Here is a 72,089-nt window from a genome sequence, read left to right on the forward strand (position 1 = left end):
TGATTATTTACGACATTTTGTTTCCTCCCGCCAGGATGATTGGGCAGATCTTCTACCATGGGCCGAATTCTCGTATAACTTTAGAGTCTCTGAATCTTCCTCCAAATCCCCATTTTTCGTGGTGTACGGCCGTCACCCTCTTCCCCCCCTCCCTACTCCCTTGCCCTCTGGTTTGCCCGCTGTAGATGAAGTGACTCGTGATCTTTCCACCATATGGAAAGAGACCCAAGATTCTCTTTTACAGGCTTCATCTCGCATGAAAAAGTTTGCCGATAAGAAAAGAAGAGCTCCCCCCATTTTTGCTCCCGGAGACAAGGTATGGCTCTCCGCTAAATATGTCCGCTTTCGTGTCCCCAGTTACAAACTGGGTCCACGCTATCTTGGTCCTTTCAAAGTCTTGTGCCAAATTAATCCCGTCTCTTACAAACTTCTTCTTCCTCCTTCTCTCCGTATTCCTAATGCCTTTCATGTCTCTCTTCTTAAACCACTCATCATCAACCGTTTCTCTCCCAAATTAGTTTCTCCCACTCCTGTCTCCGGTTCTTCTGACGTCTTCTCAGTGAAAGAGATACTGGCCTCCAAGACGGTCAGAGGAAAAAGGTTCTTTTTGGTGGATTGGGAGGGCTGTGGACCTGAAGAGAGATCCTGGGAACCTGAGGACAACATCCTAGACAAAAGTCTGCTCCTCAGGTTCTCAGGCTCTAAGAAGAGGGGGAGACCCAAGGGGGGGGGTACTGTTACGCCGAGCGCTCCGGGTCCCCGCTCCTCCCCGGAGCGCTCGCTTCTCTCTCGCTGCCGCAGCGCTCCGGGCAGCTCCACTGACCCGGTGCGCTGCGATACCGTCTCCAGCCGGGATGCGATTCGCGATGCGGGTAGCGCCCGCTCGCGATGCGCATCCCGGCTCCCGTACCTGACTCGCTCTCCGTCTGTCCTGTCCCGGCGCGCGCGGCCCCGCTCCCTAGGGCGCGCGCGCGCCGGGTCTCTGCGATTTAAAGGGCCACTGCGCCGCTGATTGGCGCAGTGGTTCCAATTAGTGTGTTCACCTGTGCACTCCCTATTTATACCTCACTTCCCCTTCACTCCCTCGCCGGATCTTGTTGCCATTGTGCCAGTGAAAGCGTTTCCTTGTGTGTTCCTAGCCTGTGTTCCAGAACTCCTGCCGTTGCCCCCGACTACGATCCTTGCTGCCTGCCCCGACCTTCTGCTACGTCCGACCTTGCTTCTGTCTACTCCCTTGTACCGCGCCTATCTTCAGCAGTCAGAGAGGTTGAGCCGTTGCTAGTGGATACGACCTGGTCACTACCGCCGCAGCAAGACCATCCCGCTTTGCGGCGGGCTCTGGTGAAAACCAGTAGTGACTTAGAACCGATCCACTAGCACGGTCCACGCCAATCCCTCTCTGGCACAGAGGATCCACTACCTGCCAGCCGGCATCGTGACATTTCTACACAGGCACATTACATAGACACACAGATATACACACATACATATATATACACACACATATATATATGTACATGCAGGGACACTTACTTTTAAGATCCTCCATTCAGTCACCATCTTCTTTGTAGGCCTTCCCCCTGCGCATAGTCACAGACAGACAGACAGACAGGACTGGACTGGGACCAAAAATAGGCCCGGGCATACTAGACTATGGAGCCCATTTATTTTTTAGTGGGGGTCCCAGCAGTCAGACCACTACCAAAATAAAATGGGCTGCATAGTCTAAAATTACATTGGTCCAAGTTGCTCTCCAGCTGTTGTAAAGCTACAACTCCCATCATGAATGGAGAGTCTGAGGCATGATGGGAGTTGTAGTTTTGTATCAGCTGGAGAGCCACAGATTGGAGTACAGTGTCACCCATCATCACTGCAGAATTTACAAGTGACAGACAGTGATGGGAAGTCAGACAGAACACACAATGGCCCTGATTTACTAAAATCCGAGTATTCTTTCTGGAGTGTTTTAGATTTCACTCCTCTTTCTGGGAGCAGATTTACTAATGTGTCGCACGTGCTGGTTCATTTTCTGTTGCATGTTTTTTTTTGTGTCGCACAGGAAAATGGGTCGCACATTCTCCGAGTTAAAAGAAAAAACTAAAAAACATGGGTATGGAATACAAATAATCAATAGTACATGCCAAACCAAACAAATAAAACACAAGATTTAACGGGAATAAAGCAACAAAATAGAACAAAAAAAATTAAATGGACCATCTAATATAGGCGTTTGAACCCCCCTCCCCCAACAAAAAAAAATTATATATATATATATATATATATATATATATATATATATATATATATATATATATATATATATAATTAAAGGCATATTTTAAAGTTTAAAATGCATTGCATATTCTAAAAATCCTTGTGTAGAACTGTAAAACAATGAAAGAAAAAAAAAAAATAGTTTAAGACTCCCCACCACATTAAGCTGTGGCTTTGTCAAAATCACTCGCTTTTGGTAGTATTTACACATCCTCTTGGCTGTCGGTTATTCTGTGAGCCAAACTCGCACTTTTTCAGGAGTGATTTTGGAAGTACTCCGAGTAATTTCTGCTTTTTGTCAGGAACACGCCCATTTTCTGGTTAACCACGCACATTTTCTTGTAATAAAAAAACACTCCGAGTGTTTTCAAAAGTGTAAGTTGTGCGATGTAAAATTTTGGTGCAGAATTAGTCGCACGGATGGTGCGACAAAAGTTTAGGCGATTAAACCGAGAAAGAAAATCGGTTCCTCACTTTGTTAGCAGATCTTCATCCTCTGTATGAAGACAATAATTATTATAACCCTGCCAAATACTGTGGCAACTGAAAATTATTCTGTCACACACTGTAACCCTGAATATATTACTGCCACACACTGTACCCCCCTGAATATAATACTGCCACACACTGTTTCTTCTGAATGGCAGAATGCCACCCCTGAACTTTCCTCCCCCAGACCCAGAAGTCCCGCCCAGGCCCATGTTTCCCCTCCTCCTCCGGATCCCTAAAGGCTCGTCCACATTGCGGACATTCAGCCGTGGGAATGTCCGCTTTCTGCAGACGCTGCTGGCAATGCATTGTAAGTGAATTCTGCCAAAAGAATGAACATGTTTATGGTTGGGTGGATGTCCATTCCAATGGAAGAATTGCTCTTCAGTGATTCCGTAATGTGCACAGTGCATTAGTATCCCGTTCAAAACAATGGCACTCTGCTGCAAGCAGAATTTTGCTTGCAGAATGTCCACAGTGTGGATGAGCCCTAAGTCCCCCCCGACCCCTTAGTCCTCCTCCATACCCATCTCTACTCTCTTCCTTCAGACCCCTAAGTCCTCCCAGACACCTCTGCCTCCTTCAGACCCCTAAGTCCTTCTTAGACTCCTTTGCTCTCCAGACCCCTAAGTCCCCCTCCGACTCCTCTATCCCTTTCTTCTCTAAAGAGGAGGGGACAGAGGGGTCTGGGGGAAGCACATTCTCCACACTCCTTTGTACTTCCCCCAGACCTCTCTGTCCCCTCTTCTTTCACACTCCTCTGCCCCCAGCCACTCTGTCCCCCCCCCCCCCCAGACCCCTCTGTCCTCTCTTCCTGTACATTCCTTTGACCTCCTAGACTCCTCTGTTCCCTCCTCCTGTACACATTTTTGCCCCTTCCCAGACCCCTCTGCCCCCTCCTTTGCACTCTTCTGTCCCTCCACAAACCCCTCTTTCTTCACAATCCTTTGACCCCTGACCCCTCTCTCTAACCCAGACCCCTCTGTCCACTTCTTCTTTACAATCTTTTGACCCCACTTCTGCCACCCCTACCCTTCTGTTTCCCCCAGACCCCTCCTCCTTCGAACTCTTCATTTACACTCCCCAGACGCCCATCCAGATTCCCCCCCAATCACCTGCGCTTTTCACCTTAGATGAGACTCGCTAAGCTGCAGGTCGTGGCAGGCATCAGCAGTGAGAAGCTCCGAGCTTCCCTGCTGCTCGGAGCAAACAGCCGGGGCAGGGACACATCCGTGACATCAGGGGCGTGCCTGCTCACGGACGTCTGCTACTCTTAAAGTGGCAATGTCCCTGCCCTGGCTTTATGCAATTGGGGCCGGGGTACCAGCCCAAAGCGAGGCCCCCTTCTGAGCGCCAGAGAAGAGGACAGAGGACAGTCACAGAGGACAGAGCAGCCGCAATGTTTTATAAAAAAAAAATGGGAAGGTAAAAAAGTCTGTGGCCGGGGCACGTGACATTTGGGGCACCTGTCTTAACATTCGTGGCATGTTATCTGAATGTTTTGACATAGTGATGTCCCTGAATTGGGCCCAGGCCTCTTGCTGCACCCCCCTGCAGCAGCCCCAGCACAGAAGCAGAAGACCGCTGTTTAAACCGTGGTCTCCTGCTTCTGGACATCCGCCCGTCACATTCACCCCCCCTTCCCTGATCTCCCTGTGCCATTTTATTTCCCCTGTGCCAAATCATCACTCCTTTATTACCCCCTGTGCTACATAATTTCCTCTTGATCCTCCCCCGTACTATTTCATTCCCCTTTATTACCCTCTGTGCAAATTCATCACCCCCTCTTTACCACCCCTGTGCCATTTCATTCCCCCTTTATTCCTCTGTGCCACTTCATAAAGAGGGGGGTGATGAATTTACACAGAGGGTAATAAAGGGGGAATTAAATGGCACAGGGAAATCAAGGGGAAATTATGTGGCATTGAGGATAATGGATAATAATTTGGCACAAGGCACGGGGTAATGAGGTGGCACAGGGTATAAAGGGGGGATGAAATGATACAAGGGAGCGATAAGGGGTAATCAAACAGCACTGGGAGATTCTACTGTAATATTGCTTTATAGGTACGTACATTGCATACGCTATTTTGCATAATGTACGTACAGGAGCCGGAAAATGCTATAGTCTGTACGTACATTGGGGGAGATTCATCAAAACCTGTTCCGAGGAAAAGTTGCTGAGTTGCCCGTAGCAACCAATCAGATCCCAGATTCCATTTTTAAAGAGACCTGTGAAAAAGGAAAGAAGCGATCTGATTGGTTGCTATGGGCATCTCAGCAACTTTTCCTCTGCACAGGTTTTGATAAATCTCCCCCATTATGTACGCAATTTGCGTACTGTACATCCAGAAGCAGGAGACCGCTGTTTACACAGTGGTCTCCTGCTTCTGCTGCTGCAGGGGGGTACAGCGGGGCCCGGGCACTCTGGGAGCCCGGGCCCCTTACTGGTGTACTGGCTGTACCCCCCTCATGGCAGCTCTGGGTGTTGCAGAGTTAGCACGAGGGGTGATAAGAGCGGAGGTAGGGTGACAACTCAGCTGCCATAATACAGAGTGACAACTAGAGGGAGGACAAGTAGCCCATCACATTTGGGGTTTCAGGAGCCTGGGAAAGCTGGGTGACCGGCAGCACACAGTGCAGGGCTCACAGTACTTCCCCAGCTTTATGGACTGCCTGTCACCCAGCTTTCCCAGTCTCCTGAACGGAATGTCTGTATGGTGAAGCAGCCATATTGGAGAGATGAAGTAACAGATGTCACACCGGTATTCTGCCATTCAGGAGTCATATAAAGCTGGGGAAATACTAAGAGTACTAGTGTGACATCTGGTACTTCACTACATGTTTTCTCTCCAATGTGGCTGCTTCACCAGACAGATATTCCCTTCAGAAGTCTGGGAAAGCTGGGTGACAGGCAGTACACATAAAGCTGGGGAAGTACTGTGAGCCCTGCACTGTGTCACCTAGCTTCTCCAGTCTCCTGAAGAGAGCCCCCATACGCCCATATAGTGCCCCACACAAGGAATACACTAATACATACACATTACACAGATACAGACACATGCACTTTACATGTGTACAATTTCAACACTAACAGACACACACACACAATTAGGTGATACATGACGTAAATACACATAAACACACACACACACACAATAACTTTTAGGCAGCATTAGACAGCTCCAGGGGATTCCAGAACTGCAAACTCCTTACTTCACCTCTGCTCCCAGCTAGCAATGTGAAGCCTGCAGCCCTCCCCTCCTGCTATTCCCCGACTGCCAACCTGTATACAGCAGGAGGCCAGGGATCTTACTGAGGGATGGGGGAGGGGCCTAGGAGAGAGGAGAGGGGCCCCGGTACAGCTTCCTGCCTGTATGTGTGGGGAAGTGCTGAGCCCCGGTGCAGAGACCAGGCAGGGCAGAGGGAGGTTACAGGCCTCATGATCAGTGAAGAATAAGAGGAGAGTGAAAGCTGGCAGCCACGGGCCCCTGTATATAGTGCACCTGGTCCGGGCCCCTGATGGCAGTACTCCATGTACTGCCCTGATGGCAGCCCTGAGTGCCAGTTAGCTCAAGGGAGCTTATCAGGACAACCACCAAATTGCTGTGTGGTACCCCATGGTTACTAACAGCTTGTTTAAAAACACACTGCACTAGTGGATTTTGTATTATTTTTAATAGGGATGAGCAGCAGGAGCCATATTCGAATTTGCACCTAATATGCTTGTCAGTGTGCAAGCAAAAAAAACTACAACTCGCCATCCTCGCCAGCTTTTCTGAGGGCACGGCTTGTTTCATCTCGATTGCATACTGCCAAGTAGTGTTGAGCGGCATAGGCCATATTCGAATTCGCGAATATTCGCGAATATATGGACGAATATTCGTCATATATTCGCGAATATTCGCATATTCGTAATATTCCCGTTTTATTTTCGCATATGCGAAAATTCGCGTATGCGAAAATTACCATATGCGAAAATTAGCATGTACAAAAATTTGTATATGTGAAACTTCGCATATGCGAAAATTAGCATATGCAAATTTCGCATATGCGAAAATTCGCACACCAGTCTTACACAGTAGTATTAGAGCCTTCTTTATACCACACAAGCTGGAAGCAGAGAGGGATGATCACTGTGATGTGTACTGTGGAAAAAAAATATATGAATATTCGTAATTACGAATATATAGCGCTATATTCGCGAATTTGCGAATATGCGATATTCGCGAATGAAATTCGCATTGCGAATATTCGCGAGCAACACTACTGCCAAGGTCTGTCATCATGGTCCTTGTTGTCATTATCATCATTATCACTGTCACCTTGTGTAGGTTCCTTATCTCTGATCCCTTTGACAGATTCCATCTCCAAATCCTCCTTCTCAGATTCCACTTTCTCATCATCTTCATTCAACTTCTTCACAAGAAGAACATCCATACTGCTAGCAGCCAGATACGAACCTTCTTCCATCCCTGAGCATTTGCGCCACCTTGGTTGGGCATACCTTATTAGTTGCCTAAAGGCTGTGAGGTCAACAAGATGGTACGGTAGCGCCTGCACCACCAACAACTTGACCAGTTACAAATATAGGCGGACTACAATAAGGTAACTGGTTGAATACTGTTGTCTGTATGAAAGAGATTCCCAATAGATAACTGACAGGATAGAGGAGGAGGACACAACACTGATGAGGACAAGGCAGAGAATGCGCTGCAAGTGGACGAGACCTGGCTGGAAGACATATGAGAGGGATCTGGGAGAACAGCAGCAGCAGAGCCATGGTTTTGCAGAGACAGCACAGTGCCATGTTTTCTGCATCTAGTAAAGTAGAAAAGAATTTACACTCGGCAGAATACTGGACAGGCACCCCACCACCTGACTGTTCCCCTCCTTTGGGTGGTTTCTCTCTTGTGCCTGGTTTTTGAACAAGTCAAACAGCTCATAAAACCCACACTATCCTCCAAAACCACACAACCCCTGGAAGACAGTACAACTTTTGCTTGCTGACATAGCTGCTAGTACAGTAACCCCCCAACATGCGATGGCCCCGATATGATCAAATCGACATACGATGGCCTCTCAGAGGCCATCGCATGTCGATGTCAGCATCGACATACGATACTTTTATATGTCGGGGCCATCGCATTAACTGCTGTCCGACAGCGCAAAATGCTTAAGCTGCTGTCGGATAGCAGTTTAAGCATCCCGGACAGGTTCACTTACCTATCCCTGCTGCTCCGGGTCCACTTCGTGATCCTCCGGCATCTTCTTCATCTTCTCCAGGGTCTGGGCCTCGCTTTCCGGCGTCGTTATTACGTCGCTATGCATGCCGTGCCGGCGCAGCAACGTATTAACGTCACCAGAAAGCGAGGCCCGGACAACGGAGAAGATGCGGAAGAAGCGGGAGGATCCCAAAGAAGACGCGGGAGCAGCAGAACAGCATCGGCAGCCCCTGGGACAGCATCGAGAGCAGTGAGGAAGCGGTCCGGAGCGGCGGGGACAGGTGAGTATTAAATGCACTTTTTACATTGCATGAATCCCTCAACATATGATGGATCAGACAAACGATGGGTCGTTTGTAACGAATTACCATCGTATGTTGAGGGACCAATGGCACCTTGCTGCACCTTGCTGCTCCTGATACCTGTACAGTAACCCCCTGACATGCGATGGCCCCGACATATGATCAAAGCGACATACGATGGCCTCTCAGAGGCCATCGCATGTCGATGTCAGGTACACAGCATCGACATACGATACTTTTATATGTCGGGCCATCGCATTGACTGTCGAGATCAGCGAACTTTTCAAAAATTCGATTTGGCCGATTCGCCGAATTTTCCCGAAAAGTTTGTTTCAATCCGAATTTGTTTGCGGCGAATCAATATTGAAAAGGGCTATTTCCTGCCTACATACAGCCTCTATAGGGGTATAGAACACTTTGCTGTGTCCTAAAACGCATATGGAGTGTGCTGGGGTAGTGAAATAATACTGTTATTCAGAATAGCATGCAGATTACCGGCATCGCTCTTAGAATCACTGCTGCACAGCAGCACAATGACAGAGCCTGGTGGTGGCATCAGTGTCAGGAGACCATATAGTGGCTGAATGGCACAGCGTTGAGGTGTTGGCAGCATGAGGACACCATATAGTGGCTGAATGGCACAGCGTGGAGGTGTTGGCAGCATGAGGACACCATATAGTGGCTGAATGACACAGCGTGGACATGTTGGCAGCAAGAGGAGATCATTTAGTGGCTGAATGGCACAGCGTGGAGTTGGCTGATGCACTTGTACACTACTCACCAGGGCTTCACAATCCCCCCCCCAAAAAAACAACACAATATATGAAATTTTTGACAAAGATTTCTCATAGGTAGCACCCGCTATCCAAAAATTAGAAATTTCCAGACCCAGGCCCCACCTCTGTGGCATCAGGAACCCATATATTGCCTGAAGGATACAGCCTGGAGTTGGCTGATGCACGAGTACACACCCGGGCTTCACAATCCACCCCAAAAAAACGCAAAATTTTATTGAAATTGTCTGACAAAATACCTGTTTTTTTTTAAAACAAGCGCATATACAGCAGTTCAGAAGACTCTATAATGCAGGACGGTGGACCACCAATAGACATTCTTCTCAAAAATAATAAACCACACAATGTTTGAAATTTGGTTAAAAAAATGATTACATGTGTGTAAGAGCATCTGTCTCCAAAAAATCAGATGACAAAAGGATTCTAATCACCAAAAATGATTAAGCAGAGTTAATCCCTCTCCATATATATATTTTTTTCCATTAAAAATCACATGCAACAAGCGTTCCGTTGTGTAACGGTTAGCATTCTGCAAAATAAAATTTTACTACTGATAAAATTATCAGTGAATTTAACAATAACACTACCCAAGAGTGTTTAATTACCCCATACATTGCACCAGGAGCAGTCAGGAGTAGGCCTCAGCAGTACCCAAGAGGCTTTAATAACCCCTTACCTTGCCCGATCAATTGCGAGATCGAGCAATAACAGGTGTGTTATGGCCTCAGATGTCCTGGGCCGCACTAGCGCTCCACTGAACGGATTAGCGTGTCTCTATCTTTCAAGGACAGGTGCATGTTGCACGCTGAAACCAGTTCGTGATAGGGATCTGGGATTGCAATTATTTAACCTTAAAACGAGGAATTACCAGTAAGTGAGGGTCATAAGCTGGCGTTGATTAAGTCTCTGCCCTTTGTACACACCGCCCGTCGCTATAAGCGATTGGATTAGTTAGTGAGTTGGTTAGTGAGGTCCTCGGATCGGCCCAGGCGAGGTAGGAGAAGGCCCTGGCAGAGCACCGAGAATTTAAAGATTATTGTTGAAATTTGCATTAAGCAAAGCAGCAAAAGAGACCTTTAAAATTTTAGGAGAAAAAAAAGTGTGAATAATATCGCTGGAACAGAAATAACAGTAGTTTTTGAGAATCTCCCCTAGAATGTCTGGGTTTAAAAAATATGTTATTTTGCTGAACAATCTGTCCCCTTACCTCTATATCAGTGTTTACCAACCAGAATGCCTCATAATGTCGAAAAACTTGGCATGCTGGGAGTTGCAGTTTTGCAAAAGCTGGAGGCACCCTGGTAGCAGAAATTAGTGTGTGACATGGGTATGGAGCAGCGCTGAATGTGTGATTATGTGTAAGCATGACCACGCACACACTCAACACTGCTACATACACCTGATCACACACTAAGCTCCACTGCATACACACAATCACACACTCAGCTCTGCTACATACACCTGATCACATACTCAGCTCTACTGCAGACACATGATCACACACTGCATGTACTGCATGCACACAATCACTCGCTTAGCTCTGCATGTACTGCATGCACACAATCACTCGCTTAACATGATCACACACTCAGCTCTGCTACATAAAGACACTCACACACACTCAGCTCTGCTACATACACACACAATCAGCTCTGCTGCATACACACACACACACACACTCAGCTCTGCAGCATATACACACACACTCAGACACTCAGGTCTGCTGCATACACACTCAGCTCTGCTGCATGTACACAATCAAACACTCTGCTCTGCTGGATATACACACACACACACTCAGCTCTCCTGCATAAACACACACTCACACACTTAAGTCTGCTGCATACACACTCACACACTCAGCTCTGCTGCATATACACAATCACACACTCAGTTCTGCTGCATATACACACAGACTCAGCTCTGCTGCAAACATACACACACACTCAGCTCTGCTACATACACACAATCACACACTCAGCTCTGCTGCATACAGAAATTTATCAATGTTGGTAAAGATAGAAGATTTTTTGTAGATCCCTTTGGTTTGTCTAGATTTGGTGCAATTGCACCAAATCTACCATACTTGTGCAAGGCACATGATACATTTTGTGCAAAGTTATATATATCTCCACACAATTCTATTTGTACACCTGAGCTGCACCTCACAGGAAAAGTGGACACAGGGATTTTGTTCTATTGCTTTGAGGCCAGGATTCCATTGAGGTTTTTTGTCCACCAGCAAAACTGTCACAGCCTTTTCCAGCATTTTGTCAGTTTTTCTTGGGTTTATGCTGGTGTGTTTTTAGTGCCTTCAGGGTACCACTCCATGGGTCAGATGCAGAGCACCCGGTCGACAGAGTGTAAGGAGGTAGAGAGTGATGTATAGCATACAGGGTGCAGGGCATCACTACTTACCTCTGCTGGCTGTATAGTATACAGGGGTGCATAGTGTACCCATGTACATTATACAGGAGCCCAGCAAGGAAAGAGTTAGCCCATGCTGCTGCTGAGCAGTTCTGGGTTAAGTCTTTGTGCACTATCCTGTATATACAGCTGTCCATAGATGACTGTATACACAGTGTACAGTAGGCAGACGTCAACAATTGCAGGCTCCCTGTTTAGGAACACCCCAGGCGAGAGTGCCAAAATGTACTAACCTTTTTTTTTCTTCTCATTTTAGATAGGTGAATGCAGAGGACTTCGTCAGATTCAGCGGATTGCGACGATGAACAGCGTTTTTTTAAAATGTCAATAAAAGGGTTAACGAGGGCTGTGGGGGAGTGTTTTTTAACTAAAAAAATGTGTTCAATGTGTTGTGTTTTTTATAATTGAATTTTCAGGCTAAGTAGTGGAAGCCATCTTGTACACAGAATCCATTACTAAGCCGGGGCTTAGCGTTAGCCCCAAAATCAGTTAGCGCTAACCCCCAATTATCACCCCAGTACCCACCGCCACAGGGGTTCCGGGAAGAGCCGGTACCAACAAAAATGCATCAAAAATGGCGCTCCTGGGCTTAGGCGTTAACAGGCTGGCATTATTTAGGCTGGGGAGGGCCAGTAAAAATGGTACTCGCCCACCCTGGTAACCTCAGGTTGTTGCTACTTGGTTGGTATCTTGCTGATACTGAAAAATGGGGGAACCACACACGTTTTTTTATTTATTTATAAAAAAAATTTTTTTAAAAAGGGTTCCCCTATTTTCAGTATCAGCCAGATATCAACCAAGCAGCAACAGTCTGACATTACAGGGAGGGCGAGGTTACTGGTGCTCCCCAGCCTAAAAAACCCCAGCCTGTTACCACCTAGTTCCAGGAGCTCCATTTTTGACGCTCCAGGCCTGTTGGTACTGACTCTTCCCGGCACCCCTGTGCCGGTGAGTATCGGGGTAATAATTGGAGGTTAGCACACGCTGACTTTGGGGCTAACGTTAAGCTCCAGCTTAGTAATGGATTCCATCTATAAGACAGCTTCCACTACTAAGCCTGAAAATCCAATTATAAAAAACATGACACATTGAAAAAACACTCCCCCACAGCCCTCATAAACCATTTTATTGAAATAAAAAATAGGCTGGTCATCGTCGCAGTCCACCAAATCTGATATAGTCCTCCGCATTCACGTATCTGAAATGAGAAGAAAAGAAAAACAAGAAATATGGGTTAGTACATTTTTGCCCCTCTCCCATGGAGAGAGCGCACATAATGCAGCGTGTTCCTAAACAGGGAGCCTCCAATTTTTGCTAAACTACAACTCCCATCATGGGGGCTGTAGTTAAGCAACAGCTGGAGTCTCCCTGTTTGGGAACACACTGCCACAAAGGCTCTGTTCCCATTATGCAAAACGAATAATGAGAACAGAGTCAGGCCTGGACACTGTAGCTCCGCCACCTAATGATCACTATGGGTAGAGCAGTAAAGGTCGCAGGGGGTCTCAGGAGTTAGACTCCCTTTCGATCTGTCCCTCTGCCATTGGACTACTACTCCCATCATGGGACAGAGTCTGTCCCATGATGGGAGAAGTTGTAGTACCGCAGCGCTGAGGGATGGCACTTGCACATCCCCTGGCTGCGGGACTTTTAGGACTACTACTCCCATCATGGACAGACTCCATCCATGATGGGAGTTATAATCCAGGGGTTGAGGTGCAGATTGCAGCAGGTCATTCTGCTGAGACCCACTGCGATCCGCATTTATTCAGTTAACAAGCCTGTGGCACATGCAGCTCCACTACGCTCCCCACCGCCACGAGACCGGAGCTCTGATTGGTTAATAGCTTTTCACCAATCAGAGCTCCCGTTTCCCGGCAGTGGGGATTATGAATTATGACAGCTGTATACAGGAGCCTGGAGCCAGCGGGGAGCGCAGTGTAGCCGCATGTGCCGCAAGCTTGTTAACTTAATAATTATGGATCGCAGTGGGTCTTAGCAGAATAACCTGCTGCGATCTGCACCTCAGCCCCTAGACTATAACTCCCATCATGGATGGAGTCTGTCCATGATAGGAGTAGTAGTCCTAAAATTCCCACAGCCGGGGGATGTGCAAGTGCCATCCCTCAGCGCTGCGGTACTACAACTACTCCCATCATGGGACAGACTCTGTCCATTATGGGAGTTAAAGTACAGGGGCTGAGGGGCAGTTTGCAGCAGGTCATTCTCCAAAGACCCGCTGTGATCTGCATTTATTAACTGTAAAAGCCGGCGGCACATGCGGCTACACTGCGCTCCCTGCCGGTTCCTGTATACGCTGTCACATTTCATAATCCCCACCGCCGGGAGATGGAAGCTCTGATTGGTGAATAGCTATTCACCAATCAGAGCTACCGTCTCACGGTGGCGGAGAATACAGGAGCCGGCGGGGAGCGCAGTGTAGGCCGCATGTGCCGCCGGCTTTTACAGTTAATAAATGCGGATCGCAACCGGTCTCTGGAGAATGACCAGGTGCGATCTACCCCTAAGCCCTGTCCATGATGGGAATAGTAGTCCTAACTGTCTCACTTCTGCCAACTCCAGGCTGTGCCATTCAGATACTATATGGTCTCCTCATGCTTCAGTCAACGCCAGGCTGTGTCATTCAGACACTATATGGTCTCCTTATGTTTTAGCCACCTTCAGGCTGTGTCATTCAGCCAATATATGGTTTACTGATGCTGCTGGGCCTGGGCCTAAAAAATTTTATGGTAGCATTAGCTACCATAAATCTTCAATTTAAATTTCAAAATTAATCTTTTAATCTTAGGGATTGTGAAGCCCTAATGTCTACTCATGGTGCTGCCAGTTCCAAGCTGTGTCATTCAGCAACTATATGGTCTCCTCATGCTGCCAACACCTCCACGCTGTGTCATTCAGCCACTATATGGTCTCCTCATGCTTCAGCCACTTCCAAGCTTTGTCATTTAGCCACTATATGGTCTCCTCATGATGCCAACACCTCCACGCTCTGCGGCAGTGATTCTAAAAGCGATGCTTGTAATCTGCATGTCATATTATTTCACTACCCCAGCACACTCCATATGTGTGTTAGAACAAAGCAAAGTGTTCTACACCCCTATTGAGGCTCTCTGTAGTCCAGAAATAGACGTTTTTAATATAGATTTGCAGCAAATAAATCTGGATCGAACTGTGAGAGTTCAGCATGTACAGGCTGTCTAAGAGTGACAGAAGTGTGGATAGAGGAACCACAGTACTATCATCCCCAGCAGACTGTACAGGAGAAGAAATAAATTATATTGTATGTTGGCGGGGTGTCTATAAAGGGTGGGCACACGAGGGTCCCATGAACTTCTATTTCCCAGAGGCCCCATGAGGTGTCAGTCCACTCTTGCTCGCTCACCTGTAATTATGTCATGTTCTAGAGTTGGAAAGTTAACCATTTTATCACAAGCCTTCCTTTAAAATCATCCTCCAAGCACACCAAGCACCCACATTCCACACACGAGCAAGTATAACCAGTTTTGATGTGGAAAAGCCTAATTTTACCTATGGCAGTGTGCATGACAGGTGTGGCAGTTGGCAAGTCTGAATACATTAGTGCACTGAGTATGTGTAGGAAACTGAGCAGGAACAACTATTTGAATGACTAAAATTGCTTTGTAGAAGATATGAGATAGGTGAAAGTGAGAACTTTCTAAGTATTATGAAGGCCAAACTGCAACATGCCCTCACTTTATAAGGTTGGAAAACGCCTTTAGGGCTCGTTCACATGGGCAGATTTTATTGCAAACTCTCAGCGTGTTTGCTGCTGCGAGTATGAGGAGGGAGGGCTCTTCGTGGGCTATCCACAGCAGTGGAAGTTCCGCGGCAGAAAATATGCCAGACACCATTGACTTCAATAGGGACTGCAGCGGAACCTTGATGGTCATGAGATGTCCCGGTACAGGATATACATCCCACAGTCCAATCAGCTTGAGTCCCTGCACGTCCCCAGGGCTCACCTGCACTGTACCTCTGTAGTCTGTATAGTCTGTGTAGTTGTACATTGACTTTAAAGGACCTTTGATATGGTCACATGGTTATTAGTCACATGATAATGAAGTCACATGTTTTGTTACCCAGAGAGCACCAGGTGACCAGATGACCTGCAGCTAGCCTATGGGCTCCTTGCTCCGCCCACCTTTATAAGAGGGGGAGGTACTGCAATCTCTCTCTTTGATCATTCATTGCTCTTAGATCCTGAGGTCAAGTCCAGTCTAGACGTCTCAGAGCCAGTGTCCAGCACATGTTGAGGCCTCAAGCCTAAATTACACCCACAAGTCAGTAAGTCAAGTCATCCCTGTCTGCTGTCACTATCTTCAGTCAAGTCAAGTCTATTATAGTCAGTGTGGCTGTCCTAAAGTCTGTTAACCCCTTAAGGACCGGGGTTTTTTCCGTTTTTGCATTTTCGTTTTTTGCTCCTTGCCTTTAAAAAATCATAACTCTTTCAATTTTGCACCTAAAAATCCATATGATGGCTTATTTTTTGCACCACCAATTCTACTTTGTAATGACGTCAGTCATTGTGCCCAAAAATCTACGGTGAAACGGGAAAAAAAATCATTGTGAGACAAAATTGATTAAAAAAACGCCATTTTGTAACTTTTGGGGGCTTCCGTTTCTACGTAGTACATTTTTCGGTAAAAATGACACCTTACCTTTATTCTGTAGGTCCATATGATTAAAATGATACCCTACTTATACAGGTTTGAATTTGTCGCACTTCTGGAAAAAATCATAACTTCATGCAGAAAAATTTATACGTTTAAAATTGTCATCTTCTGACCCCTATAACTTTTTTATTTTTCCGTGTATGGGGCGGTATGAGGGCTCATTTTTTGCGCCGTGATCTGAAGTTTTTAACTGTACTATTTTTGCATTGATAGGACTTATTGATCGCTTTTTATTCATTTTTTCATGATATAAAAAGTGACCAAAAATGCACTATTTTGGACTTTGGAATTTTTTTGCGCGCACGCCATTGACCGTGCGGTTTAATTAACGATATATTTTTATAATTCGGACATTTCCGCACCCGGCGATACCATTTATGTTTATTTTTATTTTTATTTACACTGTGTTTTTTCTTTTATGGGAAAAGGGGGGTGATTCAAACTTTTAATAGGGAAGGGGTTAAATGATGTTTATTCACTTTTTTTTTGCACTTTTTTTTTGCAGTGTTATAGGTCCCATAGGGACCTATAACACTGCACACACTGATCTTTGGTTCACTGGTTTCTCATTGATCACTGGTTTCTCATAAGAAACCAGTGATCGATGATTCTGCCGCATGACTGCTCATGCCTGGATCTCAGGCACTGAGCTGTCATTCGGCGATCGGACAGTGAGGAGGCAGGTAGGGGCCCTCCCGCTGTCCTGTCAGCTGTTCGGGATGCCGCGATTTCACCGCAGCTATCCCGAACAGCCCACTGAGCTAGCCGGCATGCTTTCGGTTTCACTTTAGACGCGGCGTTCAACTTTGAACGCCGCGTCTAAAGGGTTAATAGCGCGCGGCACAGCGATCAATGCCGCGCGCTATTAGCCACGGGTCCCGGCCGTTGTTAGAGGCCGGGCCCGAACCGCTATGACGCGGGGCCACGCCGTGGCCCCGCGTTATAGATCGGGAGTGGACACATGACGTTCCAGTACGTCATGTGTCCTTAAGGGGTTAAAGTCACTGCAGGTCCCAGCAAGCTGTGAGGTCCCTTGTGTTACTGGTCACCTCTCTGGGATCCTGGCTTAGCTGTAAAGACTGTACCATCTGTCTACCTCAGTAAAGCTACCATTAACCCTGACCTGACCTTGGACTCTTATTAGCCCTACCTAACTAGGACTATCGGTGCTACCGTTCGCGTGGTTGTCGGTTAAAACCATGCCCTGGCATCACAAACATTTAGGGGTTAACAACATCTGCCCCATACACCTCACATCGCACCCCCGTGGCGCACCACAGTCAAGAATAGAGAAGTTGTGAAAATCTGCACCCTTGGTTTTCTAGGGCAGATGAGAGTTGATGGTATCCTCCCTGTTGGTGTCGGTCAGAGTATGGGTTCATGTCAGTATACCTGTTAGTATAGGGCAGAAAGGAGTCAATATCAGCAGGCCATAATAATCTAGCACAGCAGAGCTGACACAGGCCCAGGTCCAAGGGGGGAGATTTATAAAATCCTGTCCAGAGGAAAAGTTGCCAATAGCAACTAATCAGCTCGCTTCTCTCATTTTTAACAAGTCCTCTGCAAAATGGGAAAAGCAATCTAATATAAGTGAGCAATTTGTATGATTTTCTACAGAACAAGTTCAATCCATTATCCAATAATTTGGTGCAGAAAACACAGGGCTGGGCAAAGCTAGAATAAGTAAAATTCTTTGTAGCACAGATTTAGTTGACTGGAGAGTCTAGAGTTCAAGTTAAGAGTTCCTGACATCGTTGCTGCTGGCCTAAGGCTAGAAAGATGTTAAAGCGTTACAGTCATTAAAAGCAACTTTTGACATGTCAATCAGAAGTTGTTGCCCGCATCTGGTCTTACTCACTGAGTTTTTAGACATCTATGCAGAGAAATGTGTAGATCTCTCCGCTGGCCAGGGATTGGAGGGGAATGCCCGTTCCATGGCGGGGATCTTCAGTAATTTCCCCCATTAGCTCCAGTCCCGGCAGCCAGCTTGGGGTACAAGCGAAGCGTCACTGCTGCTGCGAAACCTTACAGAGAGCAGCAGCGGCTTGGGGCATAGGCGGAACTTAGTGACGTCACCACTGCTGCTCCCTGCTGGGTCCCGCTGTGAGAGAACAGCAGCGGTGACGTCAGTAAGCCCAGCTTGTGCCCCAAGCCGGGTGCCCAGAGCGGAGCTAATGGAGGTGATTACCAAAGATCCCCACCACGGAACGGGACAAGGTGAGTACCGTTGTCATCAGTGTCACCTGCACTATATGTCGGTACCGACAGGTTAATGCAGGTGACACTGGTGACAGATTTCCTTTAAAGGAAGTCCCCAAAGGCCAAAAGTGGGGAAGAGGTTGGCAAAACCTAGTATCCAAAAGATAACCCACCTCAGGAAAGGGAGAATTGTGGTGACTCAACACTTCTGTTCCAGCTGCTCTGCTGAACAAGCTTTGGTTGCTGTAGTGTCATAAGATTTGCTAGACAGTCAAATGTATGTCTGGAGTGCTGAGGCTTATATCTCTTTTCTTACCTTGCAAATGTATATTTTGTGTATCTGTGCCAAGTGTATGGGGTTACAAGTTTGGCAAACTGTGCATGCATTGCCTATACAAAATGTTAAGAGAAGTAGTATATAGTCACATGTCCAACTCCTGTCCAATAGTTTTTAAGCTCCACCCTTTATCCCAGAACAGGAGGTGGCAGTCCAAGTCTCTAGTTAGGGAATCAAGTCCTGGCCTTTGGTCAGAAAGCATGTTAGTCAATCAGCTCCTCTCACACTACCACACTATCACTTTTAAGTTCCCCTGTACCCGGGCTGCAAAAACTTAAAAAACAAACTTTAACTCACCTTCCTACATTCCCTGTTGCTCCGGTCTTGGCATCCCGTTCCTCCGGCACTGCACGGCTCCGTGCTTCTTAGGCTCGAAACGTCGCACTGTGGTCAGCGTATCAACGGCCGCAGTGATGTCCCGCTTCTGCCGGTGATAGGCTGAGCTCCTTATAAGACAGTGTGCTCAGCCTATCACTGACCAAGGAGGGACATCACTGCGGCCAGCGTTACGATGATTGTAGTGTCACGTTTCGAGCCTAAGAAGCACGGAGCCAAGCAGCGCCGGAGGAACGGGACACCGATACCGGAGAAACAGGGAACATAGGAAGGTGAGTTAAAGTTTTTTTTTTTGCAGCCCGGGTACAGGGGAACTTAAAATATTTCTGCCACAGTCCTCCTTTAAGTCAGGTTATTCAGGGTGAGCTGTGGCTCAAGTACAGGGAGCATACGTGCTCTGCAGCTCCTGTCACCACATGAGTTTACACCATACGCTTCAGGTGTAGCTAGAGCCAAGCACACCTCTCATAAGTAGGCCACAATCTACCTAGCCTTGTCTACAGGTGGGTACATCTGCCTAGCCATTGTCACTCTGTAAGAATGCAGATCTCTACAGAAAGGTGTAGAGATGAGCGAATTTTTGAAAAATTCGATTCGGCTGTTTCGATGAATTTTCTGAAAAAATTTGGTTCGGTCTGAACTTATTCACGGCGAATCTGTATTAAAAACGGCTATTTTTGCATACAGAGAGCCTCAATAGGGGTGTAGAACACTTGTCGTGCTGTAACACGCATAGGGTGTGTTCTGGGTTAGTGAAATAATACAGTATGACATGCAGATTAGAGGTGTCACTATTAGAATCACTGTCGCAGAGTGGCACAATGACAGAGCCTTGAGGTGGCATCAGTATGAGGACACTATATAGTGGCTGAATGACCCAGCCTGGAGGTTGCAACAGCCTGACGAGACAATAGGGCCTCACAATTCAAAAGATTAAAGATATTTTTTAACATTTAAATTGAAGATTTCAAATAGATGAACCTAAAAAGTTTTATTTAATGTGCCAGCAGGATGAGGAGACCACATGGTGGTACAGTGACACAGCCTGGAGGTGGCAGAAGCATGAGGAGACCATATAGTGGCTAAATGACACAGCCTGGAGGTGGCTGAAGCATGAGAAGACCATATAGTTGCAGAATGAGACAACCTGGAGGTGGCAGCAGCATGAGGAGAACATATGGTGGCAGAATGAGACAGCCTGGAGCTGGCATCAGCATGAGGAGAACATATGGTGGCAGTATGAGACAGCCTGGAGGTGGCATCAGCAGCATCAAGAGTCATGAAAGTGACCCGATGACATAGTGGGGCGGTGGGTGGAAATACCAGTACCCAGTGACGAAGGTGGGTGAAAAAAGGAGAACTTGGCATCAGATGTGTGGCATCAGTTGGGTGGCAGGATCAGAATAGTAGCTGAGGCAGGTAGGCAGAAGAAAACTCTCTCTTTTCTAAAAGTGTTTGTGTGCACATAAGTATTGAGGCTATTCATTACGTAAAACTTAACTTTTAATAATATTCTTAGGATAAAATATATGTACCCAATTTTTTTTTTAAATCAAACAAAAGAAAGGTGTGCAAAAAACCCCATGTGCCAGCTACACCACCAAGTACTGATGTGATGCAAAGACCTCTAAAAGGTGGTAGGGAACAACGTATGGTTTATTGTAACCAGCGGGGATAAAAACTTCCCCTCTAAGGCCCTACTCTCACATTATTTATTCCCTTCTTGGCAAGTGTTACTCGTCCTAAAAAGGACGGCCCATTACAGGAACCTCTCCCTATTTCCACCTGCAAACACTGCCATTTCCCAGGGTTTTTAGGTGGAAATAGGGAGAGGTTCCTGTGTGGGGCCACCCTTTTTAAGACGTGTAACACTTTCCTCGAAAAGGTGGAAGGGAACAACGTATTGTCCATTGTAGCAGGTGGGGGTAAAAAATTCCCCTGCAAGGCCCTACTCTCCCTATATTAATTCCCTTCTTGGCAAGTGTTACTCGCCCTAAAAAGGGAGGCCCCACACAGGAAACTCCCTATTTCCACCTAAAAACTCTGTGAAATGGCAGTGTTTGTAGGGGGAAATAGGAAGAGGTTCCTGTGTGGGGCTGCCCTTTTTAGGGCAAGTAAGACTTGCCAAGAAGGGAATTCATAATGCGAGAGTAGGGCCTTACAGGGGAAGTTTTTACACCCTCTGGTTACAATGGACAATATATTGTTCCCTTCCACCTTTTAGAGGTCTTTGCACCACATCAATACTTGGTGGTGTAGGTGGCACATGGATTTTTTGCACACTTTTCCTTTTGTTTGATTTAAAAAAAAAAAAATTGGGTACATATATTTTATCCTAAGAAAAGTTAAGTTTTAGCTAACTTGTGGTCTGATGAGGAGGAATGTCTGTAACTGGGGAGCAGCACCTTAAAGGGGTACTCCGGTGAAAACCTTTTTTCTTTTACATCAACTGGTGGCATAAAGTTAAACATATTTGTAAATTACTTCTATTAAAAAATCTTAATCCTTCCTGTACTTATTAGCTGCTGAATACTACAGAGGAAATTCTTTTCTTTTTGGAATGCTCTCTGATGACATCACGAGCACAGTTCTCTCTGCTGACGTTATTATAATAATAATAATGCAAGGCAGCAGTGCTAACCACTGAGCCACCATGCTGCCCTTAGCATACATCTGCTATGCATCTGCTATTCATCTGCTATGCATGGTTGCTAAAATGGACAGAGATGTCAGCAGAGAGTACTGTGCTCGTGATGTCATCAGTGTTCCAAAAAGAAAGGAATTTCCTCTGTAGCATTCAGCAGCTAATAAGTACTGGAAGGATTAAGATTTTTTAATTGAAGTAATTTACAAATATGTTTAACTTTCTGCCACCAGTTTATTTAAAAGAAAAAAGGTTTTCACCGGAGTACCCCTTTAAATATGTTTTGCACTATCCATATTTGTGTGTGTTGATGTGGCACCATGGTCAATCTACTCTGATGCATCAGGCATTGGGAGGTGGAAATCCTTGCTGATCCATGCCTGATTCATCTTCACAAAGGTCAGTCTCTCCACACTTTTCGTGGACAGACGAGTTCTACTTGGGGTTACTATGGCCCCCGCCACACTAAACACCCACTCTGATGGCACAATACTGGCCGGGCAGGACAGCTTTTCCAGGGCAAACTCTGCTAGTTGCAGTCACATATGAAGTTTGGCTGCCTAGAAGTCCAGCGTATCTTCAAGGTGTGTTGGCATTATCATGTCAAGGTATGCCACCACCTGCTGGTTCAGGTCCTGCTCCAGGTCTACCTGCTGCTGATGAGTTGCTTCACTATGCGGTTGAAGAAAAGTACTCATAAGCGACTGTAGACTCAGGCTGCTGCTGATGGAGCTGGTACTGCTCCTGCCACCCCACCCCTCCCCAGCAGCTATGGTTGTGGAAGGTGAGTGTAGAGGGCCCCCGAGTCAGACCTACAAGAGGATGGACGATGGCGCAGATAGGCATCGGCCAACTGACTATGAAGGATATCTCTGTAGTAGGTCAGTTTGTCCTCCCTCTCAGTGGGTGTAAAAAAGGCCCCCATTTTGTGCCGGTAGTGAGGGTCCAATAAGGTGGAAAGCCAGAAGTCATCCCGCTGCCGAATGGTGACAATTCGGTAGTCACTACGCAAGCAAGTGAGCATTCATCGTGCTATTTGTGCAAGTGACTTGGAGGGACTCCCTGCTTCCATCTCCACTGCATGCTGCCACGATATGTCTGGGTCCTCTGTCTCGTCTTCTCATAACCCTCGAGCACCTCTAGCTGCTCCTGCTCCACCTCTCCTGTCAGATGACTAGAAAAACCTCCCATCTTGCGAAACCTAAACTGTGCTACACTGTGCGCCTCCCCCTCCTCCTCCAGTTCAGCCACCGCAGGACTCGTTGTCGGTCACCATGGTTCCCATTTCCAGTTTTCACGGAGTAAGCCATGATTCATTTTCTTGGTGAATTACTTTCAGCAGTTCCTCCCCTGTGTAACTCCGTGCGCCAAGGCAAACCATGTGAAGAACAGTGTGCTCTGCACACATGGTATGCTGGAGGGGCACTTAGACTTGTCCGTGCAGTGGAATCTGAAGACACAGTGGAGGATAAGGAGGCGGAGTCGCCTGTCCAAGTTGGCGTGACCTGTCCAAGTTGCTGTTGTGGCGGTGCAGAAACCACATTTACCAAGTGGGCCGTAAAGGACATGTATTGCCACTGACTGTAGCCACACGTCGGCACTGCCTTGCATTTTGGTACACACTGGCAGGCTCAAGGACTGGCTCACCTTCTGTTCCACAAAATTAGGAAGAAATCCCAGCTGGTGAGACAAGATTTATGGACATGCCTACATTACCCTCCTACATTATTTACTTATGCTAAGTACTACCTTTATAAGAAGATTTCTTGTTTTATGTACTGTCTGCCATTATGTCAAGAAGATTACAATAAATGTATGTTTTTCATACAAACAAAGAGCTCACTCTCTCCATGGTCAGACCTGGTTATAATTTTGCGTTCCGGTTATATTTAACCGTCCACCCCTGTGATGATCCATGTCCGTTTGCTCAGTTAAATGGGACACAAACTAATTGAACACAAAGTCAGTCTACATCCTCAAGGACTTCCGGAAGAAGGACATAGTCCGAAACGGTCGTAGGGGTGGATGTCTCCGTGCTGCACTTTTTGCTTTCACATGTGGGTATTCGGCTGTTTGCACTTTGGTCAGTTCTTACATAGCTGCATATGTGTTTACTTGCACGAGCACAATGTCTACAGTGCACAGTGTGATCCCCCAATTACTTATATTGTCATAATTTACCTGTGCTATTACAGCACTTTGTGTGTCCATACTTTTTAGACCACTTATCCATATTTGCTATTGTTGTTTTTGAGACGTCCAATTTGTCAGTCGCTACATCTCTGTATTTTTTCATGTGTGTTTTTTATGGTTGATGTTTTTAATCAACAAAGATTGTCACTTTTGTGTGTCTGCTGCAGCATTTCATATAAATGTGGTGGTGGGGTGTGTGATGCAGGGCAGATGTTGTTACCCTAGGGGCAGATGGCACTAACCCCTTGTATTCATGATGCCAGGGTGGGGTTTAGCCTATAACCACCTGAAGGTATACCGCTGGATCCTGGGCTAGGCACGGGGGCAATAATGACTCCGACGCCAAGTTACGGACAACGATAGCTTTACTGAGGATAGACAGTTGGTAAAGTCTATACAGTTCAGCCAGGGCCCAAGGAGGTGACCAGTGATGCAGAGACCTTAAGGGCTTGCTGGGACTTGTAGTAGGACTTGACAATTGAATGCAGAACTTGCTGACTTGACAGATGACAGGGACTGACCTGACTTGACTCATAAAGCTGTGACATTAGCTTACTTGACTTCATAGTGGCTGCAGGACTTGACTTTAAGGTCTCCAACACTCTGGACACACACACTAGACACAACTGCACTGGACCTCAGCTTAGCAGAAGAGCAGAGCTCAAAGAGAGAGAGAAGCTAGCTCCACCCAGGGCTTATATGGGGGAGACTAGCAGGGAGCCCATAGGTCACTCTTGGGATAACCTGGTCACTGGTACCTCCTGGGTAACAATCACATGACATATCACATGGTATAACTCTTAAGATCAACATTTAGCAATTCTGTCGCTCTACATGCACTATCTAGATATCACGTGAACCCTCTGGCCATTAGAGTACCCTGTACACGTAGACAGGAGAGAAAACATTAGACACATAACTGATATATATATGTATACATATATATATATATATATATATATATATATATATATATATATATATATCTTGTGGACTGGGATGGGAACAAATAATGTTATAGTCCTACCTTAACTATTTGCATATGTGTGGTACTTTTATCATATGTGAACTGACTATGTGTGGTACATAACTTTACATTATGATTTCATCTTTGTACCTGGAGGGAATCTGTCATGGCGGTGAGGTAGTGGCTACGCTTCTGACTGGGTCAGGATACCTCCCATATAGATTGCCATGAATAAATGACACTATACCCTTGGACATCCCTGTACAAACATATTATCATACACATTTTATTACAGCACACCATGACCATTATAGTACACCAATATAAGTATTTACTTGTGCAAAGGTAATGAGCAAAAATATATGACTCTAAATATATATACATATTTTCATTGTACCGCTCCACAGTCCTGGTACATTTTAGAGTTCTTAGTAAAGAATCACGGCTAAAAGCCGGGCACGTACACTTACACAATTGGTTACAAATAAACTTCTTGACAAGTTTGTCTGGCACTTTTCTTAAATGTTGCATAACTTGTGGAGAACAAAAGTACTGTTACACCGAGCGCTCCGGATCCCTGCTCCTCCCCGGAGCGCTCGCGGCGTTCTTCTGTCTGCAGCGCCCCGGTCAGACCCGCTGACTGGGAGCGCTGCACTGTTACTGCCGGCGGGGATGCGATCCGCGTAGTGGGATGCGCCCGCCCGCGGGACGCATCCCAATCGTCTCACCTGTCCCGTTCCCCTGCTTTCATGTCCCAGCGCGCGCGGCCCCACTCTCTAGGGCGCGCGCGCCGGCTCTCTGAAATTTAAAGGGCCAGTCCACCACTATTGGTGCCTGGCCCAATCAGTTGTAATCACTCCCATTCCATATAAAAACCCGCATCCCCTCCCTGTCCTTGCCGGATCTTGTTGCCCTAGTGCCCTGAGAAAGCGTTTTGTGTATCCCAAGCCTGTGTATCCAGACCCTTGCCTTTGCCCCTGACTACGAACCATTGCTGCCTGCCCTGACCTTCTGCTACGTCCGACCTTGCTCTTGCCTTGTCCCTGTGTACCGCGCCTGTCTCAGCTGTCAGTGAGGTTGAGTCGCTATCGGATGGAACGACCTGGGGGTTACCTGCCGCTGCAAGTCCATCCCACTTTGCGGCGGGCTCTGGTGAAAACCAGTAACCCCTTAGATTCCGTTCCCCTGGTACGGCCCATGCCATCACCTCACTGATACAGAGGATCCACCTCCAGTGTCTTCTCTACATACCAGTCCGGATCCTGACAAGTACTTCAAACTAAAAGTTAATGATATATATCAGAATTATCATGGGTAGACTTCCCTAACTTGGGAACTTGCCATCCCAGCCTCACCGGTCGGACTGCTCCCAAGGCAGGGACATGTAATGGGGTCCACGGACTGTGCCCCCTTCAATGGACTCACTCGGGTGTTCCAGTTCACCCGGGACAACGTGGACTCTGTAATGGGCGGGCTGAAGGTGACCACCATTTGCACTGCAGCGGCTTGTGCCACTGGGGGAACAACTGTTGGTGCCTGTTGGTCCAGCCAAACCTCCTCTGTGGGAGTAGGCTGAGGCACTTCAGTTGGTGCCCGCTGCTTAGGCCAAACCTTGGTAGTAGGCCTGGGCACATTCACAGACGACTGTGGTAGATATTTAGGTGCCATGACAGGCACTTTGAGCATGTAGACCTCCTCCTCCTGGACGGTACCTCTGACTTTAGGCGGCAGCAACCCAAGGGGATCGGCATCCCAGTCGTTCGATGGGAAGTAGGCAAATGGAATCTGTGTTGGATTCTTCAGATGGGTCACCGCAGCTACCCATTTTCCTCTCAAGTTCTATACAGGAGTAAACACCACGATCTCCCCACTCCCTAGAGAATGCATGGACGGGGTAAGATTGTCTCTCTGCACTGCCCAATGATTGAGCAGGATGGTCCCTCCATGACGACAGTCCAAGAGGGTGCCAAACCCCTGCACTTTGTCGAATTTCACCACTGTAGCACGGCGGCGTTCCTGGGGTGGCTCTCCCTCTCGGGGATGTTCCAATTTTCTGATGTACAGGGCCTCTAATGCTTTGGTGTCCTGTTGCTGCACCTGTCGCACCTTATATGGCAGCAGCTTCAACCCATATCCCTCCACTCTCTGTGCCCTCAGTCCCTCTATGATCTCTGCCACCTGAGCCTCTCTTCTGGCCCTCTCAGAGGGACTAGGGGATGGGACTTCCCTGGCAGGGGAAGAAGTTGCTCCCTCATGTATTGGATCAGTCCAAGCTCATCCCCAAACAACCACTTAGGTAATGGGGGTGACTCAGGACGGGTGACAGACTTCTGGGCCTGGGGGGTTTGCTCTGGGCTAGGGGTAGAAGGAGGGGTAGAGAATGAGGCCTCAGCCGGGGTACTCACTTCTGACTCCTCGGTGTGAATTTCGGCCCAGGACCCCCAGGTCTGGTTATGAGGGGACAGCCTCACCAGTGATAATGCACTAGAAGATGCTGGCATTCCCTCCTCCAGGGGTTGGTGGCCAGTCTCCATCATCCTCGAGCAGCAGGTCAGGGTAGCAGGCCTCTTTGGTCCCGATGGAGATGCGCTGTAGACGATCTGCCAGCTCCTGAAACATTTGCGCCACGGCAACTTTCCGGGCCTCCGGCGCCATCTTGGGACTCTCTGCACTTGTGCTTGCCTGTTCCGCCATACTGCTCCTCTTACTGACTTCTGGCAAACTTAGAGGTTCCGGCGGTGTTGCTCCTTTTATGTAGGGCTTTGGGAAAATGGCCGCCGGACGGAAGTGCATCAGCTGTGCAACACTGACTTCCGCTCCCCCGGGAACAAGGGGCGGATCTTCACAGTTCCACTTTGGCATCGATACTACAACATGGTTTCCATGCCCAGGGGTGGGATGCTGACCAGCAAGGGACATTTACGCACGCTTCTTTACACATCTTTAACCCTTGCAGGTACAGGCAATACTTGGCAATGTAACATAGTTTCTGATCTGATCTTGCCCATGGTTTTCACGGCTTCTATACTGTTCCAAATAGCAGGCAACAAACCTTTCTTCATCCCCCCCCCCCCCCCAAGCGCCTCAGGTAAAACACATTTCATAGACAGAGTCCCATACACTTTTTGGCACAGACTTAAAACGCATCGGCATGCTGTTTTTGTAGACAATATTGGACACAGTTCAGACTAGGGGGGAGGACTTGGCATAAGGCGCACACCCGAAGGAGGCTGCCTGACCAGACAGCAGGAGCACAGGGTTAACACCTCCCATACTGGGCCGCCACATATACAGTAGGTTGTGTAGTTGACTGCTGCATTGGCAGATTGAATTTTGTCCACTACTATATGCCCCAGGAGTATTTAGGGTAGAAGTATATGTAAAGTAAAGTAAAGAAGTAAAATATCTGCTAAAAAAAAAACTACAAGTGTGCATATAATGCACAATTCTAAAAGGGACAGTGACTTATGACTCAATACTGCTTCTCCTGAGTTCAACATTGTATTTCAAAGAACTGTACAAAGTTCAAGCAACATTTCCAAGTATTTGCACTGTACTGGTCTTCCTCAGGAGTAAGTAAAGTATACAGTTGTACAGTTGTTTTCCAAAACATTGACTAAGGAGTCATTCACATGGGCGGATTCACAGCATATTTTATGCTGCAGATATGCCGACTGTGGACCCTTACAGTGTGACTCAGATGTGCCTGCTCGAAGCGGTAATCTGCTACTACGAGCAGACACACTGCGATGAGTCACACACACATGTGCAGTATACTCGCACACATATCGCGGCTGCTCTCGGCCTAGCTCAGGGAGCAGGTAAAGCGGCTGCAATGTGTGTGGGTACACCGCGCATGCGTGTGGCGACTCGCACATAGTAGCAGTGTGTCTGCTCGTAGCAGCGTATTGCCGCTCCAAGCTGGCAGATCTGAGTCACACTGTAGGGGTCCATCATCGGCGGATCTGCAGCATAAAAAATGCTGTGGATCCGCCCATGTGAACGAGCCCTAAGGCTAGGTTTCCATTTTTTTTCTGAAATTTTGGAAAACTGACACTGCAGTTTTTGAGCCAGGGCTAGAAGTGTATTCAAAAGGAATGGGATATATAAAGAATGGACTTATACTTCTTCTTCCTGCTGGATCCCTTTTGACTTTGGCTCAAAAACTGCAGTGGCAGTTTTCCAACAAAATAAATAAAATAAAAAAAAATTAAAAACCTAACCTAAATAAGTATTTTTCCTGGGTCTTGTGTAAAGAGAAAAACTTCATTTTAAAAAGGTGTTGTCCATCCAATCCATGTGACATATATTTGGGTCTACTGCCCTCATTCTCAAACCTTACTTTCACTTCTAAATCTTTTGGTTAACTATCACATGCTTTTTCTGGAATCACAAACTAAACCATTAGGTCACCACAAGATTCTGCCGCTGTGTTCCAGCACTGGACTGAGCACGGCTTCTGTATAATCGTCTTTATTAGCCAAGACAGTTATTTACCAGATAAAATAATTATTACACATGACACATAGCTATAAAATATTTTAAAAAATTATTTATTTTAAGTTAATGTTACAATTATAAATGCCACTTGCTTCTACAACATATTTGTGCATTAGTTCCAGATCAAAAAAATACATTTGTCACTTTACTGTATATATCTGTATATATACACAATTTACATCAGAAGGAACAACCTTATTCAATTCGTATCATAATGCATTGATGATTCTTTATCAGAAAATGGGATCATTCACAATTTGGTGATAAAATATGTTGATCATGAGACAACCCATTCCTTTATTCAAGAGTTGTTGTCCCCAAAAACAATGGATGCCAACTTTAATGTTTTGCTGGGCATTGAGATACTCTATTTAATTACAAAATTGATAATTGAAGGAGCTGTCTCATGAAGACAACCCCTGTCCTTTAGGGAATATTTGATGTTATAGAGGGAATAGCCTGCTTAGGGGCCATGTCTGGGTGTCTTCAATTAGAAAGTATTAATCTGTTAGAAGACAACCCCTTTAATTCTTATATTTAACATGTTTAGTCCACTAGAGATATACATACCATTTGTTATTTAACACTGAAAAAAATTCTCCTATAACAATCAAATCTAGTTTACATTCTAGTATGAAGGGGTTAGCAGCACATTCTACAAACCTGCAATAAATTAGTGTTAACTTTAAGTTTACAAAACCCATTTTCATAAATGACAGTGGAAGTAAGATGACATAAGGTGACTATTACTACATTCAGTACATAAATAAATAACTGATGTTAGACAAGAGATACAATGCCACAGATACATGCTTACATTTAGTGTACGTTCACACTTACAGCATCTTGCGCAGATTTGATGCGCAGGATTTGTAACTGCAAATTAGAAGCTGTGCTCAGTCATTTAGTTTACATTGAAATCTGCAGCAAAAAATCCTGTACATCAAATCTGTGTACGTGTGAACATACCCTTATTTTGTATAGCAAATAGTTTGACATCACTATCAGGGTGCAGAGGCTGCAGTAAGGCTAGGTTCAGACTACGGAATTTCCGCCGGAATTTTTGCTTTGAAATTTCCGGCAGAAATTCCGCTTACTATAATGCATAGTGTATTGAATGGTTTTCTGTTCACAAATTCCCACTTCGGAATTTGTGAAGCGGAAAATCCGGATGAAAAATCCGCTCGAAAATTTCCGCCTGAAGAAAGGGGTTGCTCTTTCTTCAGGCGGAAATCCTAGCGGAACACAAAGCAGTCTATAGGAGACTGCAGTGTCCGCACGGTCCTAATTCAGAATTCGGAATTCGGCCTCAAATTAAAGCCCACAGACTTCTATGGGATTCCGTACTCCCATTCACACTTCTGAATTTCCGCTTGCGGAATTCCGCAAGCGGAAATTCAGAAGTGTGAATGGGAGTGCGGAATCTCATAAAAGTCCATGGGCTTTAATTTGAGGTGGAATTCTGCAAGCAGAAATTCTGCCATGTGAATAGACCCTTACACATGGTGCTTGAAAGAGTCTAAAAGCCATAGTATTTCATCCAGCAGTATTATATAGAGGGTGTGACGGTGTTTCATGTGGACCCAGCTTTCTTACTATACAAATGAACGCCTCCTGTGTATGAATCACAGCCTAGGAGTTTCAAGCTACTCATGTATTCGAATGAGTCATATAGCAACCTCATTGAACCAACACTGCATAGAAGTCACACAATCATCGTGACTGTTGTCAGTTGAATACAGTATCCAGATTGTTATGTAACAGTGTCATTAAACAACTGCAAAATACAAATAATGGACAAAATATAGCTTCACAACACACGATGTATAGTATTTGTAAAGTATGGCTTCTCTCATTTATTATATACTAGAATAATACTAAACAAGTCTGTGCCTTTTATATCAACTGGCTCCAGAATGTTAAACAGATTTGTAAATTACTTCTATAAAAAAATCTTAATCCTTTCAATAATTATCAGCTGCTGAAGTTGAGTTGTTGTTTTCTGTCTGGCCACAGTGCTCTCTGCTGACATCTCTGCTTGTTTCGGGAACTGCACAGAGTAGAAGAGGTTTGCTTCTAAACTGGGCGGTTCCCGAGACACGTGTCATCAGAGAGCACTTAGACAGAAAAGAACAACTCAACTTCAGCAGCTCATAGGTACTGAAAGGATTAAGATTTTTTAATAGAAGTAATTTACAAATCTGTTTAACTTTCTGGAGCCAATTGATATATATATATATATATATATATATATATATATATATAAAAGTTTTTTTTTCCTGGATAACCCCTTTAAGTCTTTTATGAAACTTAGGGCTCAAGCACAGCTATATTATGGCATTTTTTTTGTATGGAGAAGTAACAGGGCACCAATGAAGGTATAAGAAACTTTATTGTATCTTTGTATATCTCTGTGATATGTTTAAGTGAATGTCATATCGATGTTCTTCCCTAGATGCATTATTTCTGGAGAAGAATATCTTTAGACCTACAACACCCAACACAGAACAAAAGTTGCATGGGACTCCATGCCTCATATATGAGGCCTAAATGAACCTTTTGATGCGATTCATTTCAGCACAGTAGTTAAAGAAAACCTTTTTCAAACCCAAGAAAATGAGATTTTACAATTATTAAGTAGCTTAGAGTGTCTTGATCACACACCTCTTTCTTGATACCAGTTTCTTGATACGCTCTTCAGTTCCCTCACCTATTTAACAATAGTAAAATCTAAGTTTGGGGAGATTGTCTATAGGTACTCTTAAAGGTGTATATGCATATACTCATTCCAAGTGATAACATGACTAAGGCCTTGGGGAGCACAATGCAGGGATATGGGTTTGTTCAGATTTGCATGTTGGAACAGTTCTAGATTTCTATATATCAAGTTAAAGGAGTAGTCCAGTTTAGTAAAATGTATCCCTTATCCAAAGGTAAATGCGCCCCGCTCTCCCCATGTACATAGCTGTGTTGACCCGCGCACAAATCTATGGTTAACACACCCCTCTATGCATCTCTGAGGGAAAGGCAAAGAAACACAAGTATAGAGCTTCAGCTCTCCCTTATAGATGCATGGAGGACACGTGCCAGCCCCTGCTTCATGCACATGGAGAGCTGGAGTGCAGTGCAGATGATCTGACACTTATCCCCTATCCTTTTGGATAGGGGATACATTTTACTAAACTGGAGAACCCTTTAATACACTGAACAACTGTATGGGTGTGCACTCCATATAGAGTGATCCCCAAGATCTCATGAACTATCACATTTATTCATAACTTCTGTTTAAAACCTTTGTCTCCAGACGTGCCATTCAATTTTTGTCTTTTTGTATTAGTGTATCACTTACAGTATATTCAAATGCTGAAGAAGTTACAAAAGAAACATTAACATGTATAAATACCTATCTTTGAGGAACGTGTTGGACAGGTATCTGCTGGTAGCCCATTAAGGCAGCATTGTTTGTTCCTGGAACGTCTGTCAGATGAATCTTCGGGTGTAGGTATGTTATATTATGTCCATATTCTGCATATTCTTTGAGGGCAAGTTGATGGCAATATTGACAATAGACATGTACCAATTGTGTATAAAATTACTCATATTTATACTATGTAGTCACATTTTATTTAAGGAAATGTTAGCTGGCAAGAAAGCATCTGATTTAAGGTTAATCTCCTTTCCTTTTTGTTGGACTTTTCACATAAGATTCATAAAAAAAGCTGCAGAAAAGGATCAGATAACTTGAGTACATGAGGGTTGACCAGAAAATGTTCTCTGGAGTACTTGAGCATGTCCCATTTTGCATCCATTTATACACCAGAACATTGACTAAAGTGCCCATTATCATTTGCAAGATCTGGGTGATTGTGATGAACATGGCACATGGACGTGGTACTTGAATTCCTGCAGCGCGCAGAGTATAATAAGAATACATGAAGGCGTGGACAGTGTAGTTCATAGTCATGAACCAACCTCCTCCAGCTACCGTGTCCTTATACGTGTACCAAGTGTAAAGCAGCACTGTAATGTGATGATACCAGTGAAGGAAGATTAACTTCTGCTTGCGGAGGACAATGAACAGTGTGTCACCTGCAAAGGAGGAGCAAAACATTAACCGTACAGCAGAATACATAGAAACATACTAGTATTTATGTTGACATACAGGCATGTTTGTAATAAAACTGATACCTGAGAGAGGAAAGTTATTTTGCAGATTAGGGCTGGGTCTACAAACAGTATTTTGGTCAATGTTTTGATCAGTATTTTAAGCATAAATCAATAGTTAAATCGATACAGAGAGAACTATAATTGAAAGATTTGCACCTTTTTCCTTGGTTTTTGGACCCATTCCTAATTTTGGCTTAAAAAAAACGAATCAAAAGAATCAAAATACTGCAATCTAAGACAGCGGGTCTAGGCTGCCATCAGCAGCTGGCACTCACCATGAATGACTGACATCAGCGATCATGCTAATGTCAGACATTTATCCCCTTAAATATCACGAACAATAGCAATTGCTGCATATAAAAGGCTAAATGACAGGTGAGGCTCCTGTCAGGTGTCCAATTGGCACCCCAGCAATGTGATTAGTGACAATAGCAGCCAGAGGCCTTTAATGAGCCACAGCGAGACAGCTGATACACTCTGTATCATGTAGCACCATAGCACTGATCAGAGGCGTAGCGTGGGAGGTGCAGGGGGGGCCGGCCGCACCGGGCGCAACTTCTTTTTATGTGCCCGTGTGTGGCTGCAAGCAGGGGCCGGCCAGAGCATATAAAAACTAATGCTGTATACTAAAAACCAGGGGGCCTCCAGCTGTTGTGAAACTACAACTCCCAGCATGCCTGGACCGGCAAAGGCTGTCCGGGCATGCTGGGAGTTGTAGTTTCACAACAGCTAAAGGCCCCCTGGTTTTTAGTATACAGTATTAGTTTTTATATGCTCTGGTCGGCCCCCGCCTGCAGCCACACACGGGAGCCGGCCCGGGCACATAAAAAGAAGTATTCCTATCCCGGACATCCCTGTGTCCCGAAAAATCTTTTCGGGACATAAGGATGTCTGCCGGTCACTCACAATTCCCCGGCCAGCACGTGTCCTCCTTCGGTCCTTCGCTTCTATGACTGTACGAACGGGACATTACTGACGACCCGTGCGTACAACCATAGAGACGCAAGAGGACCGCAGAATCATCGCAGGAGGACGCGCGCTGGCCGGGGCCTGGTAAGTGACCGGCAGCGCGTCATCTTCTTCAGTGTTCCGGTCACCGCTCCCCCGGTCCCGGCACCTACTGCTATGGTCCATAGGCCGTAGCATGGTCCATAGCAGTAGATGTGACCCTGGGCCGGAGGAGCGGTGACCGGATCACTGTGGGGGCAGCAGTACAGACATACAGCCTCCAGCCATACACTGTATATGGCTGGAAGCTGTATGTCTGTGGGGTGGGGGGAAGCTGCCTACTATTGTGGGGGAACTGCTGACCTAATGTGGGGGGGAGCTGCCTACAAATGTGGGGGGAGCTGCCTAATATTGTGGGGGGGGGGGAGCAATACATGTACATACATTTGCTTAGGGGGTAAGGGTTTCTTTAACTAATCTAGTGGAAGAGACTCGAATGCTAAAATCCATGGGTTAGGGGGCGCAAATTACTTGCCTTGCCCCGAGTGCTGACAACCCACGCTACGCCATTGGCCCTGATCAGTTAAAGTATAAAACTTAAAAAGTATAAAAATGTAAAAAAAAATGTTTTAAAACTATATTAAATATAATAATATAATAAAAATTCTAATCACCCCCTTTTCACAAAAAAAAATGCATTAAACAAAAAAATAAGCATATTGGGCATCGCCGCATGTGGAAGTGTCCTAACTATTAAGATATAATGCCAGACTTTCTGATTTGGCCACGTAATGTATCAGAAACAAATAAAAAAAAAATTATCAGTCCCATGTGCTCCGAAATGGTACAAAAAAAAAACTTCATTGCTATGAACTGTGCAGGAGGGGGCGGGAGAGCAGCTGTAGACTTAAACTTATTTTTTCATGAAAAAAGAAAATTTGGAGTACTGGGCCATGACTTAGGGGTTATCAATTAGAGAAGAGAGTGTATGATATAAGCCAATGGTGACCTCTTTGGTCTGTGATCATCTGAGCAGGTAGTTTCTGGATGGTTGAAGCATTAAAAGAACCAGGGAGTTGTGGTGATGAGTGGTGGTTGGAGGAGGTGAGTATGACTTTATTTTTTTAACTTTAATATCACCCTGTGCCGACTGTAAAAGGGGTATTCCAGGCAAAACCTTTTTATATATATATAGACTGGCTCCGGAAAGTTAAACAGTTTTGTAAATTACTTCTATTAAAAAATATTAATCCTTCCAATAGTTATTAGCTTCTGAAGTTTTCTGTCTAACTGCTCAATGATGATGTCACGTCCCGGGAGCTGTGCATGATGGGAGAATATCCCCATAGGAACTGCACAGCTCCCGGGACATGAGTCATCAGAGAGCAGTTAGACAGAAAACAACAACTGAACTTCAGAAGCTAATAACTATTGGAAGGATTAAAGGGTAGCTCCCACCATCACTTTTTTTTCTGTCCCTGCCTATTACCCATCTATCCCTAACCCCCTCCCTGCCTTAAATTTTTTTTTTTACATAAAAAACTACCAGGCAGACTTCCCCAGCAGGCACCACGTCACTGATGCCAATAGATGTCAGGGCATGCTGGGAGTTGTAGTGGGGAAACAACTGGAGGCACCCTGTATAGGTGAACACCAGAGCACATACCGCTCCCCGCCGCGTAGCCCGCAAACCCCCCCCCCGCACACCGCTCAACTCACTCCCCCTCCCCCTTAGTTCACCCAGAGTACCCCCTCCCCGCCGCTTAGCCCGCAACCCCCCCCGTCCGGCCCCGCCACTCCGCTCAACCCACTCCCCCTCAGTTCACCTATTCAGTGTCCCTCCAGGCTTCCCCACTACAACTCCCAGGGCATGCTGGGAGTTGTAGTGGGGAAACTGGAGTTATACTGTATAGGTGAACAGTATACATAATACATGTATACATAATACAGTGAACATAATACTTTACCTTGTCCCCGAGCCTGCTTCCTTCAAATCGCTCGCTCCCGCCTGTCTGATTGACAGGCGGGAGCGAGCACAGCAGTGATTGAATTTCGACTCGTTGCCAGGCTTCAACGAGTCGAAATTCAGTGGCGATGTCACTGCTGAATGCATTCGGCCACTAGGAGGGCGACCCCTAGTGGCCGAATTTAAAAGTGATTTTAAACTGTTTTAAAATCACTTTTTTTTTATTAAACTATATTAAAGATATGTTGTAGTACTTAAGTACTACAACATATCAATTTTTTGTTTTCATGACAGTGCCCATTTAAGATTTTTTAATAGAAGTAATGTACAAATCTGTTTAACTTTCCGGAGCCAGTTGATATATATAAAAAAGTTTTGGCCTGGAATACCCCTTTAAAGGGGTTCTCCGGTGCTTAGACCTCTTATCCCCTATCCAAAGGATAGGGGATAAGATGCCTAATCACGGGAATCCCACAGCTGGGGACGCCCGTGATCTTGAACGTGGCACCCCGTTTGTAATCGAACACGCTCCGGGGACTGATTACAAACGGGGTGCTGCGTGCAAGATCCCGGGGGTCCCCAGCAGCGGGACTCCCGCGATCAGGCATCTTATCCCCTATCCTTTGGATAGGGGATAAGATGTCTAAGCACCAGAGAACCCCTTTAATATTGTAAAAAGCTATGCAGTAAGCCCCCTCTAGTGGCAGATTTAGGCAGGCAGCCAGAATGTGATAATTTAAAGGGTTATTCCAATTTCATAAAGTTATGGCATATTGCTATAATCAGAAAAACTGGGCTCAAAGGGGTTTTCCATCCAAATACATTTTATCCCCTATCCAAAGGATAGTTGATAAGATGTCTGATCATGGGAGGCCCGCCGCTGGGACACCCCGCGATCTCCGTGTAGCACACGCATTCTATGCGGGGCTGCGTCTCCAGTCTCGGTTACCTTTGGATAGGGGATAAGATGTATTTGGCTGGAATACCCCTTTAGGGTCTATTCACACATACAGTATTCTGCGCAGACTTGATGCGCAGGATGTCAAGCTGTGTTCAGTCATTCAGTTTACATTGATATCTGCAGCAGAAAATTCTTTGCATCAAATCTGCGCAGAATACTTTATGTGTGAATAAACCATTAAAGGGGTTTTCCAAAGAAAAATAATTGACTGTCTTTTACCTGCGAGATAGGTACTTTAATCTCAACTAACCTTAGCTTGTAGAATGAAGAAAGAGATAACAGAAGTTTCTTAAATTCCAAGAATGTTCCTTTTTCATTATACCCTCAATCAATGCCAGTTTCATGGTAACAGTGGTCTTGAGTGACTGGTTCTTCTGCATTCCCTGCATTTCCCTGAACGTAGCAGTTTGCCTTGTGGTGCAAGGCATCAAGTAAAATAACACCTCATTACTTAGGTATAAGAGCAAGTTCACCTGGGCATGGGGCTTTTAATGTGGAAACTGTGCTGATTTTTTGCACGGTCTAACTTTAAAGCTCCCATAGATATTAATCTGAATTTCATGTCAGGACCCTGCATTGCTGACTTTGGTATGGAGAGAACACCAGGGCGGCACACAAGCGAGGATTTTCCCATGTGCACATACCCTAAAGCAAGATTTTGTTAGATTTCTGAGGAAAATTAAACAGTATGTTTTTTGGCATAGCACATTTTTTTCATGGGTTTCTGAAAAATGACATGGAAAAGGACCTATGGTAAGACGGGGGGCATAGGTGTACTTTTATTGACACCAGTGCACAAGAAAGACATTGACATTGAGTTCAAAGACGTGCAATAAAAGTAATAAATCAGTAGTGGTGGACTTTAGTACCCAGAAAGATTATAAATTTGGGTTATTTAGTTTAGAAAAAAAGACTGCTGAGGGGCAACCTAGTAACTATTTATGAATATACCAAGAGGCAATGCAGAGATGGCTTTTTACACAAACACACATTTACACAAACACGTTCTATTGTTTACTGAAAATTGGAATGAGGCCTACAAAGAAAAGAACACAGTACCTACAGTGAAATATGGTGGAGGTTCAATGATGTTTTGGGGTTGTTTTGCTGCCTCTGGCACTGGGTGCCTTGAATGTGTGCAGCCCAGTGTCAGAAAGCTGGGTTTGCGTCCGAGATCTTGGGTCTTCCAGCAGGACAACCTGTGCAGAGGAAGAGTGGTGCAGTTGCCCATAGCAACCAATCAGCTTGCTTCTTTCATTTTTAAAGAGGCCCGTGAAAAATGAAAGAAGTGATCCGATCGGTAACTATGGGCAACTGCCCTACTCTTCCTCTACACAGGTTTTGATAAATCTCCCCCAATGACCCCAAACATACGTCAAAAAGCACCCAGTAATGGAAGGCAAAAAAGCGCTGGAGAGTTCTGAAGTGGCTAGCAATGATCCAAATCCCATTGAACACCTGTGGAGAGATCTTAAAATTGCTGTTGGGAAAAGGCGCCCTTCCAATAAGAGAGACCTGGAGCAGTTTGCAAAGGAGGAGTGGTCCAACATTCCGTCTGAGAGGTGTAGGAAGCTTATTGATGGTTATAGGAAGCGACTGATTTCTGTTATTTTTTTCCAAAGGGTGTGCAACCAAATATTAAGTTAAAGGGGTATTCCAGGCAAAAACTTTTTTTTTTATATATCAACTGGCTCCGGAAAGTTAAACAGATTTGTAAATTACTTCTATTAAAAAAATCTTAATCCTTCCAATAGTTATTAGCTTCTGAAGTTGAGTTGCTGTTTTCTGTCTAACTGCTTTCTGATGACTCATGTCTCAGGAGCTGTGCAGCTTCTATGGGGATATTTTCCCATCAAGCACAGCTCCCGGGACGTGACATCATCATTGAGCAGTTAGACAGAAAACTTCAGAAGCTAATAACTATTGGAAGGATTAAGATTTTTTAATAGAAGTAATTTACAAATCTGTTTAACTTTCCAGAGCCAGTTGATATCAACTGGCTCTGGAAAGTTAAACAGATTTGTAAATTACTAAAAAAAAAAAAAGGTTTTGCCTGGTATACCCTTTTAAGGGTGTCAATAATTTTGGCCAGCCCATTTTTGGAGTTTGGTGTGACAATATGTCCAATTTGTTCTTTTTCCTCCCTTTTTTGGTTTAGTTCCAATACACACAAAGGGACTAAACATGTGTATAGCAAAACATATGTTACTGCAATCCTTTTCTGTGAGAAATACTTCATTTTCTTGAAAAATTTCAGGGGTGCCAACATTAACGGCCATGACTGTATGGGGTAAGAAAGGTATTTTTCCCATTGAATGCAAAAAGTGTATTTTACCTTATGAAGAATTTAGCCTTTCTCTGGATCAGTAATGCAGGTTAATAGACTGAAATAGATGGATGTCCTTTTTCAGTCTAATAAACCTTGTTATGCTAATGTGCATCTTCAAATTTAAACAACCTTTTTTTAATCAATCAATAGTACAAGATAAAAATGTACTTTATTATTACATAAAAAATATCAGATTCATGTATTAGTCTTTCTATCTCCACTACATTAACTGTTTCCTCATTTAAAATTCACATATACAGTCCATACAGCAGAGATTAGATGGATATTAAGCTTGATTAAGAGATCAGGTTACAGCTGCCCATAGAAGACTATGGCCAACTGTAAGTTTAACAAGAAAAGGGAGTCTGGCAAGTAAAAAATGACCTTTTTTTTTTTTTTTTGTAATAAGATATATTATAAAAGTTTTTCTTTTTTGTATTTTTAATTTTTAAAGTTGTTTAGAATTGGAGGTATATTTAATAAAAATGACTTTGAATGACTTTGCTTATGGTGTGACCTTCATGGCTGCAATAACTATCTCTCATATGTCCTCTATAGCTGATAAATATCTAAGGATGGAATGTGAATGAGATAACTAGCGAACCCCCATGTACAATACATAGCCTTTAACTGAAGTGTGAAAATACTGTATAGGCACCAGCAATGTGAAGTGTGAAGGTTCACCAGAGTTCACCCTGACTGGGCTTTAGAAGTCATCAACTTTAATCTCAGAGTTACTTGCTTTTCCATCAGTATATATCTTTGGAATAAAAAATGAGATTTGTAGGATTAAAAGAAAGTTTGATGGAATGAGAAAGTAATTCTAAGGCTAGGTTTCCACACATGTTTTTTTTCTGCCATTTTTTTTGGAATACTGCCACTATAATTTTAGAGCCAAAGCCAAAAGTCTATTCAAAAGAAATGGGAAATATAAAGAAAGGACTTATACTTCTTACTGGATCCACATTTGACTGCAGGGGCAGTTTTCAAAAAACGGCAGAAAAAAACCTGTGTGGAAACCTAGCCTTACAGTGGTGAAAAATTATGGACTTACCAAGCTCAGGAACTTTACTTAGGACGAAAGCATATGCCCAAAACTTGCTAACAGGTCCATTATAAAATCCCCGGTCACAGATTGATTGCTTGAAACCATTGGAGAGGAGTATGTTACACATGTACCAGCCAGTGCGGATTGCCCCAATAATACTGAAAACAGAATATAAACAGCAAAAGTCACATCAACCACTCAACTATTCTAACCATCAACCATTTTATTAAATAAAACACAGTCCAATCTGCAGGTTATAGAGCAGGAGGAGCAAGCAGATTGATATATTTGTGGGAAAATTTCCAGAGTCATTTATTTATTCAAGTAAATCTCTGCTTATTCTATGTAAAGTAGTCAATGGGCCTATCCTACTGGGTTATCGACAGCTCTCTTTATCTGCACACTGAAACTATGTTTACACAGTGGAATTTCCATGTGGAATTCTGCATTGGAATTCTGCACATAGATTCTGCAGCAGCAGAGTCCCATTGATTTCATTGGGCTTCTGCAAAGCTGTTCACATAGCAGAATGTTTCTGGCACGAAAATTCAGATTCTGGTGTCCGCAGAAAGAATAGACAGAAATGCATTGCCGTCTATGAGACGGCACATTTCTGAGCGGTCCTATCGTTGCCATGTTCTGCCGGCGCTCCGCTGTCAGGGGAATGTCTGCACGAAAAATTTTCCATGCGGACATTCCACTATGTCAACATAGCCTGATACATGATTATCTGTCAATCACTGAGTAGGACCACCCACCAAATACTTTGCCCACAATGAGCAGCGATTGAATAAATGACAAGTTATCTGCTCCTTCTGCTCTATAACCTGCTGCCTGAAAAAGGGTATTCATTGTATACTCAAAAGTTACATAACTTGCACTTCTTCCTGTATTAATTCTTTATGATTTTTAAGCTCTCCGCTTGAAAAGCGATGGACACATGGCTCATTACAAGACATAACACTAAATATTTACACTGTAAAGAGCCATGCATTTGTGTCCATCAGATGACTAAGACAGATTTTTATTGTTGATTGTTTAATTGTCGGATTGCTGAGTGAGAAGAAATAATATTTTAAAAGCATTTTAACATATTGGGCAAATTTTCAGTTCAGTTTTGCTTTGGTCATAAATAAGCTTAGAAGATCATTCAGGACAGGAGAGGTATAGGCTGAAAACAGCTGCCTGCTACTTTGACAGAAAGGGACACAACTGATGGGACTACATCACAAATCAAAAAGACTGTAGAGGTGAAAGTAAGCAGAATTTATATCAAAACCTATATAGAATCTTTCTTGTAACAATAAGAGCAAAGCACTGATAAAAAATGCATTTAAAGGTATCCATAGCCTTCATAGTAATAGGAACTGCTACGTGTGTTATCACTCCACATGAAGAAAATACAGGTTTCCTCATTTTACCATTAAGTGTCTGCAAACATACAGTATTAACTTTAAAAAACTGCCACAAAAATGGCATTTATGATTCCAGCTTAAAGGGGTACTCCCGTGGAAAACGTCTTTTTTTTTTTTTTTTAATCAACTGGTGCCAGAAAGTTAAATAGACTTGTAAATCACTTCTATTAAAAAATCTTAATCCTTCCAGTACGTTTTAAGGGCTGTGTACTAAAGAGAAATCCAAAAAAGAAATGCATTTCCTCTGATGTCATGACCACAGTGCTCTCTGCTGACCTCTGCTGTCCATTTCAGGAACTGTCCAGAGCAGGAGAAAATCCCCATAGCAAACATATGCTGCTCTGGACAGTTCCTAAAATGGACAGCAGAGGTCAGCAGAGAGCACTGTGGTCATCACATCAGAGGAAATGCATTTCTTTTTTGGATTTCTCTTTAGTATACAGCCCTTAAAAAGTACTGGAAGTATTAAGATTTTTTTTAATAGAAGTGATTTACAAATCTGTTTAACTTTCTGGCACCAGTTGATTTAAAGAAAAAAAGTTTTCCATGGGAGTACCCCTTTAAATGGGAACTCTCATTAAACAAATTTTCAGATCTTCCCTCACAACAGCACCACATGAGCTTGCCCCCTATCTGCATGAGAGAGAGGTTAAAGGCCCCTCCCTCCATACCCCCTCAGTGTTTCCTGTTCCTATGGAGCAGGGGTGCAGAGAGTTCTGTACCTGTGTTTTTTTGTGGGCTGTAGGTGATGGAGCTCAGGCGGGGTGAGTCGGTCGCCGTTGGCCTCCCTCTCCATTATCCCATACCGGGTCGCGGCCTGTTTCTGCTGGTGCCTCCTGTTCCCCCTCTTGGTTCTCTGCGGCGCTTCAGGAGTTTATGCAGGGGACCTAATTCAGCTGGCCGGCTGCGGGTGCCATGGTTCCCCTGGTTGCTTCTGGGTTCTGTCGGTGGGGACATTGCGCGTGTGCAGGTGATGTCACGCGCGCGTGTGACACGGCATGCGCATAGTCCTCTGTGATTGGCCTGAGACCAGAAGTCCCACCTCCAAGATGGCGGCACCCACCGGAAGTCGTAATTTGGATTTCGGGAGGCGGGCGCCAAATTCAAACTCTGGGACATATAAGGAAGTCCAGGTCTATCCAACATCCTCTGGATCACCATGGATAGTTTGGTCTCTTCCTTCTCTGCATTTCTGGAGCGCACAGGACCCAACAACCCAGTAAGTAGCTGACCCAATGGGGGATCACTTACTTTCTTTTTTGGGGGACATTGTATTTTATAATTCCCTGTTCTTATGGGTTCCCTTCTCTCCTTTCAGGAAGACAAGGAGGCCCTGGAAGAAATTTAAGGATAAAGAACCTAAAGTTAAACATAAGAATTGTGGGGTTTGTGCTATTATACTGCATGAAGGATATAATAAGCCTTATGTAAAGCCTGTATGGATAAGATAATTCAGCAGGAATCCACGTCTTTTTTGGAGGAACTTTGTTCTATTATAAAATCTGAAGTTCAAACTTCAGTTGCTGAGGCTCTGCCTAAAGCTCAGATTATTGACCCATCTCCACTGGTTGATCCCTCATATACTTCGTATCTTTCTTCATTTTTGGATCCTCCTCCTTTCAAAAGCCACCGTGCTTGTAAATTCAGACTCAGATTCTGATGCAGATATCGCTTCTTTGGGTTCCAATTCTCAAGAGGAAGGTGAAGTTATTGAACCTTGTACCCAAAGGATACCATAAGAGATATTATTTATCCTCTGAGAACAATTCTGGTTAATGCTGTCAGAAATGCTATGAACATTCCTGAAACCGCAGAATCCACTTCTATCCAAGATCTCATGTTTGCGGGATTGAAACCTAAAAAACAACAGGTTTTCACCGTTCATGACACTATTAAGGATCTTATTCTTGAGGAATGGAAAGAACCTGAGAAAAGACTGTTGCTTTCCAAGGAATTCCGTTTCAGATTTCCGTTTAATGAGGAGGATACGGGGTTATGGAACAAAATACCTAAAATTGACATACAAGTATCTAAAGTGGTTAAGAAGACTACTTTGCCATTTGAGGATAGCTCTCAACTAAAAGATCCTTTAGATCGGAAGATGGATGGATTGTTAAGGAAATTGTGGGACTCTTGTTCTGCTCAGATTAACCCCAATGTTGTGGCTACTACTGTAGTAAGATCCTTGCTCATCTGGCTAGAGGAACTAGAAAAGCATCTTACTAATAAGACCACTAGAGAAGATATATTGTCATCTGTACCTATGTTAAAACTTGCAACAGCATAGTTGATGCCTCGACTGAGTCAGTTAGAATGGCTTCCAGATCGGCTGTTCTGTCCAACTCAGTCAGGCGAGCCTTATGTCTTAAAAACTGGCAGGGGGATTCTACCTCATTGTTTTTGAGGTAAATTCTGGAACAAGCTGCGGACAGGAAAAAGGTCTTACCTGAAGAAAAATCTACCAAACAAAAAACAAATTTTAGTTCCTTTTCCAAAAACAAGCAGTATTAAAGAAAGGGAAAATCAGGTAGATGGATTTACCCATTGGGAGGCAAGAGCAGAGAATTCTTGCTCAACCCTCCCTCAAACTCTTCTTCTAAAAAACAATGAGGGTCTTCAGGTGTGGGGGGGGGGGGCGGACTCACCAAACATTTCAAAAAATCTGTTTATTCTGAACTTTCTGGAGTTCAGCTTCAGAATCGAGTTTGCCTTCACTCCTCCTCAAAGATATCGCATTACAGATCTAGGATCAAAAGATGCAAATTTGAGGTTCAGCTCAGGTATAAAAGATCTGTTATCCCTTGGCGCTATTATTCCGGTTCTTCAGCAAGAACAAGGCCTAGGACATTATTCCAACCTATTCTTAGTTCCAAAGCCCAATTGTTCCTTCAGGACCATTATAAATGTAAAGGGATTAAACAAATTTATTACATACAAAAGGTTCAAAATGAAAATGTTGAGGTCTGCCCCAATCCACTAATCCAGAAAGACGCCTCTTATTTCCATCTTCCTATCTTTGAGCCTCATCAGAAATATCTTCAATTTGCAGTCCAATTAGACATAATAAGTCCTTGGTGCCGAGGATATTCACAAAGGTGATGGTGGAGGTAGTAGCCTCCCTGAGACTAGAGAGGATCACCATAATTCCCTACCTAGATGATCTACTGATTGCGGCCAATTCTTATCACATTCTCTCTCTGCATGTCCAGAGGACAGTGTCATGCCTACAAGACTTAGGCTGGATAGTACATTTCCAGAAGTAGGATCTCTCTCCCTCTAGAACCAAGAGATTTCTAGGCATGATCCTGAATTCAGAGGTACAGAAGACCTTTCTTCCAGTGGAAAAAGTATCCTCTATTCAGCAGAATATAAAGGAGATAATGTGAAAGAAAACTGTTACCTTGAGGAAAGCCATGTCCCTGCTGCGGTCCATGATTTCCTGCATACCATCTGTCCCTGGTGTCAGTCATTCCAGAACTCTTCAGTCACAAATACTGAAGACCTGGGATTGCTCTCAGTTCTCCATAGAGAACAAAATGAAGGTTCCTCTTATTGTAAAGAAATCCCTAAAGTGGTGGCTGAAGAAAGAAAATCTTCTTGTTGGGGTACCATGGATCTCTCATCCATCTATCTCCATAACAACAGATGCCAGTCTGTGGGGTTGGGGAGCTGTGGTAGAAGATCTCCAACTTCAGGGTTCCTGGTCTCAAGAAACTTGAACCTGTTCCTCGAATTATCGAGAGTTAAAGGCAATAATCAAAGCTTTAAAAGCTTCGAAAAAATCAAGTGGCGGGGCCTTCATTTAAAGGTCTATTCGGACAACACTACAGCAGTGGCCTTTACCAATCATCAAGGCGGAGCAGACACTCCCCCCCCCCTGATGATTCTAACAGAGAAAATATTCATTTGAACACAACAAAACGTGTTATCACTTTCTGCAGTACATCTGAAGGGAACAGACAACCCAGCAACTGATTTTTTAAGTTGCCATGTTTTGGATCCAGGGGAATGGTCCCTGAATGTCCCTGAAAGTTTTTCTCTCCCTGACTCAAAGCTGGGGCCTTCCAGAGATAGACCTATTTTCCTCTCTCAACCTAAGAGAAAGCTCGGAGGCGGTGGATGCTCTTCAACAAGTAAGGTCCTTCAATCTCGCATACGCATTTCTGCAAATTCAGAGAGCTCTTCAGAAGGTGAGACTAGGAAGAGGAAAATCCATCTTCATAGACCCAATGTGGCCGAAAACAAGCTGGTTCAGTCTCCTAAAAGAACTTGCCATAGTGGAGCCTATTCTTCTTCCTCAGAGGGACGATCTATTGTGCCAGGGCCCCCTATTCCACAAAGATCTAAAGAATCTCTCTGTTAGCCTGGCTATTGAGAGGCTTGCGCTAGAACAAAAGGGTCTCTCTAAGAAAGTGGTTGACACCCTCCTAAAAAGTAAAAATGATTCTACAAAGACATCTTATCCCCTATCCAAAGGTAAATGTATATTTAATAACTGCTCTCTCAGTAATTTATAAACACTGAGGGGGGTATGGAGGAAGGGGCCTTTTAGCCTCTCTTGAGCTTCATGTTCCTATGCAGATAGGGGGCAATCTCATGTGGTGCTGTCGTGATGGACTCATGAAAACTCAATTATCTGTAAGTAATAATTCCGACTTTTTGCTATTGCACTCCTTATGGTAAATGAAAAAAATCTTTCTAATATACTTAAAAAAAAAAAAAAAGCTGTCGCTAGATGTCTCCCTACTTGTCCAGAGCACATTTTCCCCCCATCTTTTGCATAGACTTTGGACTCCTGCTGGCCTGGCAGAAGCCCAAACACAGGAAATGCAGCTTGGAGTGCTGAGGGGGGGGGGGGGGGGGTCAAGCCTTATCCAATCATAGCTCCACTCACACTTAACTGCCGTTTGCTGTTGGTTGCAGAGTAAGGGAGGAAGTTCTCCCCCGTATGGCTTCAGATGATGTCACACCTGCTGGGTAACTCTCTTCCTAATCTGTGAACCTGACCCGGAGGCTGAGCAGAAAATACAGAGCAATATCAAGGTAGAAAACTAAAAAATAATAAAAAATAGAGGCAGGGGAGGGTTTATCATGATGGGGCAGTGAACTGGGAGGATTATAACATTTATTAAGTTAATGAGAGGTACTCTTTAACGCTATGAGCAGTTAACAGTAGATATTTCTAAGATACCACTGCTACAAAGCACTTCTTCAACATTGTTGCAAAAAACATATGTTGTACAGAAGATTGCTAAATTATTTACTTGTAGCTTTTATCCAAGAACACTACAGTAACACAAAGAGCTGTAGAACAAAAAGTGTAGGATTCTATTGGTTACAGTTAACAAGAGAGTCACTTTACTGAATAAGACTCAAATAACAGACTGGGTGGCAATGACTTGGGGCACACTGCACAAGCCTCTGCTGTACTTTCGTATGCCTCGTATTTCATGCAGATATTTTCAATGTCACATTCTATACTACTCGGCTCTTAATGTACAGAGGTATGCATATCTCTACACATATGCTACCCAGCAAAGCCTATATGTCAGTTCATGGGGATCATACAGCTCTGTATTAAGCAGCCATGCTGAATCTATGTACTGCTGTAAAGGTTCCATGCACCCAATTGTATTCAATGTGCTTTGTTCTTGTACATAGAAACGTGTGTCTTTCGTCATGATGTGGTTATCACAAAATAGCCTTCTGCCATTTTAGGAGATTGATCAAAATTACTCTCAATTACATTTTCTACATCTGCCCTGCATCCAGCTGGGTCCAAAGAAAACCTGTAGACAGTGATCTGTAGGCTCAAGGGATAACAGCACCAGTGATAAGTGTTTTTTTTAGGGAATTGTACATAATGCAGCTTCATAACATGTGGTGCACAATGTGAAGGACAACTCACCTGAATATTGCAAGGGTAAAGGACCAAAGCACCAAAGGCCTGCGCAGTTCAAACCTTCTCCTTTCTTTCATGACACGCTGGCCTCCAAATATTAAGGCAGCATATAGAAGTGAGAAAAAGAAGGACTTACTCCTGTAATAAGAATAGGAGTGGTTACAAAAGTTGTAGTAAAACAAGAACTGATTATTATTCTCACAGCAAAAGAACCAAAAAGGTAACAGAGACCAGGCATAACATGTGGCAATAAAAGGGGAAACATTCCATATGGGTCTCAGCAGATCCTGTTCCAATTCAGGTTTATCTTGAACATTCAGTCTACAGTAAGATGCTAATAGGCAGGAGCAAGGCTAATAAAACGCCATAGAAGTAGGGGTTGTGCGCCAGTGGACATTTGTGGCATGGGTTTCTCCACAACTGCATTTTTCCCTAAAGGTCCCTAATAGCAGCATAGTAATTACATAGAAGATGTAAGAGTTTTTTGTTTGGCTATCCTACAGTAATTGTAATTATTTTATTATCAAATCTGGACCAATTGCAATCTAATAGGATAATTCATATTATCTTTTATAGCATGTGGGAGGAGAAGAGATGTTATCAGGATGCCAGCAGAGGCAGTGAAATGCTTGAGCAATGTTCTGCAGGAATATATTCATGAGCAGTTACTATGACACGTGAAACCTATTGTGATAGCCAAGTACGGGAGGTGTTATTCTGTACCCTTGCTGCCCTGTCAGGCAGCCTCCCTACAGTGTCCCCTGGACCCCCTTGCTTCTGTTCCCCCATGTAAACAAGTTTCTAATGTATTATACCATGTAATGTGTTCACTTTAAGACTGTTGCCATGTGACTTGGCATGTGATTGTTACCCAGGAGGTACCAGTGACCAGGTGATCCCAGGGGTGACCTATGGCCTCCCTGCTAGTCTCCCCCATATAAGTCCTAGGTGGAGCTAGCTCTCTCTCTTTCCTTACAAGTCTTTGCTGAGGTCAAGTCGAGTCCTAGAGAGTGTCCAGAGTCATAGGAGGCCTCAAGTCCAGTCTGCAGCCACAAGCAGCTACAAGATAGCCACAGTCTCAGTATTGTCAGTCATCAGTCCATCAGTCACGCCAGTCACAGTTATCATTTGTCAAGTCAACGTGGCCTGCATTAAATTGACCCCATCTACTACAAGTCCCAGCAAGCCCTTAAGGTCTCTGAGTCACTGGTCACCTCTGTGGGCCCTGGCTGAACTGTATAAACATTAGCATCTGTCTACCCTCAGTAAAGCTACCATTGTCCGTAACTTGGTGTTGGAATCATAATTGCCCCCCGTGCCTAGCCCAGGATCTAGCGTATACCTTGGGTTGTATCGAGGATAAACCCCGGCCTGGCGTCACGAATACAAGGGGTTAATTCCATTTGCCCCTAGGGTAACAACATCTGCCCTTTGCATCACACCCTCTACCACACTATTTTAAACATTTTTGCATTCATGTGAGAAAGAGATGATCGGCACTACTTGCTATATATTGTATTTCATCCACAGCAGAAAAGGACTGGACACCCTGCTGACCAGAGATCAATGGCCTATTCTGAGGATAGGAGGAAAACTTTAATAAAGTATCTGTGCAATATGCAGGAAAAGCGGTCCAATCCATGGAGGCCCACCTTGCAACTTACAGAACTGTTAATGTCTTAGGGCTGTATTACACAGCCTGAACCCCTAACCACTATGAGCGCCAATCTCCTAGATAAGTGGACACTTGCTAAGCTTGGTATCAGGCAGCCAGGGCCATATGAACACTTGCTGGATGGTTTATGTGGCCTTATTCTTTTATCATTCGGTGGCCTCACATGGCCTATTACACAGGGTGGTGTGCAGCCAACAAGAGATTTTCAATACTGTAAAAACTATGCGATCAGCTGATGCAAGAGTGTTTGCTAATACGTTGTCTGTTTGCTGGGCGTATTATACAGGGTGATTATTGGCCTGTTCAGCAGATAATCTCCCCGTGTAATAGGGCCCTTAGTGCCAGTTACCACATGACACCTTTAGAAGTCTGTCAGAGAGCCCTATGCACACAGGCGGTTTGAATGTTTAGGCCAGTGTTTCCCAACCTTAAGGCTGTCCAAGCATGCTGGGAGTTGTAGTTTTGCAGTAACTGAAGGCCCCCTAGTTGGAAAACACTGGTTTAGACTGACTGGTGTACGCTATATTTAGTTCCATATTACATCATTTTTTTTTTATAGCTTTAGAAAATGTGCATTACTTATGTGTGCAGAAATACATTGCTCACAGATACCGTATTTTTATAAGACGCACTTTTTCTTCCCCAAAACTGAGGGGAAAAAGTCGGTGCGTCTTATACGGCGAATACGCCCCTATCGCGGCGGTCCCTGCGCCCATCAACGGCCGGGACCCGCGGCTAATACAGGACATCACCGATCGAGGTGATGCCCTGTATTAACCCTTCAGGCGCGGCGATCAAAGTTGACCGCTGCGTCTGAAGCGAAAGTGACACTAACCTGGCTGTTCAGTCGGGCTGTTCGGGACCGCCGCGATTTCACCGCGGCGGTCCTGAACAGCCCGACTGAATAGCCGAGTTAGTTCTTACAGGACACCGGGAGGGACCTTACCTGCCTCCTCGGTGTCTTCTCCATTCAGGGATCCCCTGTATGGCCGGCGCTCTCCTTCCTCGTCATCACGTTGTCGAGTACGTGCGTAATCACGTGATGGTGGCGACGGAGAGCGAGGATACCCGGCCGGCAGCAGAGACATTCCAGAGCGACGGGGACACGGCGACAGCGATGGAGCGACATCCAGGGCAGCGGTGACGGGTTTGGAGCCGCGGGTACACGTGAGTATTACCTCCTCCTGCAGTGGTCTTCAATCTGCGGACCTCCAGATGTTGCAAAACTACAACTCCCAGCATGCCCGGACAGCCAACGGCTGTCCGGGCATGCTGGGAGTTGCAGTTTTGCAACATCTGGAGGTCTGCAGGTTGAAGACCACTATTGGGTTCAAAAACTTTATTTTTTTTAATTTTGCCCCTAAAAATTGGGTGCGTCTTATACGCCGGTGCGTCCTATAGGGCGAAAAATACGGTAGTTTGTCCTCAGCTAGGTAAAAAAAAATAATATATATCTATTTATATATATATATAGAAACCTATTAGTCATTTGGGAGTGTTCATGAGAATGCTCAAATAAAAGACCACAGCAGAAGTGCAGATAGATTGAGCTGTGGGTGTGAGACTCTTCATATGGGATGTATTCAATGTTATCAGATCAAGAAAGGAACTCCTGTGAGAAAGGCTGAGCCACACACTGTACTACATTTACATTTTCTTTGTGTAATTAGGAAAATAGCTTAAGGCGTGCATAGACAATTTTGCTTGGTTTCATTCTTTTATGTTTATTGATGTACTGAAGTGTATTAAAGGAATACTGTAGTGGAATATAACTTGTCCTCTATCTGAAGGAAAGGGGGATAAGTTGTTGATCACGGGGGGTCCGACCGCTGGGACCCCCGTGATCTCCTGTACGGGGCCATGGTAGTCCGCAAGAAGCGCAGTGCCGACCCCGCAGGAAGCGTGATCTATGGTGGGCGTGATCTCCTACGGACTGCCGCGGCCCCGTACAGGAGATTGCAGGGGTCCCAGTGGTCGGACCCCCCACCATCTATAACTTATCTCCTATCCTTTTGTATAGAGCATAAGTTATCTTCCACTACAGTATTTCTTAAAGCAGAATTTATTATAACATATTTGCCACTGGATTATTTCCTATGAAGGGCTGAGGTTTCGTTGTATTCTTGCAGTGGATCTGGTGCTACCTGCAAATGTCATGCATCGTACATTGTGTATATGTAATTGTGCAGAATCATGACACATCTCTTACTGGCTAGCAAATGTATCCGTGAAGTCCCTGCTCATAGACAGACCATGTACCACTGTATGGTGTCCCAGTAAGACATCCTATTTTTATCTAAAAGCACTACGCAAATTGATGTTAAATGGATTTACAGAATGGGCCCACAGAATTCTATATGTGCTGTAGGATAATGCAGGTCATGTGCATATGGCCTAGCTTTGATCTTGTCATTTACAGCTCTATGACTCTTCACCTAAGGCTAGAGATAGATAGGGACATGTGTCATACAACAAAAAATGCAATATGTGTATGTAATTTGTCTGCAACTAGCTGTTGCATGACTTTATTACCGCTGCGATTTGCCCCCAAAAATAATAGCCAAATTGCAAAGGACTAACAAGCAGGTTGCAGTTGCATGGGATCTGCATTGAGGTTAATGCTGGCAAAGTCATGTGTGACTTGTGACCTGCAACCAAAAATCCATCAAATATGGACTTTGGATGACTGTCACACCACTATTGTGTTGTGTCACAAGTCGAAATGCAATCACATTGACAATGCAATCTTTATGTCATATGAACACAGCCACCTTGTAGCCCTAGCCTGGATGAGCTTACATGCACAGAGAAAGGAGACAAAGGCCAAGCGTTGGGTATCCATTAGTTTTATGGATGTCTGTGGTACTATGGAGAATAGAGCTGCTCTACCTAGTTAAGGGACGGGAGTGATTGAGATTATCTCCTCTATTTGCTCAATATGGCTAATAGGAACAAACATAGTCTAAAGCAAATAGCAACTCAGTTCATATGCCTGGTAGAGATCAAGAATGTAATACAATAATAATTTTTACTGTGTGCACAAAGTTTGATAGTTTTGGTAATTTTAACCCTCCCAAGGCAACATTTGTCTATTGCCAATGTTCTCCTTTGAAAATGACAGTGCCCGTCACCTGGTGCATCCACTTTCTCATCGCCAGTGAAAGCTGCTGTGTACACGTTTAAACAAGAAAATTAGACTGTGAAAATCTGAAAAAAATATTGCATAGTGGAATAGACCTTTGTACCCGGAAGACGTTCCTTACAGAATAACTATTTCTTTGTACTGTGGGTGTGTATGGAATTTGTCAGTCAGGAATTTCTTGCGTTTTATAAATTTTTCTTGGTAAAGAAAGGCAAACGTCTCCAACATGTCACTGTCTACACCGCTCAAAATGCAACATAAAAGACAAGCTGGAAGTTGTAGTTTGCAACAATTAGTTTTCTGTAGGTTTTAGACCTTACAATCAATCATATACACAAAACTACTTTCATGGGAGAGTTACATACACTGCTCAAAAAAAATAGGGAACACTTAAACAACACAATGTAACTCCAAGTCAATCACACTTCTGTGAAATCACACTGTCCACTCAGGAAGCAACACTGATTGACAATTCATTTCACATGCTGTTGTGCAAATGGAACAGACAGGCAATTAGCAAGACACCCCCAATAAAGGAGTGGTTTTGCAGGTGGTGACCACAGACCACTTTGCAGTTCCTATGCTTCCTGGCTGATGTTTTGGTCACTTTTGAACGGTGGCGGTGCTTTCACTCTAGTGGTAGCATGAGACGAAGTCTACAACCCACACAAGTGGCTCAGGTAGTGCAGCTCATCCAGGATGGCACATCAATGCGAGCTGTGGCAATGCGAGCTGAGCAAATGTGACAGACGTGACAGAGTCTGGAGACGCCGTGGAGAGTTTGCTGCTGCCTGCAACATCCTCCAGCATGACTGGTTTGGTGGTGGGTCAGTAATGGTGTGGGGTCGCATTTTTTGGGGGAGCCGCACAGCCCTCCATGTGCTTGCCAGAGGTAGCCTAACTGCCATTAGGTACCTAGATGAGATCCTTAGACCCCTTGTGAGACCATATGCTGGTGCGGTTGGCCCTGGGTTCCTCCTAATGCAAGAAAATGCTAGACCTCATGTGGCTGGAGTCAGCAGTTTCTGCAAGAGGAAGGCATTGATGCTATGGACTGGCCCGCCCGTTCCCCAGACCTGAATCCGATTGAGCAAATCTGGGACATTATGTCTCGTTCATCCACCAATGCCATGTTGCACCACAGACTGTCCAGGAGTTGGCAGATATTTTAGTCCAGGTCTGGGAGGACATCCCTTAGGAGACCATCCGCCACCTCATCAGAAGCATACCCAGGCATTGTAGGGAGGTCATATGGACACGTGGCAGCCAAACACACTACTGAGCCTCATTTTTACTTGTTTTAAGGACATAACATCAAAGTTGGATCAGCCTGTAGTGTGGTTTTCCACTTTGATTTTGACTCCATATCCAGACCTCCATGGGTTGATTTTTGATTATTTTTGTGTGATTTTGTTGTCAGCACATTCAACTTTGTAAAGACGAAAGTATTTCACACGATTAGTTAATTCATTCAGATCTAGGATGTGTTATCTTAGTGTTCCCTTTATTTTTTTGAGCAGTGTACATTGTAGTGAACATTTACATAGTAGAACCCTGAGCACTTAGCGTGTTCTGTGCACTACCCTCCAGGCTCTGCCAGATTCCTAATGGACCTCCATGGAAGCTCTTTTACATACATCTACACCTACAATGTAGCCATGAACAAGAACCTAGTCAAATTTACCATGATATGGTGTTCATATTACTAAATTCCTGATAGTCTTAAATTAATAAGTATTGGGTAAAATAAATTAGTCCATAATAATATCTAAAATTATATGGAGATATTTCTTAAAGTGATGTATTATGATATCAAGAACTGGTGGTAAAGATTAAAAGTGCTTATCTGGAACAGTGACACTCTTCTCCTCAATTTGGGTATTTCATTGTACCCCAGTTCCACTGAAAATAAATGGAATTACGTTGTTAATATCACACACAACCTGAGGACAGGTATGGTGCTGTTTTTTTGGAAGAAAGCTGCTATGTTTTTCTAATCCTGAATAACTCCTTTCATTGAGCCAGTATTAGATGAGGCTTTTTCCTCTACCTTTTGAAGTTACTGCAAATGATCTTTCACACCCTTCCTTACACACCCATAGTTTCCGTATGCCTTCTATGATGTTACAGGACAGTCATGCTGACTGCATGACACTATGAACTACAGGGGTTTTACAGTGCATAAAAGTCACTCTTGTGAGTCCATCTTGACATTGAAAATGCATTTTTCTAAAAGAACATATTTAAAGGGGACTCTACAGACACTGTTGGATAGCTGTTAGGGTATAAAAGCTAACTGTACCTTTCCTGGAGCTGATGGTTGCCAAACTTCTAAAAAATCGTCTTTTTTTAAGCAAAGTGTCAAGGAGGTAGAGCCAGGCTGCTTAAGTGCCACAGCCTGGCATGCCTCCTTGCCTGCCCTCACCTTCCACTACCACCTTCTTGATTGATGTACAGGGCTTGGCTTACAATCAATGAAGGGCTGGGAGATGAAGGCGAGTGAGGAGATGTGCCATGCTGGCGCATGAACAGCTAAACTCCACCTACTTGACACTTGATAATAAATGTTGGCAATCACTCCAAGAATGGTAGAGTTTGCTTTTATACAGTTATCCAACAGTGTCTGCAGCTCTTAGAAGACACCTGCAGACATAGACATCTGAAGGAGACCTGCAACCATAGACGCTTATCCTCTATCTGCAGGATAGGAGATGTGTCTGATCCCAGGGGTTCCCAGTGTCCAGGACCCCCACAATCTCCTGTATATCCCAGTGGTAAGAACCCCCGTGATCAGACACTTATCCTCTATCCTGCGGATAGAGGATAAGTGTCTATGGCTGCAGTACTCCTTTAAATCTATGAACTGTCCTGGTATGTCAAGTTTATTTTTATTTTAAATGTCTATTCAGTTGTTTCTTTAGGGTGTATTCATACGTACAGGCTGCAGATTTTATGCAGCATTTCCTGTGCATGTGAAATACACCCTTATTGCATCTGATTCTTGAAAAGCAGGGTGACAGTGACAACCACTATGATCACCAATAGTACTTCTATAAGATGTGTCAGACAGATTTTTGTGACCCCTGAATGCTATTTTGCCTAGTTTGGCAGATATAATGAAAGTATAATAAAAAAATATAAGAACTCTAAGGAAACAGGCAACATCCCTTGTGGGGGCTCTAATGGCGGCTACATCACCCAGCTGGTTCACAAACAGATAAAACTAAGACATTGAGTTAATACAGTCGTCTTCAAACTGTGGTTCTCCAGCTGTTGCAAAACTACAATTCCTCAAATTCTGGGAATGCTGGGAGTTGTAGTTTTGTACCAGTTTGAAAGCTACTGGTTGGAGATCTCTGAGTTAATAGAAGCTTCTATATCATGAAAGAAGAAGACAACTCGATTAAATATTTACTACTGACTTTATTTTAGGCAGAAATGCAATCTAAGGGTAAGGTCATACGTGCCGTATTTTGTTGCATATTTTCTATTTTCTGCAGTCGATTTTACTACCCATTGACTTGAATAGGTAGGAAAATATGCAGCAGCAAATATGCAGCAAACTACGGCAAATGTGAACCTACCTTAAAGCACATGTGATGCCACAATATAAAGTGACAGTGTGGCGGGAAAACCTCTGTGACGCTCCCTCACACTTTACTTTGGCATGCTCCGTCACACTGTGCTGACATTGAATGGATTGGATGGATACAGTAGGTGATGTTACTCTGCAGTGTATTCTTGGGATCAAACTCATGGGTGTGAAGAAATTAGAGCAACCACAAGGAGATTAGGAGACTAGGACAGATGTGATTTTTTTCTTTAGTCACCCCCATGGTAACTATAAATTTCCTTTTTTTTTTTTTTTTTTTTTTTTTTTAAACATAAGATATGCTTCTGTAATTTCATAAAAAAAATTTTTCCCAAAAGTTATCCAATAAATATAAGGCTTTTGATAGGACTTCAGGTGATCTTAACACTTGATTTTACCTAAGAGTTAGTAGAAAAGAAGGTCCCAGCACTCACCAAACTTATTTCATATCCCGAGTAGAACAGAACGCATTTCGGCATCAAGCCTTTCTCTGCTGTTGGAAGGCTTGATGCTGAAATGCGTCCTGTTCTACTAAGGATATGAAATAAAAACCACAATTTGCTTGAAGTTTGGTGAGTGCTGGGACCTTCTTTTCTACTATGCAGTAACCTATCCACGTGCACCACTACATGCAGAAGTGCTGACCTCCATCTATTCTACTTTACCTAAGAGTTAACATAGTCAACCATTAAATGGCACATCTTCTTTTAGCATGTACAGATTATATTTCTAGGATTCTACATGGAAAGTTATGCCATTAAAATGAACCTATACGCATAGGCTTCAGTTTAGAGCAAATGAAACAGACCCGTCCTTGTTGTCACTCACCAGTTCTCCTGCATCCATTGGATTGCTTCTTGGTCATCAAATCTTTTTTCAAAATCGTATTCCTGCAGAAGAACAACTGAGATGTTGTGCTCCTCCATGTCTACTGTGCAAATGAACACAAGTGTGCTCAGTCCTGTGCTACTTCTTCAATGAGACAGGACCGGTATAGGAAAAGCCTGTTTAACCAGTATCATCACTACAGGCACCCGCCCTCTCCCTCAGTACAGCCTACACCTGTCTCACCTATAGCATCATGTGTAGAGATAAGCCTGCAGAAATTACAAAACCATACTTACACAATACTGTCTACTATATGGCCTTGAATATCTGAAGAAATACAAGAAGGCTTGCCACATAGTCCTGGTGTGATATGCAGCCGGTTTACAGCATTGCATTCCTCAGACCAGTGTTCTCCAAACTCTGGCCCTCCAGATGTTGCAAGACTACAACTCCCAGCATGCCCGGACAGTAGTTGGCTGTCCGGGCATGCTGGGAGTTGTAGTTTTGCAACATCTGGAGGGCCGCAGTTTGGAGACCACTAACTTAGACTTAGTTAACTGTACAAGACATATTGGAACTTGTAGTTCCATTAGCTGAGGCAGAATACAAAATGCCACTGTCAATGAATACAGCTGTATTAAACATTATAAATCACTAATAGCTAACACTAGCATATGCTTATAAACCTTAATGGAGATCTGGGGGGGATTTATCATGGTCAGTCTTATGTATTATTATTAAATCTGATTATTTAACACTGACCATAGACACAGTGATTTATGATCTGAACAATCTTCATTTTATTACTAATAACCATCATGGGGGGGATTTATCATGGTCAGTATTATTACTATTATTATTATTATTATTATTAAATCTGATTTTTTTTATACTGACCAAATACACAATGATTTATGATCTGAAGAATCTTACACTTATTACTAATAATCATCAATGGGGGGGGGGGGGGGAATTTATCAAACTTGTGCAAAGGAACAGTTGAGCAGTTGCCCATATACTCATCCATATACTCACTTGTATGTAGATCAATGTCACAAAGCTTGGGACTGTTTGGTCAATTATTATGCTTATATCCCCGAGCCCTGAAGGTGAATGATCACAGGCTTAGGCTTATCTGTGAATACGCTTTCTGTGTGTAGCAACCATGGTGAGATACACATCACTAACCGAACAAGTGTTGCGCCTTGTTTCTGGTCACTATAGAAACATGTCTACAATAACCATTAAGCTAAGTTTCCACTTGTTTTTTTTCTGGCAGTTTTTGGAGATCTGCCACTGCAGTTTTCGAGCCAAAGTCAGAAGTGGATCCATAAGGCTAGGATTCCACTTGTTTTTTTGGGATTAAAAAAATGCCTGAAAAAACACCAGTGCAATGTCCTGCGTCTGGCATTTTTTCTGGCGTTTTTTCAGTTGTGTGGAAATTGCATTTCTGTCACCTTTTGGCTTTTTTTTTTTTTTTGGTACCCAAAATTTGTTGGGTACCAAAAAAAAAGGATGCTGCAGTGATGGAAAACATTTTATTAAACGTGATGTATATATTTTATAACAAACTTTTTATTATTTTTAATAAAGTGTGTGTGTTTCACTTTTTTTTCTCTATTTTTTAGGTAGTACTACTACTCCCAGCATGGAATAGACTGTTCCATGCTGGGAGTAGTAATACCTGTAGTAATAGACAGATCGCCCTGGGTCTCAGTCCTGACACCCGATGCGATCGTCCATTAAATAGCAGAGATGTAGCTGTATACAGCGCTCACATCTCTGCACTATACTCCGGCCAGTGATGTGAATAGAACATCACTCATTCATATTTCCCACCCAGAGCTGTGATTGGCCGGATGGTTGCAGCCAATCACAGCTCGTAGTGAGTGGCCGGCCCGGAGTATAGTGAAGAGCAGGGATGCAAGCGCTGTATACAGTCGCTCCATCTCTGCTATAGACAGGACGATCACAGCGGGTGTCAGCAGTGATACCCGCTGTGATCTTTCCATAACTACAGGCACTACTACTCCCAACATGGAGCACACTCTGCTCCATGCTGGGAGCTGTAGTGTCTGCATTAATAGACAGATAGCAGCGAGTGTAACTTCTGACACCCGCTGCGATCTGTCTATTAATGCAGGTACTACAGCTCCCAGCATGAGGCAGAGTGTGCTCCATGTTGGGAGTAGTATTATCTGCAGTTATGGAAAGATCACAGCGGGTATCACTCCTGACACCCGCTGTGATCCACCTGTATAATGTATGGATGTGGGCGCTCTCCTATGGTCCCCTGCACGGCCGTATATATACACATATTCCTATTTCCCACAGAGAGCTGTGATTGGCTGGAACTAGCTGGCCAATCACAGCTCTGCGGGAAATATGAATATGTGCATATATACGTCAGGGCAGGGGACCATAGAAGAGCGCCCGCTGCATCTATACATTATACAGAAAGATCGCAATCGGCGATCTGTCTATTAGTACAGGTACTACTACTCCCATCATGGAACAGTGTGTTCCATGCTGAGAGTAGTAGTACTAACAAAATAAAACATTTAAAAATAAAGAAAAAAGTGAAAAACAAACACACAATACATTTTTATAATTGTCGGCTACATTTTTATTTCCCCGCACACATAAATTGATCCCTGTTTAAAAAGTAATACATTTTTTTTTTTATAAAAAATATAAATTTCGGTAGATACAATTTTTCCTTCACTACTGTATCTTTAAAAAAAAAAAAATTTAATGGTACCCTACGAAATTTTATTCAAAACAGGTATCTCCATCACTTTTTTGGATCGCTAAAGTTCAAAAAAGATTAAAAAGTTAAAACCCACATATCGTTTTTCTTGGCGTTTTCTCACTCCCGTAGACTTCTATTGGAGCAAAACACCACGATTTTTACTAAAAACGCCGGTTTGAGCTACATACAGGATTAAAAAAAAATGCCTAAGTGAAAAAACGCCAAGTGGAATTAGAAATTTGCGATTTCTCATTGATTTACAGCTAACATCTGGCCGCAGCGTTTTTTTGGCCAAAAAAACGCCATGCGGCAGAATTGGCGTTTTTGAAAAAAAAAAAAAAAAGTGGAATCCTAGCCTACGGGAGGAGAAGTATAAGTCCTTTCCTTCATATGTCCTATTCCTTTTGAGTACACTTCTGTTTTGGCTCAAAAATTGCAGTGGCCGTTTTCCTAAAACTGCCAGAAAAAAAACCAAGTGGAAACTTTGCCTTAGGGAGGCGAGTGAAGTTTCTAGAGACAAACACCTTTTTGCACTTTTTAGACTCTATAGTGCAGCACTAGAAAGCCAACTAAAATTGATGGGAGCAATTTGAACACACAGGATGAAGGTTTGTCAACTCTGGACCTTAAGCTTTCCCCCAAAAGGTCTTGTTTTCAGAATATCTTTAATATTTCAGAGGTCATATAATTATGGTCAGTGCATCAGGCTTTATCACAAGTGTCCTCTATATGAGAGATCCTCAAGTCATGCCATGTTCGGGAATCTTGAGGAATGGAGTTAAGAAACACTGCACTAGATCATCTCCGAAATCACATTCAGTATTTGTCCAGTATGTGTTACTTTCAACTGCTATTCAATTGCTTGTCAACACAAATAGCTAATCAGCCAATCCCATGGCAGCAACTCAATGCATTTAGGCATATAGATGTGGTCACGACAACTTGCTAAACTTTAAAACGAACAGCAGAATGGGGAAGAAAAGAGATTATTTAAGTGACTTTGAACATGGCATGGCAAGATGGGCTGATCTGAGTATGGGCAGACTGATATGAGATAGAAGAAAGGCAAAAGTAGTTCAAATAACCACTTGCTACAACCAAGGTATGCTGAATAGCATCTATGAATGCACACCAAATCAACGCTTATTGCAGATGCCGATGTTCAGCCTGATATGTTGCTAATAGGGTCAAAGACTTCAATGGGCCAAAGGTAGTCTTATCAGGACTATGTTTGGTCCATTTCCTGAATGTTTAAACTGTATGTGTTGGACACAAGAATGTGGTCGACTGCATTCTTGAGGCGCATATACGTTCAGGAAATGAACCTAATTTAGTCACAATTTGGGGGAGATTCATCAAAACCTAGGCAGAGGAGAACTCGACCAGTTGCCGATAGCAACCAATCAGATTGCTTCTTTCATTTTTGAAAATACCTCTGAAACGTGAAAGAAGCAATCTGGTTGCTATGGGCAACTAGTCAACTTTTTCTCAGCACAGGTCTTGATGAATCTCCCCCCCAATTAGACTATGTTTGGCCCAATAAAGTCTATGGGTCCCTAAGAAACATGTTGGACTGCCAACATACAGCCCGACAGATGGCACAAAATGTAACATGAATGTAGCCTACATGCCATAAAACGTAACCTTTAATATTAGATAATTGCATTTTTTCCCATTCCTGTCCCACAAAAACACATGCCCTCACGTTGCTCTGATGAAAGAAAAATGATGTAGTGGAGTGTGTACATACACACCACAGAGGCAGCAGTGGGGTATCTCTGGGTGCTGGGAAACCGGTAAATAATATTAACAATAATTTTTTCTTTTCTCTTTAGGGACCTTGGTAAGCTAAAAGACTTTCAAGTAAAAAAAATATATTGATCTGTCAATGCACCCCTCATATGCATTCCATGTATGCAAGCTTGTGAAGCAAGAAAATCAGGTTTAAGTGTTTAGTCCCAGAGAGTAGTTGGCTGCCGAAAATCATGTTCACATGCATAGGGCTCAGTTTTCAAACAGACTGTTAATGGCTACACCATTTTCAAGTAAAGTAAAGTTTTACCCTCAAAACAATACAGCCCATTTAATAGGTGTTCCTATTTGATTTACACAATAAGCGTAACTTCAGTTTACTTTAATACAAGTTGCGTACACAGAGTAGCACTGTCTGTGAGCTATGCTGACTTTGTAACTTCTGGAGATATGGAAACACTGAAGCCTGCAATGCTATGCTGGTTATGTAATTACATTAAAGTCAACAGGGGTTACACAAACTCCATAAAAAACTCAGCACAGCTATTTTTGACTTCCTGGCTTGATTTTTGGCTTGTGAAACCAAAGGTCAGACCAATTGAGGTTCACAGCCTCCCTACTGGAAGCAGCAACAGCAGTAGTCAGTCTCTTTCTAAAGCAGAGGTCTCAAACTCAAATTTTCCACTGCCACTGGAGGTAGAGGCTTGGCCGCATGTGCCCCTCATATATAATGCCCCCATCATGTGCCCCTCAAATATAATGCCCCCATCATGCCCCCCTCAAATATAATGCCCCATCATGCATCCCCTCACATATAATGCCCCCATCATGCGCCCCTCACATATAATGACCCCCTCACATATAATGCCCCCATCATGCGCCCCTCACATACAAAATGCCCACATCATGCGCCCCTCACATATATAATACCCCCATAATGCGTCCCTCCCATATAATGCCCCCATCATGCGCCCCTCACATATATAATGCCCACATCATGCGCCTCTCACATATAATGCCCCCATCATGCCCTCCAGAAAAATATGACCCCCATCAGGTAGGGCTCCCAAGTAGGTACATAGGCCCCCATATAGATATGACCTTGATCTGGTAGGGCTCCCCAGTAGGTACACAGGCCCCCAGATAAATGTGACCCCCATCAGGTGGGGCTCCCAAGTAGGTATAAAGGCCCCAGATAGATATGATCCCCATCACTGATGGGAGTAATATCTATCTGGGGGCCTGTCTACCTACTGGGGAGCCCTACCTGATGATCAGGTAGGGGTTCCCAATAGGTGTACAGGCCCCCAACATAGATATTACCCCCGGCAGGTAGGGCTCCTATTTAAACAAATATGCCCCCTAAGAAGATAGGTTAGCCCCCGGTGATAAGCAGGTCCTCCCTTATTAGTCAAGTAATTAGGCAAGTTAAGTTTCACAGCTACAGTACTTATATCTCCCTGCTGCAGCCTGAAAGAGCCTTCTTTGCGGGCATGCGCGCATTAGGTGATATCATCACGTGCGCTGTGCCCTACATCCTGCACTGCGGATGCGATGATGTCACCAATCGCGCGCATCCCTCCAGGAAGGCTCATAATAGGCTGCATCAAGGTGATATAGGTACAGTAGTAGCGTGTGCCGATGTGTGGGAAGTCTTCCAGCATTTAGCGCTGCTTGCCTGAAGCAGGGCTAAATGCCTGAAGAAATCACCTGCCCGGCGCCCGGGCCACAAGATTTCGTTCCGCTGGCCGCGAGTTTGAGACCCCTGTTCTAAAGTGACAGCAACATTCTCTCTTTTCTTTGACTAGAATTTCAGAACCAACATATAACAGGGCACCTTTCCTTCCTAGTAAAAAGTGCAGTTGACCAGGTTTACTCATGACCAGGGAGGAACTCTCCTAGTGCCATGGCTACCACCAAAGAACAGGAACAGGGATGTCACGATGCCGGCTGGCAGGTAGTGGATCCTCTGTGCCAGAGAGGGATTGGCGTGGACCGTGCTAGTGGACCGGTTCTAAGCCACTACTGGTTTTCACCAGAGCCCGCCGCAAAGCGGGATGGTCTTGCTGCGGCGGTAGTGACCAGGTCGTATCCACTAGCAACGGCTCACCTCTCTGGCTGCTGAAGATAGGCGCGGTACAAGGGAGTAGGCAAAAGCAAGGTCGGACGTAGCAGAAGGTCGGGGCAGGCAGCAAGGATCGTAGTCAGGGGCAACGGCAGAAGGTCTGGAAACACAGGCAAGGAACACACAAGGAACGCTTTCACTGGCACTAAGGCAACAAGATCCGGCAAGGGAGTGCAGGGGAAGTGAGGTGATATAGGGAAGTGCACAGGTGAACACACTAATTGGAACCACTGCGCCAATCAGCGGCGCAGTGGCCCTTTAAATCGCAGAGACTCGGCGCGCGCGCGCCCTAGGGAGCGGGGCCGCGCGCGCCGGGACAGAACAGACGGAGAGCGAGTCAGGTAGGGGAGCCGGGGTGCGCATCGCGAGTGGGCGCTACCCGCATCGCGAATCGCATCCCGGCTGGCAGCGGAATCGCAGCGCCCCGGGTCAGAGGACGTGACCGGAGCGCTGCCGCGGGGAGAGTGAAGCGAGCGCTCCGGGGAGGAGCGGGGACCCGGAGCGCTCGGCGTAACAGTACCCCCCCCCTTGGGTCTCCCCCTCTTCTTAGAGCCTGAGAACCTGAGGAGCAGACTTTTGTCTAGGATGTTGTCCTCAGGTTCCCAGGATCTCTCTTCAGGACCACAACCCTCCCAGTCCACTAAAAAAAAATTTTTCCCTCTGACCTTTTTGGCAGCTAAAATTTCTTTGACCGAGAAGATGTCCGAGGAGCCGGAAACAGGAGTGGGAGGAACAGATTTGGGAGAAAAACGGTTGAGGATGAGTGGTTTGAGAAGAGAGACGTGAAAGGCATTAGGGATACGAAGAGAGGGAGGAAGAAGAAGTTTATAAGAGACAGGATTAATTTGACACAAAATTTTGAAAGGACCAAGATAGCGTGGTCCCAACTTGTAGCTAGGGACACGGAAGCGGACATATTTAGCGGAGAGCCATACCTTGTCTCCAGGGGAAAAAACGGGGGGAGCTCTTCTTTTCTTATCCGCGAACTTCTTCATGCGTGATGAAGCCTGTAAGAGAGAATTTTGGGTCTCTCTCCATATGATGGAAAGGTCACGAGAAATTTCATCCACAGCGGGCAGACCAGAGGGCAAGGGAGTAGGGAGGGGGGGAAGAGGGTGACGGCCGTACACCACGAAAAATGGGGATTTGGAGGAAGACTCAGAGACCCTGAAGTTATACGAGAATTCGGCCCATGGGAGGAGATCTGCCCAGTCATCCTGGCGGGAGGAAACAAAATGTCGCAAATAATCACCCAAGATCTGGTTAATCCTTTCTACTTGTCCATTGGACTGGGGATGATATGCAGAAGAAAAATTTAATTTAATCTTGAGTTGTTTACAGAGAGCCCTCCAGAATTTAGACACGAATTGGACGCCTCTATCCGAGACAATCTGCGTAGGCAACCCGTGAAGACGAAAAATGTGTACAAAAAATTGTTTAGCCAACTGAGGCGCAGAAGGAAGACCAGGAAGAGGGATGAAATGTGCCATTTTGGAGAATCGATCAACGACCACCCAAATAACAGTGTTGCCACGGGAAGGGGGTAAATCAGTAATAAAATCCATACCAATCAGAGACCAAGGCTGTTCGGGGACAGGCAGAGGATGAAGAAAACCAGCGGGCTTCTGGCGAGGAGTCTTATCCCGGGCACAGATAGTGCAGGCTCGCACAAAGTCCACAACATCCGTCTCCAGAGTCGGCCACCAATAGAAGCGGGAGATGAGTTGCACAGATTTCTTGATACCCGCATGACCTGCGAGATGGGAGGAGTGACCCCATTTGAGGATTCCGAGGCGTTGGCGAGGAGAAACAAAGGTCTTTCCTGGAGGAGTCTGCCTGATGGAGGCAGGAGAAGTGGAGATCAGGCAGTCAGGTGGAATGATGTGTTGCGGAGAGAGTTCAACTTCTGAGGCATCCGAGGAACGAGAGAGAGCATCGGCCCTAATGTTCTTATCGGCAGGACGAAAGTGAATCTCAAAATTAAATCGGGCAAAGAACAGAGACCACCGGGCCTGGCGAGGATTCAGCCGTTGGGCAGACTGGAGGTAGGAGAGGTTCTTGTGGTCGGTGTAGATAATAACAGGAGAACTTGATCCCTCCAGCAGATGCCTCCATTCCTCAAGTGCTAATTTAATGGCTAGAAGCTCTCGATCCCCGATGGAGTAGTTCCTCTCCGCTGGAGAGAAGGTCCTAGAGAAAAAACCACAAGTGACAGCATGCCCGGAAGAATTTTTTTGTAGAAGAACAGCTCCAGCTCCCACTGAGGAGGCATCAACCTCCAATAGGAAGGGTTTGGAAGGGTCAGGTCTGGAGAGGACGGGAGCCGAAGAAAAGGCAGACTTGAGTCGTTTAAAGGCGTCTTCTGCTTGAGGAGGCCAGGACTTGGGATCAGCATTTTTTTTGGTTAAAGCCACGATAGGAGCCACAATGGTAGAAAAATGTGGAATAAATTGCCTGTAATAATTGGCGAACCCCAAAAAGCGTTGGATAGCACGGAGTCCGGAGGGGCGTGGCCAATCTAAGACGGCAGAGAGTTTGTCTGGATCCATCTGTAGTCCCTGGCCAGAGACCAAATATCCTAGAAAAGGAAGAGATTGGCATTCAAACAGACATTTCTCAATTTTGGCATAGAGTTGGTTGTCACGAAGTCTCTGAAGAACCATACGGACATGCTGGCGGTGTTCTTCTAGATTGGCAGAAAAAATTAGGATATCGTCCAGATATACAACAACACAGGAGTATAACAGATCACGAAAAATTTCATTGACAAAGTCTTGGAAGACGGCAGGGGCGTTGCACAGTCCAAAGGGCATGACCAGATACTCAAAGTGTCCATCTCTGGTGTTAAATGCCGTTTTCCACTCGTCCCCCTCTCTGATGCGGATGAGGTTATAGGCGCCTCTTAAGTCCAATTTAGTGAAGATGTGGGCACCTTGGAGGCGATCAAAGAGTTCAGAGATGAGGGGTAAGGGGTAGCGGTTCTTAACCGTGATTTTATTAAGACCGCGGTAGTCAATGCAAGGACGTAGGGAGCCATCTTTTTTGGACACAAAGAAAAATCCGGCTCCGGCAGGAGAGGAGGATTTACGGATAAAGCCCTTTTTTAGATTCTCCTGGACGTATTCGGACATGGCAAGAGTCTCTGGGGCAGAGAGAGGATAAATTCTGCCCCGGGGTGGAGTAGTGCCCGGGAGGAGGTCGATAGGGCAATCATAAGGCCTGTGAGGAGGTAGAGTCTCAGCTTGTTTTTTGCAGAAAACATCCGCGAAGTCCATATAGGCCTTAGGGAGACCGGTTACTGGAGGAACCACAGAGTTACGGCAAGGGTTACTGGGAACCGGTTTTAGACAGTTCTTGGAACAAGAGGACCCCCAACTCTTGATCTCCCCAGTGGACCAATCCAGGGTAGGGGAATGAAGTTGAAGCCAGGGAAGTCCAAGGAGAATTTCCGAGGTGCAATTGGGGAGGACCAAAAGTTCAATCCTCTCATGATGAGATCCGATGCTCATAAGAAGGGGCTCCGTGCGGAAACGTATGGTACAGTCCAATCTTTCATTATTTACACAATTGATGTAGAGGGGTCTGGCGAGACTGGTCACCGGGATGTTGAACTTGTTGACGAGAGAGGCCAAAATAAAATTTCCTGCAGATCCAGAGTCCAAGAAGGCCACTGTAGAGAAGGAGAAGGCAGAGGCAGACATCCGCACAGGCACAGTAAGACGTGGAGAAGCAGAGTAGACATCAAGGACTGTCTCACCTTTGTGCGGAGTCAGCGTACGTCTTTCCAGGCGGGGAGGACGGATAGGACAATCTCTCAGGAAGTGTTCGGTACTAGCACAGTACAGGCAGAGGTTCTCCATACGGCGTCGTGTCCTCTCTTGAGGTGTCAGGCGAGACCGGTCGACCTGCATAGCCTCCACGGCGGGAGGCACAGGAACAGATTGCAGGGGACCAGAGGAGAGAGGAGCCGAGGAGAAGAAACGCCTCGTGCGAACAGAGTCCATATCTTGGCGGAGTTCCTGACGCCTTTCGGAAAAACGCATGTCAATGCGAGTGGCTAGGTGAATAAGTTCATGTAGATTAGCAGGAATTTCTCGTGCGGCCAGAACATCTTTAATGTTGCTGGATAGGCCTTTTTTGAAGGTCGCGCAGAGGGCCTCATTATTCCAGGACAATTCTGAAGCAAGAGTACGGAATTGTACGGCATACTCGCCAACGGAAGAATTACCCTGGACCAGGTTCAACAGGGCAGTCTCAGCAGAAGAGGCTCGGGCAGGTTCCTCAAAGACACTTCGGATTTCCGAGAAGAAGGAGTGTACAGAGGCAGTGACGGGGTCATTGCGGTCCCAGAGCGGTGTGGCCCATGACAGGGCTTTTCCGGACAGAAGGCTGACTACGAAAGCCACCTTAGACCTTTCAGTGGGAAACAGGTCCGACATCATCTCCAGATGCAGGGAACATTGGGAAAGAAAGCCACGGCAAAACTTAGAGTCCCCATCAAATTTATCCGGCAAGGATAAGCGTATCCCAGGAGCGGCCACTCGCTGCGGAGGAGGTGCAGGAGCTGGCGGAGGAGATGACTGCTGAAGCTGTGGTAGTAACTGTTGTAGCATAACGGTCAGTTGAGACAGCTGTTGGCCTTGTTGCGCTATCTGTTGTGACTGCTGGGCGACCACCGTGGTGAGGTCAGCGACAACTGGCAGAGGAACTTCAGCGGGATCCATGGCCGGATCTACTGTCACGATGCCGGCTGGCAGGTAGTGGATCCTCTGTGCCAGAGAGGGATTGGCGTGGACCGTGCTAGTGGACCGGTTCTAAGCCACTACTGGTTTTCACCAGAGCCCGCCGCAAAGCGGGATGGTCTTGCTGCGGCGGTAGTGACCAGGTCGTATCCACTAGCAACGGCTCACCTCTCTGGCTGCTGAAGATAGGCGCGGTACAAGGGAGTAGGCAAAAGCAAGGTCGGACGTAGCAGAAGGTCGGGGCAGGCAGCAAGGATCGTAGTCAGGGGCAACGGCAGAAGGTCTGGAAACACAGGCAAGGAACACACAAGGAACGCTTTCACTGGCACTAAGGCAACAAGATCCGGCAAGGGAGTGCAGGGGAAGTGAGGTGATATAGGGAAGTGCACAGGTGAACACACTAATTGGAACCACTGCGCCAATCAGCGGCGCAGTGGCCCTTTAAATCGCAGAGACCCGGCGCGCGCGCGCCCTAGGGAGCGGGGCCGCGCGCGCCGGGACAGAACAGACGGAGAGCGAGTCAGGTAGGGGAGCCGGGGTGCGCATCGCGAGCGGGCGCTACCCGCATCGCGAATCGCATCCCGGCTGGCAGCGGAATCGCAGCGCCCCGGGTCAGAGGACGTGACCGGAGCGCTGCCGCGGGGAGAGAGAAGCGAGCGCTCCGGGGAGGAGCGGGGACCCGGAGCGCTCGGCGTAACATGTTGGATGTTAAATATTAATATTATAGCCAAGCAGAAGAAAGTTAATGTTAGGGCACCAAGGTCTGATATTAGGTGTTAAAGCGCAAAAAGAGAGGAATTGATTAAGGGTTACAGCATGAATTAGCAAATTAAATCATTAATTATTAGTGAGAGAGTCCCCAGATAGCACAACTAGTTGTAAGCTCAGATTTTCTTATGGAGGCTGGGACTTCAAAGATAAGCACTGACGGTGGAACGACCCCCTCCTTAGGGTCAAAACAACCCCTTGTATTCCAAATTCCAGCAAAAAGTCCCCCCACAGTTTCAAACATCTGTTTCCAGAAAAATTCCTTCATATTAAACTTCCCCGCCGAATCTCAAAAATTATAGACTGCCCTCTGGAACTCTGCTCCGCTCACCGCTCCTTTCTCTCTGCTCCTTGAAGCCCGGTATCCCACGGGGATCACAATCTCCTCTATCTCATTTTCTCAATTCATTTTCTCGATTCTAGGTGACTACTGTCTCATGCATATCATCCTCGCTTTCAGTACTTATCATTTGGCTTTTTCTAGTATTCTCGGTGATTCATGTCTTTCAGTCACTCAATATATTGCATGTACATTCCTTATTTTATAATGAATTCACACATCAGGATCATTACGTCATGCTTGTTCTGGCCATACGTTCAATGTCATGTGTGCTTTAATGGTATTATTTTATGCATTATCTTGCAGATCATCTTACTTCAACGAATCACTCACATGCAACGTATTTGTTAGGTTTTGTTTCTCTTAGTCTCCCGGGTGTTTAAATAGGTTAATTTATTCACATGTCTCCAGTTTTAGGTTTCGTACCTCTCACACGTTTGGCTCCGATCATACTCAAAATCTGCTTACTTATCTAATTACAGTCAGGCCTTAGGTAAGGGTTCTTGTCCATATCTAGGGTCACTCATTCATATTTGTTTTATGCTGTATTTGGTAGCTAGTCCATTACTTAGACTTCTGAGTTTAACTTGCTCTTATTCAATTCCAGGTGCCTTCGTGTTTTTTCTACAAATTGATGTCTGTTCGTGTCTGGAGTGTGGCTTCTTAATTTGTGCAGGGAGGGCTTAGGTAAACCTAGTTAAATATCTCATATATGTTACTCCTTGCTTTTCGGACACTTCCCCTGGCCGTGAGCGCACTGTCCCCCTCTCCTCTGCTGCCGGCGGGGCTGGGATTCGCATCGCAGGACGCGCCTGCATGCAAATCCCAGCCCATCACTTACCCTGCTCCTCTGCTGCTTCTTCCTCTGCCTCTCGGCTTTGGCGTTCGTGTCCCCGTCTCCTAGGGCTCGTGCGCACTGGAGCTCTGAGATATAATGGGCCAGTACGCCCATAATTATGTGAAACACTTGACACTATTCTATAAGTCCCTGCACCTCCCACTCTTCCCTGCCATATCTTCAGTACCATTTGCCTGAGATTAAGCATTCCAAACAGTCTGTTTGCCTTGCCCGTGTTCTGACCCTTCCGCTACGTTATTTGACTCCGCACTTTGCTTCCTGCCTTGACCTTCTGCTAAGTCCAACTACGCCTCTGCCTCATCCTACTGTACTTTGCCTCGCCCAGCTACCTGTGTGGTCGAGTCGTATCGGGGGTAACGACCTGGGTGTCGCCTGCCGCAGCAAATCCATCCTGCCTTGTGGCGGGCTCTGGTGAAGACCAGCTGCACCTTTAGACTCCACTCCCTAATACGGCCCATGTCATCAGCCACACAGGTCAGTGGATCCACATTACAGCAAGATCCGGCCATGGATCCCGCTGGGGTACCTCTGCCCAAGAATCCAGATCTTGCCACCATAGTGGCTCTTCAGTCGCAGCAGTTGACCCAGCAGGCGCAGCAGTTAAACCAGTTGTCCGCCATGATGCAGCAGCTGCTTACTGCCCAGCAACAACCGCAGCAGCCACAGCCTCCTCCTGCTCCGGTAATGCCTCCCACTCCAGTAGTCATCAAGGGATCCAAGCTCCGTTTGTCTCTTCCCGAGAAGTATGACGGGGATCCCAAGTCCTGCCGTGGATTTGTGACTCAGTGCTTCATGCACATAGAGCTTATGGCAGGCAGTTCCCTACAGAACGAAGGTGGCCTTTGTTGCCAGTCTGTTAACTGGAAGGGCTCTGGCCAGTCTTCAGGCTTTCCTGACGGAATTCCGAAGTGTTTTTGAAGAACCTGCATGAGCTTCTTCTGCTGAAACGGCCTTGCTGAGGCTTTCTCAGGGTAACTCCTCTGTGGACGAATATGCCATCCGATTCCTTACCCTGGCTTCAGAGTTATCCTGGAATAATGAAGCTCTTTGCTCCACTTTCAAAAGAGGACTCTCTAGCCATATTAAAGATGTCCTTGCTGCCCGGGAATTGCCATCTACCTTAAATGATCTTATACAGCTGGCCTCCTAGATTGATATCCGTTTCTCCGAGCGACGTGAGGAGCAATGTCAAGAAAGGGAGTCTGCACGACCTTGACACTTTCCTCGCCTGGCACCAGTCTTCCAGCAACCACCGCAACCTTCTACATTGCCTCCCGCAGTGGAGGCTATGCAGGTGGATCGGTCTCGCCTGACTCTGCAGGAAAGAACTGACGAGCTGAGAATCTATGTCTCTACTGCGCCAATGCATATCATTT

At 45.0% G+C, this 72,089-nt stretch overlaps 1 protein-coding gene across 1 annotated transcript; it reads right to left on the reverse strand.

Moving 5' to 3' along the window:
• Positions 1-31,686: 31,686 nt before the first annotated feature.
• On the reverse strand, positions 31,687-57,473 carry ELOVL3 (ELOVL fatty acid elongase 3). Its single transcript, XM_056530580.1, has 4 exons — positions 57,376-57,473; positions 48,145-48,276; positions 40,828-40,979; positions 31,687-33,491 (listed from the first exon to the last, which is right to left on the reverse strand). The coding sequence occupies exons 1-4, from the start codon at positions 57,471-57,473 to the stop codon at positions 33,070-33,072; spliced, it is 804 nt and encodes a 267-aa protein (XP_056386555.1). The 3' UTR covers positions 31,687-33,069.
• Positions 57,474-72,089: the final 14,616 nt, after the last annotated feature.

Source organism: Hyla sarda, chromosome 7 (genome assembly GCF_029499605.1).
Source record: "Hyla sarda isolate aHylSar1 chromosome 7, aHylSar1.hap1, whole genome shotgun sequence".
NCBI classification, from domain to species: domain Eukaryota; kingdom Metazoa; phylum Chordata; class Amphibia; order Anura; family Hylidae; genus Hyla; species Hyla sarda.

Excerpts from the sequence above, each read along its gene's own strand:
- ELOVL3 (XM_056530580.1), bottom strand. The coding sequence starts at position 57,473 with ATGGAGGAGCACAACATCTCAGTTGTTCTTCTGCAGGAATACGATTTT. Across the intron at positions 40,980-48,144 it reads TTTACCCTTGCAATATTCAG|TATTATTGGGGCAATCCGCA; the intron begins GTGAGTTGTCCT and ends TTCTGTTTTCAG. Across the intron at positions 33,492-40,827 it reads AAGTAAAGTTCCTGAGCTTG|GTGACACACTGTTCATTGTC; the intron begins GTAAGTCCATAA and ends CCTCCTTTGCAG.